This window comes from Betta splendens, chromosome 6, assembly GCF_900634795.4.
Source record: "Betta splendens chromosome 6, fBetSpl5.4, whole genome shotgun sequence".
NCBI classification, from domain to species: Eukaryota; Metazoa; Chordata; class Actinopteri; order Anabantiformes; family Osphronemidae; genus Betta; species Betta splendens.
Genome location: NC_040886.2, coordinates 8,184,858 through 8,249,948, shown reverse-complemented (window position 1 = coordinate 8,249,948; position 65,091 = coordinate 8,184,858). Strand labels below are relative to the sequence as shown.

The 65,091-nt window shown below is 48.3% G+C and overlaps 1 protein-coding gene and 1 long non-coding RNA gene across 4 annotated transcripts in view; one reads left to right on the top strand and one right to left on the bottom strand.

Moving 5' to 3' along the window:
- The first annotated feature begins 9,036 nt into the window (after positions 1–9,036).
- On the top strand, positions 9,037–57,238 carry ldlrad3 (low density lipoprotein receptor class A domain containing 3). 3 transcript variants are annotated; one of them, XM_055509477.1, is made up of 7 exons: positions 9,037–10,084; positions 21,747–21,862; positions 27,360–27,506; positions 35,044–35,169; positions 35,939–36,073; positions 54,632–55,037; positions 55,439–57,238. In XM_055509477.1, exons 3-7 carry the CDS (start codon positions 27,419–27,421, stop codon positions 55,650–55,652), a joined length of 969 nt encoding a protein of 322 aa, XP_055365452.1. In that variant the 5' UTR covers positions 9,037–10,084; positions 21,747–21,862; positions 27,360–27,418; the 3' UTR covers positions 55,653–57,238. The 3 variants fall into 3 exon arrangements, with proteins under 3 accessions (XP_055365452.1, XP_029010599.1, XP_029010598.1); XM_029154766.3 differs by having other exon boundaries at positions 21,747–21,866; XM_029154765.3 differs by lacking the exon at positions 21,747–21,862 and having other exon boundaries at positions 9,041–10,084.
- A 6,611-nt stretch (positions 57,239–63,849) lies between these two features.
- The window catches only part of LOC129604249 (uncharacterized), a 2,567-nt gene continuing 1,325 nt past the window's right edge, over positions 63,850–65,091 (bottom strand). Inside the window, exons 3-4 of the long non-coding RNA XR_008694974.1 lie at positions 65,051–65,091; positions 63,850–64,935 (exon numbers count right to left, since the gene is read on the bottom strand). The exon at positions 65,051–65,091 is cut by the window's right edge and continues 51 nt beyond it. This is a non-coding gene — a long non-coding RNA (uncharacterized LOC129604249). The remainder of the gene's footprint in view (positions 64,936–65,050) is intronic.

Below are 65,091 nucleotides of genomic sequence, written 5' to 3'. Positions count from 1 at the left end.
CAGAAGGAGCTACAACTCATCCAAGTTAAAGTAGTCGTCATGGGGAAAGTTGCATTTTGGCGTCAGGCGTCGTCCGCAGCCCCCGCTTTGTCGTCGCCGCACCTGCCGCTTGTCTCCAGCCCATTTTCTGTGGGCAACAAAGTAGCGCAAAGAAGCAGGAAATAAATCAATCTCGTTGCAGTCGTCGATTTTTACCGCACATGATTTGAGATCCGGGGAGGAGGTGATGGAGACCGCGGCCCGTCCCGGAGTGACTGACAGCAGGAATCAGTCAGAGGTGTCAGCTACAGACAGATGTCTGGCAGCTCCGGCTCATGAACAATGACTGGGTGGAGCCGGGCCGGGTCGGGCCAGGGGATCCATCCCTCTTCCCAGTCACCCTCCATCACTCTCTCATTCCACAGTAAGCAACGGCACCTCGGGGCTTCCGCCTCCAACCTCCGTGCAATCTTTTCCCGTCTCAGCATCTTTTGTGGACAGGTAATGGAATTGTGGCGTTAGAATGAAAAGGAGACGGAGGCGGCGCCGCGAACAAAGGAGCAACAGACGGGCACGGGTTTCAAAACGAGCGCGGAGCCTGGGTGAATGCGGAGGCACAGAGATGGCGATCACGGCGGCGTGGAGCGCGGCTTCCTCCCGCTTATAATGGAACATGCCTCGGAATAAAATGCACATCCTACCAAGATAACACCTACTGCTGTAACACATTACGCTCCCTCTGTCACCGCTGCGATGAATCGTCCTCACAACGTGCAGAGATGTGGAGAAGTGGGAGGCAAAGCATAGCGAATAGTAAAGCTACGCGTTAGTAAAACAATATAATGCATGTCTGCATTATAATGTCAACACGAAACATCATGGTACGTGGTTGTGGCTGTGAAGCAATTGAATCTGAGACGTCAGCTTCCATGTTTCTTTCCACTCACGCTTTCTTCACCATCTCCCTCCCTCTCTCTCTCTCTCTCTCTCTCTCTCTCTCTCTCTCTCTCTCTCTCTCTCTCTCTCTCTCCTCCTCCTCCCTCCATCTCCACTCATGCCTCTCATCATTCATGCTGTGTACACAGTCTGTCCCTTTCTGGTTGCCCGGGCTCCTCCGGAGCTTGTTAATTGCGCCGGTGACACGGGTCTGCGTGTGAAGCAGCAGTAGTAATTGCTCTGGCCCGGCCCGACGAGAGGAACAGCGAGGCCGTCTGGCCCCGGAGCCGGCCCCGGGGCGGCGGCGCCGGCCGCGCGCCTCCGTGGCTGATGGGACGCGGGGCATTAGCAGTTTGATCAGGTGCCGAGTCCATCAGACTCGGTCCTCATTTGATTTAGCTACGCCTCTAACGCCGTGTGAGACCAGCAAACACGCGGCCTCGCTCCATCCTGGGTTCACGCGAGATCAAACACCATCGCTTTCCATAATTCCAAGGCGTGCGTGCGAGAGTGACGGACTTAAACACCTGCTGATGCACAAATAGCTTTTCTCACAGTTAGTAGCTTAGCGTCAGTGGCCTCTATTCATCCAGCTGTCCTGGAAAAAGGCCGGAGATTCTACCATGGAAATCACTCTGAATAAAAGACAGCGATCAGAGCGAAATTCATTCATCATTTATATACGATGCTCAAAGTGATGCAGTCTGATTCACTAAGTGCCTTTAGGATCTACTGTAGTGTTTCCTGTAAACGGCAGTCTTCTGGAGTCCGCCTGCGGTTCCTGTTCTGCTGTTCTTGGAGGATACAGACCTTTTCTTGGTCTCAGACACACGCTGAGCCTGACATTTGTTTGATGAGAGCAGGGAGCGAGGCTGGAGGCCTGTGGAACTCTTTGGTTATCATTAGCTCCACGGCAAATGTGTGTGTTATGGTTAAAGTCAAACCAAATTGTCGCCTGCGGTTTGGCACCGTGGGCGCGTACGTTAATGAGGGATGCGTTCGAGACGAGCAGGAGGCGTAAACGTGGCCTCAAAGCGAGGACGGAGGACAGGGGGGTCGAGAAAACGCCCGGCCCGTCGCGTTCGCTGTCCTCCCGTAAACCGCAGCACCCCGCGGGCCGCTCGGAGGGATGCTTAAGACTGGAACACATTCATCTCAATCCCCCGGCCTGCCAGCGCTAATGGGCGTTAGCCTGTTTTAGGGAGACAATGAAATGGAAGGAAGGCAGACGAACCCTGCGCTCTGCAGGGTTCGAATTCAACAGGAGCCTCTTCGTTATCTTAAAGGATAAAGCCTGATGGGCTGTCGTACGGCTGAAATTTACAGCAGTTAGCTTGAAGGACGTAATTACTTCCCAGGCTGCTACATCCCCACATTGCCTGAATTCAGACTCCTGTGTAAAGATAAAGCAAATAAATCAGATTATATGGCTCCAGCAATGCAGAAATGTTGTATGCGCTTTGAGGTCTTTGTGCTCATCATAAGACATGTTCTATTTGCAGTAGCATCCGGGTGCGGAATGTGTTTCAAGCCTTGTTTACCGTCTTTTTTTTTTTTTTTTTTTTTTTTGCTTCTCTACTTCTCGGGCTTTTCACACCGCACCTCATTTCACACGTTATTTATTACCTCTGCCTCTGCCTGCACGTCGTTCTGTCTTCTTGTGCAGAAAAATATCCCCCCTAGAGATCACACGTTTATTTTCCCGCTTAAAAAAAAGACAAAGCAGCATGACAAAGCAACAGACTCAAATCTCTCTCTCTCTCTCTCTCTCTCTCTCTCTCTCTCTCTATATATATATATATATATATATATATATATATATATATATATATATATATATAATGTCTGTTCTACCGGTTTAGGTAGAAATGCATCAAAAACGTCAGGACTGGTAATGAAAACACAATTTGTCTCTGTCCGATTGTCTGATATTTCATCCTGCGGCTTGTGCTTTTTGTAATAAATAGATGTGGATTTGATGGCCTATCATAACACGCTCCCTCGGCAGCATTAATGTACGCGCCTGGCTTTCTAGTATCCATGTTCCTGCAGAGGTGGAGGGTTCGGAGCTTCCTATTGCTGAATAGAGGTCATTAGCGCGTCTCGCGCCCCGCGAGCGGAGCTTTTAGACGCGCACGCGCCTCCGAGGATCGCAGCGACGGCGCGTAGATGACAGGCGCGTCACAAAAAAAGAGATTTTAGAAGCAGACAAGAGAGGATGTGCTGTTTAAAGCCTTATTATTATTTTTACTTCGACTCAAGGACGTTTTGGTTCACGGGGAAAAAGTCGAGAGGGAGAATCTTTCTGAAAACACATTAAAGGGTGTGTGCTTAGTTAACGTTTTATCATTAGCGCTTCCAATTAGGATCGGGTTTTTTTAAGCCGCTTGTCATCTTGATTAAGCTGTCACCGCGGGGAGTCCGCCCAAGAAGCGTTTTTATGTAGGCGGGAAGTACAAGGACGGGCGCTGATGCAACGCGTCAGACAGAAAATACTGATGATAAAAGTGTTCTGATCTCCCTGATTTACTGTCCACAGATCAGTTTCATCTCCCTGGGCAAACCTGCGTGAAATCACATCCACATTTGCTTGGACACCACTCGGGCTAATTATAATTGCTGTGAGTGATTATACTGTAATTACTGCTTAAATCGCTGGCATTGTGTGGCCTCAGCCTTTTTGATGTAGCGGTTGAATAAACAGCGTTTCCCGCGAGCACAAACACATCTCAACGTGGCTGTTGGCCGCATCAACAGGAAGTCAATGCTACGGGCAGCGAACGCGGGCCGCGCAGCTTTTCGGAATGGCTGATCGCACACAGTACAGGAAGCAACGCTCCTCATTGACGGAACGAGCGCCGTGGATTGTATGTGGCGCACAATTCTGCTTTTGCGGAATAAAAGCAGTTCTAATCCCTGTTAGGAGGTTCCTCCTCTGCACTTGACCTGCTCACATTAGTGGACAGATGTGCTCCAGCCTCAATGAATGAATGAATGGATTCATATGCCGGAGCTTTGCTCAAAGGTAACGGCCAGACTTTCCCCCGTTAGGCTGTTATTTGAGGCGCAGCAGGAGGACAATGACAGACACGGTTCATCCCAGCTGGGTTTGCGAGGTGAAGGCCCAGGACCTTCTCGCCGTGGTGTGACAGCGCCAACCGCAGAGGCTCCGATTCTCCCTAATGAGAGGACTCGCGCCAGAGCCCGAACCCGAATCCATCACCGTGCGCACGCGGCTGGCTTTTCCAGCTGTTTTTTTTCCCGTCAAAATGTTAAATGAAGTTGGATCATTCTTCACCTCCGTCTGCCTCCAATACACACACACACACACTCTTTCTCCTAAGTGCTGGATCTGGTTTTCCCCTGTCTGTGCTGGGACGGCCGCCCTCCTTTGGGGATTAGAAATGATCAAAGCTATGCTCATTCAATGCTCACATTTCCTCCCATCCTAACAGCAGGAGGGAAACCCCATCCGCCCAAACACACACACACACACACACACACACACACACACACACACACACACACACACACACACACACACACACACACACACACATTAGCCAGCGGGCTAAGCTCCAGGCCTACTGGAACGTGCAGGGAGATACCCAATCGCATCCCGCTCAGCAAACCTCCCATTACTGCAGGAATTCTCATGGCACTTCCCTCATGTTTTCTCGCCATGTTCCCTGTTTGTCTGGGGACTCGTTTACAGTTGAAAGCCGTTGCTTCGCGATGTTTCCTCGTTGTTTTGTATTGCTCCCTCTCAGTCTCAGTCACGCTTGTGCAGACGGGCATCACCTCATGTCAATGTGTGTCAGAGCCCAGTACTCCAATGCTTTTGCAGCAGCGACTCTAATGAGAGTCAGCCCGAGGCAAGGCAACGGAACAAAGCAATTTATTTGTTTATGTCTGTCTGTCTGTCTGTCTGTCTGTGTGTCTGAGTGTATTTCCCCGTGCATGCAAATAAGAAAAGGGTTGATATTTGAATATGATCGTTTCCTGTGGTGCTTTTGGGTCTTCGGGGCCCAGCAGCAGTGGGCATTGAGCTCATAATGCTTCACTCGGTGATCAAAGACCTGGTTCTTTGCGAGCTCTCACCCGTTCCCCTCATTCTCCCTTCACTCCTGTTTCCTCGCTGCTCCAATCTGAGTCCAGAGCAGCCGGGCGTGAGTTATAACCCCATGGCAGTGTTGCTTATTGGCTCTCGCCAACTGGTAAAGCTCCGCTGTGCTAACTTTTATTCCTCTCCTCTGGTTGCTCCCTCTGTGTTCAAGCTGCACCCAGAACCTACACAATGAATTTCAGTCTTTAGGTCACTCTCCAGACTTTTACAAAGGCTGTATTCTCCCTGTTTTCAGTGTGTGGGACAGTTTTGAACTGTGGAAAAGACCCAGTCTATCACAGCGTTGACAAAGACTCTTAATGCCCATAGCGTTCAGTTACTTAGAGGCTGCTGTAATATTCACTGGGCTACTATGACTGTTGCCCCCCTTTTGCAAATCTGGGTCTTTTCATCTCAACACAAATAGCCTGGAGCACTAGGCAGGCTGGTGAAAAATGCAGAACAGGGCCTGGCCATGGCAGGGAAGCAGGGAATCAGTGGCCCACTTCAGCCCATAAAAAAAACACCTGTGACAGTTGGTGGTCCACTAAATGAAAGCAGCCTGCGGGTGTGAGCATTGGGCCAAACTGAAATGATTGCCATAAAACAGGCCGAGCCTGCTGGGACCTCCGGTGCCTCTACTCATCCGGGCCTTACTCCATCTTAAGACCTTCTGGCCCCGGTGCTTTCTGTTTTCCACCACCCTTTATACGGTTCAGCGTTTCATTAAATTGCAGCAGGTGGCGTGTGCCGGTATTTACATACAATACAGGGTGATGCCGCATTGAAAGGGTTCTTGAATTCGGTTTAATACCAAGCCAATATTAATCAGAGTCAATGACTTCAGCAGAGGCAGCAAACGAGTACAAGTAAAATACTACACTACAAGTAGAAGTACAGTTAGTATTCCTAAGTTAAAGTACGTATATGCCAAAAGTACAGTACACCGCCAAACTAACAACAATAAACACTATTGTTCACGCTTGTGTGCAGATCAAAGAAATAATGATATTTTAATGAACTGTAATTCATCTAATATTCATTTAATTTAATATTTATAGGGCTACATTTGCGGAAACTCACATTTTAAAAGGAGAAAGTATTTGTTGATTATCTGTTTCACATCTGTACTGACAAAAAATGTTTACTAGTGATGTCATCATGCATTTGTTTGTTTATGTTATAAACAAACCAACGGGCTGCCTGATTTTAACCATTTCCTTTTGGGTGCTTAGTTCAGAATAATACATCAGCATTCAAGAGTTGATTACATGTTATACTTAAAGTCAGATTAAGTGGTTAAAAAAGAGTTATTAAAGAGTAAAAGATAAATGAAAATTCAGAGAGAGCAGAAGTGAGATCAGACTTTTCATTTATTAATTTTACTGGAATTTTTGTTATTAAATTAAAATTATAGATACCAAATAGATGTTGCAGTGCAGGCTCCCCAGAGGATGAACCCTATCTCAGTGATCTGTGAAATGCTTCAGTCTTTTGGGTCCATTGCCCACAACATAATAGGCTGGAGCAACCGGTGAGTTGCTGACGCTGTCATACGGTCAGAGATTCAATTTGTCTGTTTGATGATGTAACGTGTGCAGATCTAATGACATTCCCAGCAGCCTCAGTCGTACTCTACTGCACTTCCCTCAAAGCACTGCTGAGCCCCACGGTGAACGGTCTGGGCTCCGACACGACTCCCCTGGTGTTTCAGCTCCCTCTAATCATCCACCGTTTGAACTCGGCTGACACTCGTTGCATGATCATCATGAGTGACATCGCTGATTACTGATGTAGCAGTTCGGTTAGTTCGTCCGAGGCGCGAGACAAAAGCGCCCGAGAAGAAGGAGCTCGCCGTTTGCGGATGTCTACTAATTAGGTGTAAGTGAGAAGAAGAGTTGGTCTTGTTCAAGGCCATTATTTAAAAAAGTAAAGATATGAAAGATCCTCCTGTTTTCCTGTTGATGTTATATAGCGGGATTCACATATATCAATACATTAAGCTGTTAATTTGTTATTGCTGCATTATTTTCTGCTTTAAATCAGCCATTAATTCTGTTTGGCTTTAATTACCATTCGCCATTAACACTGTGATAGCAACAAGGTTGATCTTATTATTGTGTTGTTTTTTTAGTTTCATTGCTGCATTTTCCAATAATTGTATCTAAGTGGTCATTATTATCACCCTTTAATTTGTGCTATTGCTATTGTAGTCATTCCTGACATCACGGTGTCTAGATTAATTAAGAAAATAGCTGTTGATGCTTCAGGCATGTCTCTGAAATTGTTTTCAGCCCCCATCTCTGAACTCCCAAATCAATACCCGTTCCTCATTTGGTTCCCAGCTCGAGCCTCCTAAATGGATGGTAACACACACACACACACACACACACACACACACACACACACACACACACACACACACACACACACACACACACACACACTTACACACACACACACACACACACACACACACACACACACAGACACACACACACACTCCTCTTTCTCCCTCTGATTCAATTGTTCATGCCTATCTGATGTTCCTGCAGCGCCACCAGGCACGACGTCAGCTTTATTAACTAATGCCGCAGAAACGCGGCACCGATCCCATGATTGAACCATTATTCAATTAGTGCATTTGGAAGTGGATGCATGAAAGAGAAGCCACATGAGCAGGAACTTGTGCAAGCGTGGAATCATGCGAATCGTGCACGTGTGCCCACGTTTCATATAATGTGTGTGAGATGTGCGTAATGTTGGCCCCTAAAGTCAACCTCCTAATGGGCTGGCAGAAACATTTGCTGAAATCATTAGCGCACTGTCCCTCGGTGGGTCCTCGCCGCTGTTTTTCTCTCTGACTCACACAGACGCCCTTGACACGGGACTGTTGCTTATTAAATGTAAGGTAAATGTCAAGAGACTCCCGCTAGAGAGTGAAACAGCCACTGGCGGTCTTTTAGGGGGCCCTGGCATTTCACAGCTACCTGGATGGCTGTGTAACATGACAAGGACGCGTCCTTCTGAAGCTCTCACGAGTCGTCTTATACACCCCCCACCCCCACCCCCCCATCCCGTTGGATAGAATTATGCATTAGCTAAGCTCTCAGTCACCGTGGACTCAGCTGCTTCCACAGGCAAGTATTTCTCCTCTCAGTATTACCACACAGGTTGCTTTGAATTCCTCCCTGCCGTAAGAACCCCGGATACAATATTTAATCGCTCCTTCTTTGTTGGCTTCTTCTCTGCACACACACACACACATGCACACACACACACACACACACACTGGCCTCTCATTCTGCTCTGTCCTGTTTCCCCTCCACTCCCACACATATTCACATATAGACTTTTGTGGCTTCCGTACCTGTCGCTTCATCTCTTACTGAACCTCCCAGTGCCACCACTCCACCACCCGGCCACGGGCAAAGTCATCCCAGGCCACCCCCCCCCCCCCCCCCCCCCCCCCCCCCCCCCCCCCCCCCCCCCCCCCCCCTCCATCAGTCCCGCTACCTCAGAGCCATTTGCCAAATTTGGCCACTAATTGGGTTTCTCCTGCGATTAAGTCAATAACAACCTTCATATTAGAGTTTAATGTTCCCTAATGAGTCCATTTGTTGGCCAGCAGATAATTAGGTCAGATCTGTTTATAGACAGACTAAACTAATTGACGGCCATTACTGAAACACGGCGACTGAATCTGTGTTGCAGTTTAACCTATTTCTGCCTTTAGTCTGCAGCTCAGTCATACAGACCCCCCCAAAAAACACATTTTACTTTTGAAGTTCATGAATCCTTCCGTATAATTAGTGACACCGCTCAGCATTACCATTAATGATAACTGCGGGGGGAGCGGAATAAATTTCCTTTAACTCTGGGTGACAAATCTTCTTCCTCCTCAGCAAACATCCGATTTTGTTTGTGTTGATTGTTTTCAGGAGGAGACATGTTTGCGATTAATGAAATATCCCACAGGAACAACGGGGCAACATGAGGACAACAGGCCTCTGTTAAAAAGACACCCCTGTAGACGTTAGGTCCAAACCAAGGTTTTGTTCCTCAATAAACAGCTGATAAACAGCAGCGATGTGACAGGTGAAGGCTGCCATTACTCTCTAATTCACCTCAACTTCACCTTATCATGATAACTCACTCTCCTTCTATCTTTTTATTTTCCCTTAGTACAGCCTATGTACCAGGTCTGTTTGTGGTGTTACAGTAGTTTCTTACTATTTGGATGTTACTACAGGGGACTGGAAATCTAATCATCATCTCTAATTCACTTCTATAGGTAATAGATATCTTCTCCATCAGTGCAAAGCACATGGGATTGCTCCATACAGTTTTTAGTTTCAAACTATTTGCATTCTTGTTGTAAACAGTCAGGTTTTCTCTCAGTTCTGACGTTTTGCAGTCAGAGCTCATTTACGACGTTAGTATTAAGTTTAGATTTTGTTACTGTTGCCTATAAATTGATATGGAAGCAGTGACGCCTCGCTGAGCCTGCATCGTCCATTACAGACATTATGTCTTTACCTTCGTGACTCTGAATACTTTGTTGTTACTGTTTTGTTTTGTTTTTTCATTTATGGACTTTAAGTGGATTTAACGCAACGGTACAATCACTTCCAGCCGACTCGCACGCCTCGGTACCGGACCGGACCGGACCGGACCGGACCACCGCTGCTCCCCGGCTCTCTGCCTCCGACTCCGCCTCTCGGCACCGACGCGCGAGCGAGCGACTCCCCAGCCAGGCTGCCGCCACCCCGGAGCCCCTTCCAGCTCCGGCGCGTTCCCCGAACCGGACTCTCCCTCGCGAACCAGATGTAGTCGCGGTCCCGCTAGAAGATGCGAGGAAGAAATAAAGCGACCCGGGCTTCGAAAGTACAATAAGAACACGGAGCCGCAGCAGCGGGGAACTTTTCCTTCTTTGCCCCCATTTTCTGGCCCCGCGGCGGGGCAGGACAACAAGCGCAGGCCCGGGGGGGAGGGTTAGACGAGACCGTATGATGTGGGTCTGGTACCTTCTGCTGGGTTCTGGGTCGGGCTCCGGAACTGTTGGTAAGTTTTTTTAAGTACTAACGCTAATGGCGTTGCCACGGCGCGGACACGCTGCGTTGTTGGGCGGGGGAGGGGGGGGGGGGTCTGCGGTCCACACTTTCTGAAGTATCCACGCCGTCGGCTGTCACCAATCGCGTATTATTTCCTCTAAACGGGGAAAAAGCCGAGTTGTACAACTTTTCACTTCTACTGACTGGAAGTTCTTTAGTCTGGAAACTAGCTTGCAGCAGGCGGAGCAGCCAGTCCGGACTTTTTCATGCGTGCGCTGGGTGCGTGTTGCGTTCACTTGTCACCGAGGACTGGCGCTTCGCCCTGCACGCCACACCATAATACCCATCCCCACTGTGCGTTTCCCTGGGATGGGGTTGACGTGTCGTGCACGCTATCCGGCCCCCGAACGGTTGTTGACAGCGCGGCGTTAACGACTCAATCCGTTCCCAGATCAGCTGAGGACACCTCCACAGGACTTGACGCTGCAGGACAGTTGGAGAGCTGCAGCTTTTACGTTGTTATTCTGCTCGGTGGCATCTGAACTGTCCAATTTAATGCACTTTGCAGAGAATATTTACAATAAACGTGTGAGATATAATTCAGTGCTCTGAAATGCACGATTAGTGATGATGAGTTGAGAAAAGTCTGGAGAGAACCGGATTTCCTCTGAACTCAATCATTGTGATGATGCTGCATTGAGATTTATGTCTTCTGTACGCCGGCATATGCAGTTGGAATTGATTTGTTTTGCTCTGCAGTAAACGTACTTCAGTTTAATCAAGATCCAAAGATCCATGCGCGACAAAGGCTGGGAATTTCATCTTTCACCTAATGGTATTTACACCACAATATATAAACCTGCATCGGGACATAGCATTTATTCACATCAGTCAGGTTTAAGCAACGGCGTTAAAATATGTATATGAAATATGTAATATACAGTATGTCACAGACAGGTGATTCTTGTTGCCCAGGGCTGTCCTGTGTGATTGATTGTTCCACGGGAAATAGCTCTAAATGACAGTGCTGGTTTTAGCCTTCGGTTTCACCTTTGAAAACTCTATTTGTAAAAACCATAACATTAAAAAGGGCCCGGAATTCATTTTGAATGTGAGAAAAGCAGGGACATCAATCAACGTCTTTGCAGGGACTTTGGCTAAAGCCATTAAAAATTGGTCGAATTGGCGAGTCAGCGTGGGAAGGCAACAACAGCTGATGACAGAGCAACAAGAGCAGTGAAGCCGTAAGATAGGCCAATATCTTATATATATCATGAAAGAATAAGTGGGTTAGAATTAGCAGAACAGTGCAGTAAGAGGCCACAAAGGTTGCGGCTAGAGATTTATGGATGAGTCTAAGCTGAGCCTCCAGAACATGTAGGAGGATGTGATCCTCTCATGATCCAGACCACAGAGCTCGTCTGTGAAGCACAATGACTTGATTCAATAGGTTTTTACCGATGATGGAAAGTAACTGGGATGTGCTTCATCATTCAGCAAAGAAACAATGCAGAACGTGCTGACTCATCAGAGGAAGCTGAAGGATCGTGCATTGTACCACGCAGCCCCGACCCTAACCCTGTAGTAAACAGCAGCTTAAAGAGGCTGGAGCAAATGCCTGGAATGCACACAATCACAATCTTAGCAGAGGTGAAAGATTCTACTGCAACACTGTAAAACAACTATCGGCCGAAGGAAAAGCCCAACGCTGCATTTGTTTTGCTTTAGGATCCATAAGCACTTGTTACTGAACACAGGATTCAGGTTTAGCCATACTAATATATTTTCATCACTGTCACTGAGAGCGTGAGTGTAAAGGTCATCGTATTAGTTGTGAAGCAGTGATTTAAGGAGGAGCTGCTGAACCTCACCTTGTATTGTTTTGTTACAGCACGGGAACATGTGCAGATTGAATAAGATTGATGCTAAAAGTGTCCTCCAAGAATGTGACCGAGCCTGTTTCATTGATAAAAATGTAATAACGCACGTTCTGAAAGGTCACAAGTCCATAGCAAAACAAATCCAATGAGCCTAGAAGCAGTGAGTGGAAATAATACATCTGCCCGTATTTAATATATAATATTTCAGAGGACTAATTGTCATTGCTCTGAAACTGGCAGTGTCTTCGACTTGCTGTCGGAGCTGCTTGACACAAACCAGTGTTGTAACGTGAGACACATGCTCACACTCTGTTCTCTAATACAAGTGTAGCTGTCTCTATGAATGTTGTAGACAAATTCATAATAATGCTATTTATATATTGTATTAATAAAGTATAGCTTTGATGTTTGGATGAGCCACAAAGGGTGAACATGAAAGACGAGTGTTCGGGTCATTTCTCTCACTGAACAGGAGACAGAACCACATTGTGTCTGTCCAGTTGGTCCGATTAAACCTCATGCGTCTTTGGAACGGGACGGACGGACACGGCTGACGTGGTTCCAGCTTTAGTAGCGCATGGAAGGCCGGGGATTAACCATGGCGACTGTGGCTTTGATTCCCGGAGTTGTTGACGGGAGCCAGTTTTAGATGTAGCTCAGCTAAAGCCAGCACATGCTGTAAGGAAGCGCACATTGTGCTTTGGGCCAGTAAAGCACTGTAAAGTCTTTGTGCCGCACGCGTTTAAATCACATTTTGTGTCTGTATCTCGGCTCTAGGAGCCGTTTTGGTAAATGTTTCACTGACCTTGGGAAATATGGGTCGAATGAGACAGAGAGAATGAGAGAAACAGGCACAAGCCCAATGTACTGACAAAAGTAAGAAGCCAGCTTATTATGTATTGATTGTGGATTGATTGGAGCTAATTTGGCATGCAGCGTGGTAGAAGCCTCCTAATCCCTGATGGTTACTTTATATTGATCCAACTCGTCCTTGCTTGCCAAGATCAAACCATGGATGAATCTGCTTATTTACTGAAGAGAGTTGTTTCTCGAATTCGGGTCGATAAATTTAATGTTTATTACCATACCTGTACATTTCTGCATGCGCAGTAGATTTCACCTCATACCGGTCCTCGGTTCTGGCCGGTTCTCGGGCCAGACTCTCCACACTGTGGACCGTAATCACTAACGGACGATGCTGGATTGATGTTGATTGTTTTTAATTAAAGCAGAGCCCACAGTCATTTGTTCAGACTGGCGCTGAGCTGTCAGCAGCCGTCTGGACCGCTGTCAGTCCGTCTGTTGAGTCTCGTCCAAAGTTGTGAGTCTTTGCAAAGCTTGACCTTGAAGTGCCCCCCCCCCATTAAAATGCAGACTCCGGGCGCATTGGGGCGAATTGGGGCACAGTTATAGCGTTATGGATTATTTTGTTTAGAGCTTACAGAGCACGTCTTGCCCAGTCACCTTGGTTCCCCCACTTTTACCTTCATCCACGGAGCACCGCTCACACGATGTCCCGCCGCACGCGTCCCCCGCTGTCGTTTCGCCCGCCGTCAGACGGGGAATGGGCCCTGGCAGGCTGACAGCTGGCGCCGGCGCTGTCCCCCGTGATCCGCAGTCATTCGTCGGGGTCCCACGGCTACCGTGGACACTGACAGGCTATTTTGGACGGAAAATTCCGGCATTGGTTTGTCAGGGCAAACAACGCTGCCTTAAAGGTCAACAAACACCCAAAGAGAAACGCAGATACAATCAGGGCGGCTGATCCTCTGTTTGTTTGTTGACCTGGGCCAAAATACACCCCGTGTGTGTGTGTGCTTCCAATAGACCTGGACCTTCACGCGGCTTTTCTACGACTCCCGAGATTTCTATAACCTTGAAATGTTTTCAAGAAATGCAACCATCAACAAAGACGGTATCTCTGTTCCCTCGGAGTGAGACGACTGTGTAAAACGTACTGCAGCGTAGTATTAGTAACAGGACATTTAGTTGGACTGGCAGGTTGGAGCTGGGGCCAAATGCACCGGAGCTGACGACGATCACGCCGAGCGACACGTAGCTTTAGCCACACGCTTAATTGTTATATAATTGTGATACAGCTTCATAATTCCAGCGAACGGCTCAAACCTTTGAGTCCTAGACGGCGATGCAGTGTTCAAACATCTAAGCACGTAGCGTGGTTATTTGGACCACAATCAAACTTTGATTGCAATCACACAGCTATTTTCCCCCCGTCTTTTTTTTTTTTTTTTTTTGGCCGGGCCTGATTATTTAAGCGTTCCATTTCGTGTGTGATAAAAATGCAAATTGTTTAGCGCCGTCGCAGGTGAAGCCCGTATCTGAGGCACGCCGTTGCCGCTAATGCATTTATCTGCAGGATTAGATTAATCTTTGGGATTACGGGGGGACCTTTAGCGGGAATTCTCCCCACTCCTCCGCTGCACAATGCGACGCTTTGAGGTCAGTTTAATAGGTTTAATAGTTCAGTGGGAGACTCTGAGTCCGGTGCTTACATGCAAGTAATCACCGGCCCGTGAAACAAGCCCCTCTCACAAAACTCACAATTATCAGCGAGGTGCAGAAGAGGGTGAAAACTCCATGCATTTTGGGCCACTCTGAGTTTCCCTCCCCTGTGAGAGTAGTGTAGCTGGCTGAGAGTAATCCCTGCCTGCTGGGAAGATGGCGTGCTGCATTCATGCCACACAGATAGTTGCATGCTATTACACTATGCGCCATAATTCAATAATTGAATTCAAGAAGCAAGGGCGTTCAACCAGACATGACGGGGCGAGAGTTACTCTCATAGCCGAGCCTTCACGGGGGAGGGATGTGACCCATACGTCTCCCTGCACCACAGTGACATTTAGTTGACTGTGCCAAAGGACTTGTCTTCACTCACGTGGACATATAAGAGATCCTGCACTCCTGATGCCAATCCTCAAGGCGACCTCTTAAACGAACAAATAAGATCAATCTCAATTTGACCAACTTAAAATAATTGTCACAGTTAATTTCTCGCTTTTGACTTTGCACCCTCCTATATTGATATTGAATTTTCCATTATTACGTACATGAGAAACTGCTCATTAAATCCACTGAGTCTCAAGGATTAAATATATGACAATTAAACGGCGGCAAGAAAGATAGAAAGATGCAGCAGTTGAATGTGAAGACACCTCTCATGTCACGACCATGACTTAACCCACTGTTTTGTTTCTTTTAGTGTAAAAAGTCTTTGATTCCCCAGCGTCTAGTCCCTTTCTTCTCCAGCAGAGATCATGCCTTCGGGCCGGTGGACATGAGTGTGTGTGTGTGTGTGTGTGTGTGTGTGTGTGTGTGTGTGTGTGTGTGTGTGTGTGTGTGTGTGTGTGTGTGTGTGTGTGTGTGTGTGTGTGTGTGTGTGTGTGTGTGTGTGTGTGTGTGCAGAATGTATAAAGAGTAATCCTCTTCTGGAGAGAGCAGCAGAGGCAAGGCGCTCATCTTCACAGAAACTAATCATCCAATCCCGCCTGCTGTTTACAGAGGCAGTGTTGCCAGCCAAAATCAAAGGCAAAGCCCATGTTAATTGCCTTAATGCTACTTCCCTGTCAACCATGGCTTGGCAGCATCCCCCAGCAACAGGGCACAAAATGAATTCTTTTCACTTGATCGGTGAATGTTGTGGAGGGAAGGGGGAGGTGGGGGTTCATGCACCTTGGGAATGAATAGCAGGAATACATTTTTGCCCTCTTATAGTTTCATGTGGAAAGCGAAGGATATTTAAAGAAAGGGCAAATGGAAGCGCAGGGTGGTTTGTAGCGGGCAGGAGGTTCAGGCCTGGTGTAGGTCATTAATGGAGAAGAACTATTAGTCTTGCCAGAGTCTAGTGTGTCAAAGATGGTAATTGAGTCTGTGCAGTTTGGTCTAATGAGAAGCTGCGGGCCTGAGATTTGACTAATTTCTTCTTTGCCCAGGATGACATGTCGACTTGGCCACTCCGCTGCTAATGACTCCAGACTGAAAGACTGAAAAAAGACTGTGATGAGGCTTTGTATTAATGTTTGTGGACTCAGAGAAAAATAAGGGTTTTAATGCCCTCAATTGAACTGTTGGTTCACTGTTGAATAGGTCTTTTTATATATATTAATAAAAAGCTGTCAAAAGAGCTTTTCTAGAAAACATACAGAATAGTGTCTGTTTCCTCATTAATAAACCCCAGCTTCTAAAGACCTGTTTGCATTGTCTACTCAGCCTCCAACAGAGTTAAAAATGTCTGCCACTGAAAGCAGCCGAGCTGGTAAATATCACATTTCACCCTCATGTGATTCCCATCTCCACCGTGTCCGCCATGGGTCAGAAGCTCATCTGTCCTGAAGGAGCAGCACAGCAGCTGATTATGATGGATTATGATAGATTCCTCCTTGACTGACCTCTGCAGCCAGTCACACTGTGTTCCCTGCACTCGCGCGCTTTACGGCCGGCGAAACCCACATAAATGTTGATAGGCTCCACAAAGCTGACAGGCGCATGTTTACACGGCAGAGAGACGGCGCGTCCGTGCAAGGGCGGACGGACACGCTGTGATGTGGCCAAACATCCTCGCAAACGCCTGTAATACAGTGCAGTTTGCCCTTCAAGCCTGAAGGTCGTCAGTAGCGGTGCGAATCGTGCACTAAATTCAATTAAGTCATCTGAAGCCCACATGAAAGCAAATAAATTGTCGCAAAGACCAGAGGAAACTTCTAAACTCCGTTAGCACGAAGCAGTGGACGGTAGCTGGAAGATGCAGATGTTGATGCAGGCGGGGGGTTGGACATTAGTGAAGTTCTGTGTGTCACAAAGCATCGGCAGCTCCAACGCGTTCGGCGGTGAGGAGGAAAAGGCTGGTTCTCATTACAACGCAGCATCTCGGTGCAGTGTGGAAAGTACTTTTTTAGCCATCGCCATGACAACACAGAGGTCCATGCGAGTGAATGTAAGCGAACTACGGGACTGACTGATGCTGGGGATTTCTCCGGGAGGAAGTGAAGCCAGATAAGGCGGGTTTAGCACCGAGGGTTAGGAGTCGCGGTGGAGGCCGTCAGCACGAAATGGATGAGCAAACACCCGGCCCACACCTGCTAAAGTGAGCACGCGGAAGCTCGACAGAGGCGATGATACCTCGATATGTATTTACCCGTCCAGTCAGTCCTCCCGTGACCTTTCCCGTCGCAGCTAGCGTCCTTCCCCGTCCCGTTGCTCCTGCGTCTCCGCTGGCCTTTTACAGATAACTCATTGATGGAAATCCTATCGCTGTGACCTTTGGCTGCATCACCCGGCGCCACGGCGACTGCTATTCGCACCGCCGCTACCTTTTAAACTGAAGCCATCCATCCGACTTATTACCATTTTGCCTCATTACCATTCAGTTGAGTGTGTATTATACCGGGAGATGGAGAGAGGTGACAGATGTGGAAAAAGCGACGGAATGCACAAGGAAGGGCCACTGGCACGCTTCCCCTTCATCTATATTCTGTTGAAATAAACATTTCCATTGCGTCGCCCGCCCTCCGTCCCCGTCTACCTTTTCTCCTTCCTGCCTCGCACCTCTGTTTCTTCTCTCACTCACCTGGTGCCCTCTCTTCCTGTTCCTCCGTCACTCTCTTGGACCCAGTCTTTTCGGCAGATATAGTTCCCCCGCGCCGCTTTTCAACCCCCGCGGTGGCTCCATGGCCCGGCTACGCAATTAGGAGCTCATTACTTGCTAATACACAGACTAGAAGACAGACAAAGGCGGTCTGGGCTTTTTTGTAGTGCGCTTCCCTGCTTCCATCACTTCATCTCTCCCTCTCCCCAGGCACTTTTTAAGTAAAAGGGTGCAATTTCTCTTCCTCCTCCTCCTCGCTGCTCTCATCATACCCTTGCTACAGTATGTTCTCTCTACCAAGCATAATGAGCCTGCGTGTGCTAAGGAGAATTAATAGAGTAATTTCCATGTCCTTTGTATTGTTTATATAAAATTAAATCTAGTCTCAACTCCTCGACCTTTAGCATTTCAGTCTTTGTATGTCATTTTCCAGTTCATTTAGCGTCTTGAAAGCTTTTATCTGTTTGGTTTAATGCTTTTTCTTTATTTGCTCATATTTTCCTTCTGTCGTGTTCAGAGCTCGCAACAACGAGCAAACGGGAAAACACAGGCACCCTAAATGTGACAGAAGTTGCTCTCTCTGTCTTGATGGCTGTGTGTAAAAGCCAGGCGGCTCAGCAGGGGGTCCCGCAGCGTGACGCTGGATGAAGGCCGCGCCTCGTTTACCGGTGCGACAGCGGCGTGATGAAAGAGACACGGCGGCGTGTTGACATTGAGCTACGCGCCGCCGATCGGCAAAGCTAATGGCATAGCTGCGTTCCTCTGGCGGGAGCGGTTCCACCGTTGCCTCCGACGATGCTGTTTGGTTGGCCGGCGTATGTTAGTCCCAGTGTTAGGCGCTCACTGTTTTTTCGTTTGATACGGTGCCACCGACAACAAAGCCTCTCCCCTCGTCCTCTCTAAAGCGAACGCCAAGGTGGCGTTGACGGCATGGGATGCTGTCGCAAATGCAACCCTCAGCCTCTCGGAGGATTCGTTGGACAACTGTTCCTGTGAAACCCAAGTTATGCGCCTAAAAACTTGTTTTTTTAACAATACAGCGAGGGGATTTTATTATCACGGGGCGCTGAAATTCATTTACATCTGAAATTAAACATAACCACAGATGGGATCACAGAGAGCCTAAATCACCCCGTGCTACCACATTATGGGCCCAGCGTGAGCCGAGACGCCAGATTAATGGGAAAGCAGTGTGTGATAAATGTGGCCTTGTTTAGCCATGCTAATTTGGCTAGTCGCTATCCCAGTCATCTAGTCATCGCGTTGCTAATTGAATAAATGAGAGGCTGCTAAATGAATGCGTTACAATAAGACAGAGGCTAAATAAATAACTGAAAGTCATTTCCCAAGAGCTGGGTCCTAGATTTAGGAGACAGTTCAAACTTATATACTTTTAACGTCAACGTTCATGTTCATTCCTCATAATGTTTTAAGACTGTGTGAATATTAATTTAATTGGATTATTTTAGTCAATTTTCATGGACCTTCTTGTTTGTGTTGTTGACGCCCTCTGCATTGTTCAGTTGTGTTGTGCTCAAATGCAGATTTGGTGCCATTCATTAGGACATGGAGCCATGCAGCCTGTGGTGGGTTGATGGATGGACGCATGGCATATGGACAACGAGTCTGTCTGACAGATGTTACTGTCTGAATGGATTCTTTTGAAACATGACGTTCAAATGATAAAAGACTGTTTAGAATCCGTGAAGAGTTTGACAATTTCGCTGAGAATAAACCAACGTGTTTTAATCATTGAACCGTAAACAAGTGATTTTGTGCTGATTTGTAGAAAATTGTTCTCAGTCTTTGGCACGTGTGAACCAAAACAATGCAGTTGGTTTGAAAGAACGAGAGTCCCTGCTCTGTTGTGAACAACAAAGTACTGTAGGAGAAGCTAAATAAGTGTGTTTTCTCCTTGTAGTCATATCGTAAATAATTCTATTCTGATCAAGCTGCTCTGTCCTCTATTAAAACTGGTGCTCTTCCATCCTACATGCACCATCAATAACGCAGCCGCCTTAACTAGGCTGAGGCTTTTAAGAGGGTTTGTCAGTGCCCGTCTCTTCCAGATGTTCGCTAGTCGATGGGGGGTCACATAGTATCGAACCAACATTCAGATTTGTGCAGAAAGCAGAAGTACACGCTTTCCTGTAAGCCACTGTTAGAAGATAGTTGATGCATATTGTTTTATCACCATCGAGCCTTTTTTTTATACTTGAAACACACCACTGCTGGAAAGCACTTTCTGTTGATAGGGCAAGAAGCCAGTGTCTCACCATGGGATGTAAAGAACAGAGCACTGACTGCATAGCTGTAGGCAAAATGTAATGGTAGCTAAAGCAGAAAGGAAAAACAGCCGCTCTGCCACCCTGTACTTTATATCCCTCATATTTCTTTCAGCTTATGTTGTTTGCATTGCTATGCAGACAACAGACAGCTCGCGAGGCCTTGCCAGCCCCAGACAGCCTCATCTTTTCAGGCAAAACCCAAGTGGTGCAGGCTGCTTAATTTCGTGGGCGTGCGTGTGTGCGCTTGGATTAGTTACGAGGGGGTCTCGAGGATATCGAGGGTGTTTGTTTTCTGAGTAATGCTCTCTGAAATCATCGTTATCCCTCAATGTCTGTGATAATGCCCTAAGCTACAGCAGGCTAGAAAACCTCCATTTATCCCGGCGCGTTGAGAGCGACAGAGCTGAGTGTTGGAGGCGAGTCCAGGAGTGGATTTAATGCAGAAAATGTGGCTTACGTGTATAACGTTGGCCCGTGAATGCGGTGCCTTGTGATCTTGGCATGTTATTAGTTCCTCCTGTCACTCATCCCGGTCGTGCGTGGAGGCATTGGGTCGATGCCCCCCCCTCCCGCACCCCCCGCGAGGGCTGACCACCGCTGCTGCCGGTCAGACTCGCGCGGTGGGTGTCAGTGGTGAAATCAGCTGGCATCGATCAGCTGCTCTTGACGGCTGCTGCTGCTTTTCAGTGTCTGTTTGCTCCGTGGAGCCGTGGCCACTGTTTCCCCCAGACGCATTTTAAGACGCATCATTTCCTCGATGTGTTCAGCGAACTACAGGGAAGTATTAAAGGTATATTTAGTCTCTGATTCTCATTAGAAATTCCAGAATCTATGAATATGCAGATCTAGCGGAGCTTGAGGCGCTGTGGCGTGCTGCATCACACCCACCACCGTATGCAGCTGGTTCGATTACACGCTGGTGCATAATGAGCCAACACCGGCATCTACTGTATCTGCACGTTTGCTTTGAGAGAAGAAGCTCAACTCACATTCTACTTCTACAGCGCTGACTTTACTGGCGGAGGAGGATTCTAAAATATAAATTTAAATTTTCTCTGCTGCTTTTGTTTAACTTTCCTGCTTCTCCAGCGATAGAGAAACGTGATAGAGAGATGAGTTTAGATTTTGTTTTAATACACTTTGATTGCGTTGGAAGGTATAAAAGAGCTGGTATGTGTATGTGCGTCACTGACTTAGCAAAGGTTGCAGGTCACATCTAATAATTAACACACAATCAATCAAAAAAAGGTGTTTATGAATATGATAACAATCCTGTTCTCCTACCACTAACACAGTATAGTCTAATGCTGCTCTCAGTAAGCCCATTACAGTTGATCTGCCCGTGCCTGTTGCTAGGAGCCTATCCAATACGATGGAAACCTATACTTTTCATTGTGAGACTCTTGATTCTTCACTCTGTTAGAACAGAATCCAAGATTCGAGACTTTATAGAACACAAAGATGAAATTATAGAGCGCTGCATTAAATAGTGGGTCAGCAGCTGGAAGCCGACTGCACCTATGAAGAGAAACAGAGAGGAAAAAAGCACTGAACTATGGTGAAAGGAACCAACCAACCAAGGAAAGACAGTTAATAACATGCAAAGAGGTCCCGCAGCAGAACTAAGAGATGGTTCAGCGTCACCTGAGTCAGCTCTGACTAGACGTTATCAAAAAGGGAAGTAGAGACGCCGTCAACCAGCAGCTGGTTCCACAGGAGAGGAGCTCGGTACAGTAGCTGGAGGCGAAGTGTTCCGTCGGGACGACATAACCAAGAGATCTTTACGAGTCGATGGAGCTTTTATCATTAAGTGCTTTGTAGGCAAGGATTTTAAAACATGTCCTAGATTTTACAGCAATGTGCAGGAGAAATATGATGTCTCTTTCTAATTCCCGTCAGGACCCTGGCTGCGGCGTCTGTGGATTAACTGGACCCCTAGAGCTGTGACACAGTGCGGTCCATTAGGCAGAAAGTGTGTGCGGGGAGGAGGGCTCAGACAGGTTTGAGTCCATGGAGTAGGTATTTCAGCCCAACTATCTTTCCACATTCGGAATGAAGCGTTTATGGCTGTTGTCGTGGCAACGAGGCACGCCACGCCATCATTACCCTGGTGTCAAACAGGAGCCGTCAGATAATGGAGCAGCGGCGCTGACTGACCTTTAGTGGCAGCACGAGGCAACCGACACAAGCTCATTATCCGTCACTGTAGCGCGACATGGAGCAAGTCGGCTCATTTGTCTCCCGGAAGACAGCTTTAAATCTTTAATGCCTGCATCTGTCTTCGCTCGTAACCTGTGCTGTATATTAAATCGTGAAAATAAAAATGATACAAGCTATGAATCCCCATCAGCCGAAAGGCGACGCTTCGATCGACCAGAGCTGTCTGAATGATGTTTCTTTACTTCTGCGCTAAGTACAAGACATGATGACCTGATGACGGATCGATAGCTCCATTACTGTACTGCACCACCTTCCCGACGCCCTGCAGCTTTAGACAGCGTTCTTAAAAATCATGGAAAAAAAGAACTATGTTGCCTCACAGCTTCTCATTTCCTCACTTCGGTCACTCAAAAGCTCATTATTCATACTGTATATTTCACAAAATGGAAGTGTTCAGTTTCCACCCATCGTGTTTCCGGATGATGGAGACCTTCAACTAGTCAAACATTCTAAATGTAACTTTCTTATTATAAAGTCCGTGCCTGGCTTCTATAATGCCGGCGTCGGAGGGCTCTCGTATTCACGCATTCGTCTACTCTGGGAACAGCAGAGGTTGTCGCTGGAAGATTGAAGCGCATCAAACTCCGGCTGTATTTCCCACATGGGCACGTCCTATTTTTGGAATGTGCTGCACAGTAAAAGCTACAGTAGGAGATATGACATACATTTCAAGTATAGCAATCACACTGAGAAGTGAATGTACACAGCGTCATGAATACATTGGTGCATATGGAAGGTGATTATTTATAGATATACAGTATTCTTCTGCTGCTGCGACACATCTGCTTCAAACTTCATACAGTAGATGCTATTTCGGAAAAATAACACATTACTACTTTACTGTACGACCAAACCAGCCTAGAGAATATTTATCTGATACTCCAAATTTAATTAAACGTCTTGTGTTTAACTTGTGTGGCTTCTCTGGCCACTTCTTTCATTCCCCATAACTTTCATTTCATTTCCCATAACTATGTGCAGAAACTCTCCTTTCAGGCCTCATGCTTAATTAATGTGGATGCGTCGCTTGTAGAAAATTGTAATTGCATTTTCCTGCATCATAGTTTCTCCTTATGCTTGAGTTTGAAAGGTGCCGTGGATCTCGCTCAGTGGTTGACACCGCTGTGCAGAGACCACAGACATAGATGCATGCTGTTTTGCCTCCCACCGAATGCACACATTCCTAGAAAATGGCTTCCATGTGGCCGTTGGAGGCAGTGCCTGGACGGGGGACGGAGTTGCGTGAAGCTGGTTTTACATTATTCTGTTTCTACACACGGACGCTCTTCTTCTCTGTCTTTCCTCATTATGGCCTGGCTTGCTGTCCTGCTCTGGCTCATGCTGCCCTGCCTGCCAGTCTGGCTGGAGGACGTCTTTAATTGATGCAGGCCAGTATCCTTGTTCTTGCTTCTTTATACGGCATGGTTCGTCGACCCAAAAGAATTGAATGGAGAACTTCTTCCTCTCCTATGAAGCGTTTGCTGCCTCGCTGTCACACACTGAACTAAAACGACAACTTCCGCCCCTTCAGTTTGCTTGTGTAGCCTCCCCATTAAGAGCGATGTGTTACTGAAAATAAGTTTCTATCCTCGAAGCTGAAAAATATGTTATTCAGAAGTAGGCCGTATCGATTGACTCATCCTCATCCTCCAGCTCTAGCAAACCTGGGTTCGCAGGCTTTAACATCCTCAGACTGAATTGATCTTTTTTTTTTAGCTTCAAACTACATTTCACCCTATTCACTTGAGAGCGTTTTATCCAGCACAGCGTATTACTGTGAACAAAACCCTGTGATGGGAGATGTTAAATGAGGGGAATGTGAAATTACTTTTTAAAAATACTCGTTAGCGGCTCTCGTTGAAAAATGTTTAGTTGGTTTTACTTCTCCCACAGCCCAATCAGTGGTCTGGTGCTGGCTCTGTCTGCACTTCAACCTTTGAGTCACTAATTCAGGATTAGACAGTATTAGATCAAGATTTCACTCTCTTAAATCAGGGGGAAAAGTTATGTAGGATATCACGAGGTGTCTGAGGGCAGATTACAGTATGTTGCTGCTGTCCACCTCCCTTTACCTTCTTATTGTTCCATGTAACTATTTGTCCATCTGTATCTGACTTTTTTTTAAATCTGCAGTCTCTTTTGAGGGACGCATAGATTAGTCCAGCGTTGGCTTTGCATGCTGGCATTGTGTATGAAAATATTCACCAAGAGCTTGGAGAAGGTGGCAGATGCGGGCGGCTGGACCGTAGGTGTGTCTTTGCATATTCAAAGCTTTGCTTTGGGTGTGCCAAAGTCTCCAGGCTGCCACTTACACAATCATTATGTATGAAGTGTACCCATGGAAGTCCTGGGATGAAAGCATTCATGCACTGACTGAGTTTTTTTCATTCAAATGGACAACACTGGTCAAAGCTATTGAATAATTGACAATCCATTAAAGACCGTGGGTCAGTACAGTATTGTGGGATCATTGCAATTCCGTACCCACAGCTTTAATATAATCACGTCTTTATATGTGCGATGATTAGATTTTGTTGCCTTGCTTGTGCTGTTTGGTCAAGGTCAAATTGAATTCAGAAATTTTTGCTTGGTTTGAAGGTTCCCAGAGGATTTTATTTACATGGTTTTTGCTAGATTGCAGGTTTTCACGTTCTCCTCTGGAGATGTGGCCGCGATTTCTCGACATTGCCACATGTTTGGAAGCAATTCATGGATTAATATGCCGTCCATGAACAGGAAATAAATCAAACCGAAGGTCCCCAATGCACACATACACACTAATGACAGGCTATTAGTAAGATAAGCAGGTGTTCAGCAATTAAACATGTGAAACCCAACACATTAGAATTTTAATATTTATAGATCTGGGATTCTAGTGAGGAGGAAGGAGCAGATGTACCAGAAAAGTTGCCTTTTTTCTGGTAAATTATTAGAAATTATTTCAAAACTGCATAGTTGATGTCATATTAAACACGTCTGGAGGGGCAAGGACACATGGCGAATGTTTGCTTCCATTACTCATATAATTCTACAGAGCTCGCCAGTCATCTGTAAAAGAACAGTAAAAGGATAACAGAGGCAGAAGAGGTGTAGTGTGTGTAGTAGCATGCATGGCTCTGTAATGATGTGAATAGGGCTTTAGTGGACAGTGGGGCACGCTGGGAGGCAGAGGCAAGGTTAGTATAGCGTGGTCAATATTTACTCGGAGTAATTGGACCTTACTTTCCCCAGCACGGGGCACGGGCGTCCAGGGTCTCCTCCGATTCGCCCTCACACGCCCGCTATGTGACCACAGCGGTGCAACAATGCTGCACAGCCAGAGTTAAAGCCCACAGCTATCTAAATGTAGCAGGTAAAGAGCGTGTGGGGTGAGAGAGCCGCTGCACCGGCCACGCACTGTCCAGGAAGAGCCTCTGCACAGCTCAGGAGTGCTGCGGTGTGGAGGCAGTAACGAGCTGTGGAAATGAGGCGGGCTCGGTCTCTACCTCAGTGGTGAACCACCAACCATTCAGACCTATTGCTGTGTCGATACAGTGACAGGAGAGGAACTCAACCTTGGATCCTGCAAATGGTTCGTTACAGACAGAGGTGAGGTCTCACGGGAAAAGATGGGCTGTCTGTCAGCATCATTTCTTCTTGATCCTCTTTGGTCTGTTCACAGTTATTAAACTATAGCTAAAAAGAAGCAGCAACAACTAGTTTTGTGTCCGTTAAGGTACAGTAGTATATTTCTATATCGATGGTTACATCTATATCGTCCTCCCACAAACAAATGCTTTCCAGACTTCGAAAATTACTGGAACCTTTTCTCTTGACCCCTCGTTTCCTCTCCTCTATATTGCAAGACACAAAAGGGAGGTTTGCATCATCCCCGCGGAGGATCAGAGGGGAGGTGCTGTCTTATTTAAAAGACGCTCTGTGTATGGGTTTCAGAGCCCGCTACAATAAAGCGGGCAGCAGGAGAGCGGTGATGTAATAGCAATTTCCAGCCGCTCTCTCCGGTAACTGGCCACATCCACTGTTGAACCTGTGAGCTGACCATGATCATCCAAAAGTCAAAGCTTTTCTGTTTGTATCAGACCAATTTAATAATATAGTAACTAGACAGAAATGTCGGTGGTACTGTAGTAATGATTAAGTGGGTTAACAGCATGTTTCTTCTGCACAGTGAATTGATTTCTCCCTTTTATTTTTGCAATATTAGACATAAAAGCAGCAGGGAGGATATTAAATCTCTGCATCCATATGAAAAATTATTAATTTGAATTGTGACAGGTGCAATCTGTAGATTATGAGCAACAATATAATACAATAATAAATCTGACTGAGCTACTATAAATAAGCTTTTTAGGACACTAGTGTTTATCGTCTTCTCTAACATTTAACACGTCGCTGAAACTGCTCCGACCTGAAAACTTATGTAAAACATTTGCTTCAACACAGTCATCCTCCTCTGAGAGGAGAGCATCATAGTGGTTTAATGATGAACAGCGTGAAACAAATTAAGAAAATCAGCTTTTTCTATGACGTTGACGTTGCAGCTCTTTGAAATAATCGGGCAGTGAGCTGTTGAAACCACATCGTAACCCAGTGCCGAGAGGTCCGGACCCTTTGGCAGCAGGTGCAGCTCCTGCGTCCTCAGTGTAATGAAGTGTCCTAACAGCTCCGGCCACTTTTAGCACCGCGGTGTGAAAACGGTCCCTGCGCCGCCCAGGCGTCCTCATTACCTCCCCGCGGTTTTGTTTACGAGCTGAAGTGCTCACCGCATAGTGTCAAAGCTCAGCCAAGAGGCCGTGCTTCACATACCAGTCCATTATGCAGCAGCGGGACTAGAAATGTCCCAAACTAGATCAGAGCAGTGTGTGTGTTTGTGTGTGTGTGTGTGTGTGCGTGTGTGTCTCCAAGCCACAAATGTGTCTTTTTGTTTGTATGTGCGGGTCCTTTGTTGTTGCTCTCCTTATCTTCTTATTACGATACGCCCCAGGTTTACAGTGGCGCTTATGCCCACAACACTGTTAACACTGAGTGACCTCCTATGCTTTTGTATTCATGAGGTTGTCCTCTGTTTATGCCTGCAGATTGATATGGCTTTTTAAATGGAGCCACTGCCTTTAATACTTTCCATCTACAGAGAGTGGAGATAATAACAGTCCATTTTCGCTGCCGCGATGAATATTGCTGGAACCCAATCTCCCTCTACCTGTTTGATCTCTTCATGAAGCGGGATTGTAACTCTCCTGTCGCCCCCCCCCCCCCCCCCCCCCCCCCCCCCCTTTCCTCTTTCTTCACCAGAAAGCCAGCTGCTTCCGGGGAACAACTTCACCACCGAGTGCAACATCCCTGGAAATTTCATGTGCGGCGACGGGAAGTGCGTCCCGGGCGGCTGGCAGTGCGACGGACTCCCCGACTGCTTCGACAAGAGCGACGAGAGGGGCTGCCGTGAGTCTCGGCCTCCGTTGTCCCACCTGCTTTCCGCTCCCAGCTCCGCCTTGCGGCAATAAAACAAGGCGGCTAATTGACAGTCACGTCATGTCTCTTCGACTCCTGAGCTCCTCCTGCGATCCGGTTTCCCCGCCCGCTCCGTCCATAGAGCCATAGCTGCAATTTGAAGCTCAATCTCTGCTAACTTAAACTAATTTCACTCTTCTCCGCTCCCCCCCCCCCCCCCCCCCCCCCCCCCCCCACACACACACACACACACACATACACCCCCCCCCACCCCTGCAAGACCCTGGGCCCCAGTTTAGCACCAGGGTAAAGATTTAGCGCCATCAAAGCAAAAGGGCGATTACGTCGGCGTGGAGAAAGAGTAGCGCATGCATAATTCTAGTGTAAGGCTACACTAATAGTTCAGTTTTGATCCTCACTTTCACTTGGCTTTGATCTTTCCAGTCCGCTGCTCCTCCCCCCCCCCCCCCTCAGCAAGAGCTCCACAAAATACATGGGATTGCTGATGAAGATTGCGTCTGAGGCCCTGTCATGCCGAATGGACCCCCCCCCCCCCACCACCACCACCACCACCCCCACCAGCATCAGCACCACCTCCACATTCGTTCGCAGTCATCTCGCTAAACGTCTCGCTCTTTCGTTTTGCTCTCCTCCCTCCCCAAGCTTTTACTCTTTATCTCATCTGCTGCTGCGTTTTTTTTTCCCCCTTGCAATTTGCTTCACAGAGACTTGTTTTCAATTAGAAAAGCTTTGCCTGCACCCTTTTCCTGCAGAGACTTCTCCCTGTTTCAGTGTGGCTTAGTCTCTGCCAGTTAAAAAATCACACATGGCTTGTCACACATCCTGTCACCTCCCTACTTTTTCTTCCTCTTTAGTCATCCTCCCCTCTCCAGCAGTCACTTCTGTCTACCTTGGCTGGCAGCTCAGGGAACAGGGAGACTGCTCCTGATGAAGTGTCCCACGGCATTTGAATACAAACACAGAGGAACACACAGTGATAAAGTAGAATAATTTGGTCAATTACATTATATATATAAAGATGAATTAAGTGTTTTCCTTGTATTTCAGTCCACCTTTACTCCTGACTCCTGTGAGACCGCGGTGCATAAATGATGTATTTAAATAGATGGGTTGTGTGCCCCAGATTCTCATCACTCAGTGGCCTTAAACTGTCAGCAACCATCAGACCTGGAAAAATAATATTCAGATGCACTTGGACTGATTGCATCATAATGAGATACGTTGGGCTTTCCCATTTGATCTCGTCACAAAGTCCACGTGTCAGATTGTAACTTTTTCAACTCAAGTGCTTCCAGTTCGACGCCACAGACGAGGCAGGGTTTTTTTGAGCCCCGCTAAAGATTAAAGCCAGTTATCACAAGGCATCGTGCTCTCCGGTCGTCAGAGGACTTTGTTGTGTACGTCTACATTATCGGCTAAGTGGGTCTTATTATCTTCAAATAGATGGCTAGTTGTCAGTCGATATCTCCGGCGACTGCTTCACGCTCGGACAAAGAAAAAAAAGCGGAACCCAGACAAACCTCTGGCTCCATTAGTTGCTCTTCGGGGACAGACAGGCAGAGAAAAAGACGGAGGGGAAACAGGGGAAGGAAGGGAAAGGGCTCATTATGGAGGCTGCACCAGAAATACAGTCTGTCCTTTCTGCACCTATGTTTATATAATAATAAACACAAACATTTTTATTTTACTTTCCTTGTCTCACGTTGAGCTCCCAGATAATATTTCAATGTGAGCCCTCCAGAAAATCACACTGATGCCTCAAGATGCTGCAATTTGTTTTTAACTGTATGTAACCAAGCAGGTGATGAAACAGGCTCGCTGGCTTGTCCCCTGCGATCACAGTCATTAGCATGGAGGCAGAGCACTGTTGACCACCGCAGGATATTAAATTTCCTTCCACATGTGATGAGTGGTCGGCTTCTGTCAGGAGGTCTTTAAGGTGCGATGCATTTTTACCCAGCCCGTGTTTCTCCCTCTTTCCTCCCTGTTTGCTCGTCGGCCGGCTTTCATGAAAACACAATGGTTTTGTGTATTTATAAAGCGCATGCATGACCCATCCCGTGGTAAATCTATTGCTCGGGGATGAGTGCCTCATGCATTCGCACCAGGAGGCCGCTGCAGCTCCATCTGCTGCAGGGCGCGCGCTGTTTAGCCGTCGCGACGCGCGGGCGTCTCTGGTTCAACGCTTTGACGAAGCCCGAGGAAAGGTCACATGCGGCGACGCTTCCCTGGTGTCTCGTCAATCCGAATTTTTGTTTTCACGAAAAGCCTATCGCGAGCGCCGAAGGATGGCAAATCAGTGTCGGAACGCGTAAACGTTGGTTTCTGCGTGTGTTCGTGAAACATTTGCTGAACTCACGCGCCGTTAGCGCAGAAGCGCTAACGAGCTCGTCCAAGCGGCACAAAGGCGTAGCTCCAGAACCTTCCACTCGCAAACCTGTGATGACACTACGCTTTTTGTGGCGTGTTTTCATGTTCCACTTGCTCTGCGTCGGAAATAAACTGCCCTCTGCTTTCACGGATGACCCCACTGCACTTTAATGTAAGTAAGCCTCGCTCGCCTCTCTCCTTCTCTACTTACCTTCCTCCTGCTGCACCTCGTGAACCGGTCGCTTCAACGCTTCGGAAGGTGTTTATTTGCCTAGAAGAGACAAGCCTCCCTCTTCATCTCAAACCCACATGGTTTGTTTGTTCTTCAGATCCTGTGGCACACGGGTCAGAGCCAGTCATTTAAATAGGTTTTGCTAAGCAACCGTGTGGGCAGAGGAAAGATGAGACAATATTTTCAGCCTGAGCCTCATTGCGTTAAAGATGCAACTTATTGTATTGCTGTCCAGCTGTGCAGGGCCAGGACCCCCTACAGGTGCTTTTTATCAAGTGTAATATTTTTTTGGAGTGTAACTGCGTTGCACCACATGTAGTTAACTGAATTTTAGATGAAAATGAAAAGATGGAGGCCCCGCTCCGTGTGGGTGTGCTTCTGCAGCATCCGCAGCATGTGTGTATGTGGTGGCGACTCCGAGGGGTCTCGAAGCAACGATTCAGGCAGAGGCTGCTGACTAATTTCTCACACAAAGAGGTCAAAAGTGCCGCTCTCCTCTCTGGTGTCCATAACGACAGCCTGGGAGAATTTCTAGACGAAATGGATACTGACAGAGGAGGAAAGGAAGAAGCGCTGACTGAGCTTATTCGACCTCAGAGCCAGGATTAGCCTCTTCGCCCTTGTCTGGACCGGGCATGAGCGGCCAAGAGGAGAGAGATGTGAAGCAGAGCCGTGAGGGTTACTGGACATGATGCACAAAGCAAGAACAAAGAGGATGGGGGGGGGGGGGGGTAGAGAAAAGACAGAGAGGCACATTTAAAAAGCAGCCACTGTTCTGAAAGAGCCGCCCTTGGAGCTGAGGCCGTGGCCTTTCTTTGTGAAAGCATCTGTATGTTCGCAGTTCTTCTGCAAACTTCAGTGAAACTTCACTTCAAACCAGAAGCATCACCCGTCGACCTCAGCTCTGCTAGTCAGATCACGGCATCCACTCAATAAAATAATGGAGAGGTCGACACAATGGAATGCATCCATTTGATCAACTCGAGTGTTTTTTTGCATAACAGGGTCATTTGAAGTGTTGTGTAAAGCTCATTGGTTTATGTGGGGGCGGACGTAGAGAGACAGGTTTACTGGTGGGCTTTGCACATGAAGGGATAGTAAACCAGTGACTCATACAAGGGCTGATGCTCTGCCAACTAGTATAGAAGTCACTTCAGCACATAACAGGGTAGGAGTCATTCAGGTTACTATTAGGTAATAAGTTAAAAACATAATTCAGCATGAGTGTGTGTGTGTGTGTGTGTGTGTGTGTGTGTGTGTGTGTGTGTGTGTGTGTGTGTGTGTGTGTGTGTGTGTGTGTGTGTGTGTGTGTGTGAGAACCATAAAACTTATTTTCCTACCAAGGTAAGGACATTTTGACAAAGTGAGGACATTTTGGCAGGTCCTCACTTCTTTAAAGGCCTGTTTGAGGGTTAAGATGTGATTTTAGGGCTGAGGTTAGAATTGAGTTTTGGTTCGGATTAAAGCAAAGGTTAGACGTCTGCCTTTATTTGTGTTGGTTGGGGTCAGGGGCTAGGGAAGGATGGAGGGCCTCACTTTGATGTAGGTACAAGGATGTGCGTGTGTGTGTGTGTGTGTGTGTGTGTGTGTGTGTGTGTGCGCGTGTCTCCACAAACTGCCCGTGGCGTGCCGAGTTCAAAGGGGCCGCTAAATATTTACCAACAAGTTCTCCACGGCAGCGGGAGTGAAATCAGCCGAGGCTCCTGAGACAGACGGGTGGAGATCCTGATATCGCGGCTCACGCGCCGCCAACATTTTACCGAAGCCACCGCGGCTAAGAGAAGGAGGGATGAGGAGATTAGACGCGTGTGCTCGTGCGATAGGGGCCGAGCCGGCAGGAGTCGTACACTGACAGATGTATCTATTCCTTCTGTGACTCGCCCGCTCATTGTCAGCGCTGCCGCGCCTCATTGTGTGCGGACGCGTTCGGCTCCGAGTGAAGTGGAAGCGGAAGCAGGTGGGATTAGAGCAGTTTCGGGGCCCGTGTTTGCTTGTCTGGCGCCGGGAAGTCGAGGGTAACGGGAGGGAGTGCGCTGGAAGCTTAACTGATCTGCGGCGTAATTAATACACCAGCTCATCCGCGATGAAATATTCATGAGGGTCCTCATCCAGAGTCTCGCTCTGACTCTGCTCCCGCCTTGTGTTTTAGTCCGCGTGCGCCCGCTACGCCTGTAGTCGCGCATTGAACCGAAGGATTGCTTCAGAAATCTTCAAAGGGCTGAGAAATGCTCTCGGGTCACGTTACAGTGTCTGGAGCCACCAGTTCAAACAAGGCCAGTTTAACAGCGGCCTGCGCTTAAACGATGGGCGCACAGATTTCTGCCACTTCCTGCCTCTGCTTTTGTTTTGCGGCCGCTAATTCTGCCCGCGAGCGTCGCGTCCGAGGTGGAGGGTGGACGCGAGGGCTTCGCTACGAGGCCCCAGAGCCTCTCCCTGCAGACAGAATATGACTGTAACGTACAACTAGCCTCCAGACTGAAACTGGCCCTTCCTGCTCGCTTACATCCCGACTCCATTACCTATCGATTTCCTCCCCTCACAAATGCTCAGCGAGGTCAGACGAGCCTTTGAAGTCGCCGCTCTGCCTCCGCTCGGTCTTTGCCGCTCGTCCGTTTGTCTCTTCCCCTTCGCTCCGTGCGCTGCCTCCCCTCCGCTCTGTCAATCACGCATGCCCATCACGCTCAGCGAGTCGCTTCCTGCTCCGGGGGAGACGAGGGCTGCGGGAAAGAAGGGGAGAAAGGGCGCGGAGGCGGGGAAGTGCAACGCAGCTGGAGTTCTGCTGTGAGGTCCAGACCGACGGCCGCATCCTGTAAAATCAGAAATCTTCCATTCAAGTCGTCAGTCTTTCTGAATTCATATCTTACGATTTGAACATACACACGGTGAGATGGAGCGTGTGCGAGGGCTTTTTGGTGCCTTTGTTTGAATATCCCCAGCTGTGAGTTTCCATCTGATCCAGCCGGGTTTTTCTGCTGGTGATAGTCTTACTTCAAGGCTTCAGCCCGACTCCCAACCTCATTCGTTTTCATTTGTGCTGCTCAGCTGAACAGTGGAGCTGGAAGCCTGGAAGCCGTCCAGCAGCCTGCCTGCTCTCTGTAAACAACTTCTACAAAGGCCGCGGGAGGAGAAAGAGAACATTTTTTGGCAGGAAACTTCTGCAGTTCAGAACGACGATAAAAACAAACAGGGTGACGACGTGACGGGATGAAGGTCCCGCGAGGCGGGCGGTTAAAGGTCGGAGAGCATGAATCAGCATTAAGCGGATTTAAACAGAAGACCCGGGCGATGAATGAAACGAGATCATCAAAGGGAACCGTGCGACTGAGGCTGTAAAATATAGATCCTCACATCAGCTGTTTCCTCAAAGCCAGCGCTGCCACTCCCGCCCACCAATTTCCCCTTTTGAGCTGACCTTCAAGTGCCTTTTGGGCCGATCTGGAGCTCGAGACCAGAGGATCCGGGGGAGGAGGAGAGCCGATGGAGCCGCACACCTCCTCGTGTGCGGCTCGAACCCGCGTCCCGCTTCGCTCCGCGGGCCGTAGCGAACGCGACGCAGCGCTCAGAGGCAGCTTTGGGTGGCGAGGGCCTCCGCGCGTCCAGGTAAACAGAGGATTTCCAGGCCGTGGACTGGATCAGGCGCCGTCCCAGCTTCCGCCCGCGTTCAGTGGATTACATTTCATTCTGGAAATCGAGCCCCCGTCGGTTGTTGTGCCCCCCCCCTCGCTACACATAATCGCCGCAGCTTGAAAGCGCCCATAAATCAGCCCACCACAATATATTGCGCAGGGAGAAATGTGCGCCCCTGGCATTGGAGACGGCACAATGCCAAGCCATGAGCGGGCCAATTCCAGCCTTTGTGCTCAGTAAAAAGGCTGTTTGGTGGCTCGCTTTGAGACGAGGATGAGTCGCGCAGCCACGGCGCGGATTCGAGCGCGCGGGCCTTTGTGTTACTCCGATGCGCAGCGTTATTAAAAGGGAAAAAAAAGCAATTCTCTCTCTTATATTAACTTGTAGTTTCATTACCAGGCGGAATAACAGCGTTTAAGCCCAAGCTGGCGGCTTTTCATGTCTTTGTCTCCCCGTGAAGTAGTTACAACAGCGCTTCTCGAATCTACAAACCACGGTTTTCTATTTTAATGCAAATGACTGCAGGGGAGTAAGTCACCTGTGGTTTAACAGAGGCCAAAGTGGATACACTGAAACATGGCAGGCTCCACACAGACCTGGATCACATTCACCTGCTGGGAACGCGGCTGTGTGCTTCCTGCTCCCATCAAGCTTTAAAATTCTACCCTAACGGTGACTTTTATGTCTTTGTTTGCATCTCGCCGGTCTCTTGTTGTCCTCCTCGCGCCAGCGATCGATGCATTTGACTTAAAACTTGGCAATGGCCCTAAACGGATGGTGGTGGTGGTGGTGGGGGGGGCTCATTGACGTTCTGCAGGCTCGTCACTCAGCATCAGGCCTGTCCTGAGAGATAAGACCCGTGGCCTGATCAATGGCGGAATCCATGCAAACGCTCTCCCGCACCATTTGCTCCCTTCGTCTTTGTCATTAACTTGTTTTCGTCTTTTATCGGAGCTTCGAGCTCGGGGTCGTACCCTTCACTTGTCATACTTAAGAGAACGTGGAGATAAGCGGCGCACCATGGAATGAGTTGAATAATTAATTGCTCTCTGTTACGCAGCAGCTGTTCGACAGTTTGAACCTCATACAATAGTTGAGGTCCTGATAGTTGACTGCAGTCGAAGCGGAGCCCTCTCGCCTCTTTCTCTCATCGCAGCTGAGGCTCATTCTGTCATAAAGCCTGATTCAGTGCTTTGCAAATTGCTGCATCTTTTCCCGCTCACTCATAGACTAATGTTTTTTTTTTCTGCCCTCCCTCCTCTCCCTGTCTCTCTTCAGCTAAGGTCAAATCGAAGTGCTCCCCGACGTTCTTCGCCTGCGCTAATGGCGTCCACTGCATCATCGGGCGCTTCCGCTGTAACGGCTTCAGCGACTGCCCCGACGGGAGCGATGAGCACAACTGCAGTGAGTTTCACTCTGGCGGCCAAGTCCACCGTAGGGCAATCTGTGTTAGCCCCACCACGAGTCATGATCTCCTCACTGATGCACTGCAGCACTGCAAGAAGCCAATTTTGCGACCAAGCAGAAATGTCGAAAACAGCCTTCACGTTCGCTAATTATCATGAGATGTAGAAGTGAGGGGAAACAACGGGATCCTGGAGTTCCTGCTATCTGGGTCGTCCCCAGTTGACCCCGCTCCTGATTTCTCGGTGGGGAACTTGCATCAAGCCCGTCACTTAACATTGTCAGACGCATTGTTCCCAGCCTGCCGGGCCCGAATCTAATCTAGCCGTTTAAATGGAGGCTTTGCTCCGCGCTCCCACCACCTCCTGCGTCACGACTGTGTAATTGTCGGGATCTTCCCACAAGATAATTCGGCCTTTTTTTGCAAAGGCTGGAACAAAGACATCAGAGGAAATGTGTGCGGCGCTAAGATAGCGTTTAGAAAGTTTTGTGAGGAAGTTTCGGGTTGATGTTTATCAGATTCCCCCAATGCGTTAGCAAATCACATTGTTCCTAACGTTTCTTTGCTTTTCTGAAAATCCCCATGAAAATGCAGTTTTTCCCTTTTAATTTTACAACATCAAAGTGTCGTGGATGAGGCGGGGATTAACGCTAAAATAAGTCCAACTGCAATTACAGGATAATAAAATGCTCTTCAGTAATTTCAGAGTCGTGCATTGGCGGTGACCCTGTGTGAACTGACCTCTGACCTCTGACCTCTGAACCACAGCTGGAAACCCGTCCGTGTGCTCGGACGCCCGCTTCAAGTGCCGGAACGGCCGCTGCGTGGACCGCAGCTTCCTGTGCAACGGCCAGGACAACTGTCAGGACAACAGCGACGAGGAGCTCTGCCTGACGACCACAGGTGAGCCCGATGTGGAGCGAGGCCCAGCAGGTCCCGCGCCTGCGGCCCGGATGCGGCAGGTGCGAGCGTGGGAATTAGCCGCCAACGAGCAGCTGCGGGAAACATACACGCTTAGCTTCCGTCATCGGGGGAACGGATGTCAAGCTGGCAGGATTTGTTGCACATCCACTACATGCGGATCGGATGCTTCGTCCACCGCGACGCACACATATTTTTCATTGTGCAGTGATCGAGTCCAGGATTTCTTTCCTTTTCTGCTGGGTCTGGTTCAGAGCAGTCTGACGAGAGAGGCAAAGACAGGCAGGGCAGAAAAAAGAAGAAAGAGTCGCTCTTGACTTCATAAACTCTCAGCTTCTGCAGGTCAGTTTGTGTTAGAGTGTTGGACTTTCCTTTACACTACAGTGTTCAGGGCCGTTCCTTCCACTGCGGAGGAGAAACACTTTTGTGATTTACAGTTTAGCCACAGAACAAAGCGAACAGCGTTGGTGAACGAGCAAATCAAGCGTCTTTGTCTAACGAGTCCAACGGCTTTGAACATCACTACTGGCACCACCTGTCTGGGCGCCGATGTGACAGCGCTTCTATTACTGGCGCTGCGACGCCTCTGATTCACACACACTCCAGAGGCCGGTTCGGGAACGCCGCTTTAGGGGAAGAACACGGAGTCTGGGCGGGCGCACATATAAACCTACAAAAAAGCGGTTATTCGTGTCGCTACACGGCAGCAGACGTCTACCTAGGGAAATTAGGTTTCTCTAATTCCCTGCCCCAATTACAGGAACCAAGTTTCTCATTTATATGACAGCTTACTGAAGAAAGACGACGATTGGTTGTTCATTATCTCAAAACACGCTAACAGGTTTATTTCATTCAACATGAACTCATTTACCGGAGCTTATTAGACTGACTTTAAATATAAATGGCCAAAAAAAAAAAAGTAATGACAATCACAGATAACAAATAAGAGGCCTTGTCATCCGTGCTATAATTACAGATTCTTACCTTTGGCTCACGAGGAGCGCACGGTGAATCAGGCTTCCCGGAATAACTGCAGAGCCACTAATCACGCTCCACGAGTTCCCTCTCCCAGTTTAAAAGGAAGGTCCTGAAATAGCCGCCTGGATCGTCATCCCCTTCAGTCAGTTCACTCAGTCACACTAATTACAATTTCAGGAGGAGACAAATTCGGGCCGTAATTTATGGTGAACTTGGCAGAAAGTAGGTAGATTCCCTGTTCAGGCGTTGTGTTAACAGGCTGGCGTCACCTGAGCTGATGACATAACATAACATAACATAACATAACATAACATAACATAACATAACATAACATAACATAACATAACATAACATAACATAACATAACATAACATAACATAACATAACATAACATAACATAACATAACATAACATCAGTGAGGACGATGTATGCTCGTATTTAATTTGCATCGACACAAACAGGCGACAGTATCATCCCTCACAGAGCGACTGATGCCTTCTGCTATTGTCTCCCTTCCTTGGCAGGTACATGTTACATCTGCTGTGCAGTTCTTATTCCACTGGCAGCTTCGCTTCTCGCAGGCAGCTGCTGCCACCATGACACCATGTGATTTCTGCTAGCAGCCCGACCCTGATGTGTATATAGCCCCAGGCAACCAAATGTGGTCCACTGTCAGTGTTTCTTAAAAAAAAAAAAATCCTGTGTGGAAGTCTTGCTGTCAGACTGATTTATTCAATAGGGAGGGAGTCTGTGAGAAATACCTGAAAACAGGCTAAATGCCCGGTAAAATAAAAGTAAAAACCCTATCGAGAAATGCAAATTCAGCGGAAACTAAATAAAATGAAATCAAAGCGCTGCTGCGAGGACATATCTAATCTGACGTTTGCCGAGACGAACGGATCAGCTCCGGAATTAATTCCGAATGGACCCGTTTTATGGGCAGCCCCCTCGTAAATTACCCCCCTGCAGCCAAATTTGTGTCCTAATTAACGAACCTTCAAATGGACAGCGTGACCTTTTACGTGTCAACTTTATGATGTGTTATTTGTACCTGCCCGTGTTTGCGGGCGATAGGCAGAAAGACGCCCATCCATCACCGCCGGCCTGTCCTTCTCAGCCGCCGCCACTCCATTGCAACGTCGCACAATGCTGAATAGAGCTGCATAGTGATGAAGAAATATTGATTGATATCTGTGTCTACTACACTCCATTTCCTTGTTGACAAGCAAACAATGCCAGCTCCGGCGCCGGCTGGCGGGGCGCACCTCGCTGCAGCTTTTGTAGGTTTTGAGGCATTAGATTGCTGAACACAGCCTTCACATCAAAGCCTGGATACTGTTTGAGGAGCTCTCGCGGCCGAACAGCGCGCCGTTAGCGGAAAGCTGCGGTTTAGGATGAATTTAAAGGATACTTCCCGCTGCTACACACAAATATCAATCAAGGAAGCTGTTTGTTCGATTGACTCATTGGAACCCGTTTGTCAGCCATTAACAAGCACGCGGCTTGATGCTGATGATCTATTTCATCTAGATCTATCCAGGTCTGGGTGGGAGTGGTTTCTACACTGCTAAAATGTTTTCGGCACAGCTCTGTGTTTTCAGTTTCCTGTCAGTGCATATAAAATCTATGTGTTTCACTGTGAGTGTTGGGAAGCCGTGGCCTCCAGAACACCTCAAGAAAGAGCAACTCACTTTCCAAACTCATATGTTTCTTTGTTTGTGTATTTGTTTATCATATGTTTCATCCTACTCTGTGCTGCAGAGCGAGTGAAGGCTTGGCTGCAGTTTGACTCTCTGTCTCTGTCTCTGTCTCTCTCTCTCTCTCTCTCTCTCTCTCTGTCTCTCTCTCTCTCTCTCTTTCTCTCTCTCCTGTTTGCAAACACACACACACACACATGCTCAGCTTACATTCTGCTGTGACTTTGCTTCTCCCTCTATAATAAGCCCGGACCTGCAGGTGACAGATAAGACGTACAATATCCGCTCTAAGCCAACTGGGTGCAGCATCTCCTTCCTCACCTTCTCCCCTGGACTTCTCTCTTCCCCCGTGTTCAGCTCCTCTTCCTCTCCGCCCATAATTACCTGCTTCTGTGTCCATTTGCTCCCTGTGTTTGAATGGATGCATGCAGGTGGTCAGCAGTCGAACCGCAGCGGCGTTAATAGACTGCTGGTCAGCTACCATGTGTCGGGCACCAATTCTGTTTTCTGTCAGAGCGGTTTTAAACAACGTGGCATCTGCAGACACCAGCACAGCTCCGTAGGGCCGCTTTTATTGTTTCTCACTCCACGTGATGGGTAATTGATTTTTGAAATAGCGAAAAGGTGGCGAACAGCGTAATGTAACAATACACAGTCGCCTATAAATGCATTGGTGCAATCATCAGAGAATGAGATAGTACTAGTGGGATGTGGAGTCTGTAACGGATAGCGGAGATAAAGAAATGGAAAGCGCGCCGTATAAACATAATATTGTGAACCAGGAAGGGAGTCGCAGGGAGCAATGAATAGCAATGGACAGGAAGATGGAAGCGAGGAGAGACAGGTGATTTAGCAGCGAAAGGCAGGGATTTGGGTAGAAGTGAGTGATAGGTAACGATAAGCCGGGGAGGATGAGAGCGGCATCCATTTCAAGATGAGCCCCGAGGCCCAGCGGTGTAACTCTGGGAACAGAGATGACATGAAAGCTGGTTTTGTAAAGCTGAGCTTGTCTTTGCTCTCCCCCCAGTCTTCCTCCCGCTAGCGGGGAAATAAAAGGAAGAGTTCAGCGTCGGAGCCACGTTTGCCCCTGCGACGGCTCGTTGCCGAAACACCTCCACGGTGCCGATGCTGGAGGAGGCCTCTCTGAGCGCAGCAGAGCCGACCTGCACATCCAAGGACGCATGAAGCAGCCAGAGTCGCGAAACATCTGACAGCGATTGTTCCGCGGAGAACTTTGTGGAGGTCATGGCACCCGACGAGTTGAAAGGCTCTCTGCAAAAGTGATGACAGTAGCCGCGCAGGAAGCGTCGGAAAATTTCCCCCCCAGGAGCCGTTTGAGAAGTAATTGATTTAAAATGCGCACCTCAGCGTCTCCCGTCGTGCGTTAATTAGCACGAGCCGGCGACGGGAATGGGACGAGGTGGAGGGAGTCATCCTCGTCTCCAGAAGCCTTTGTCCAGAGGGGGGGGGGCGTGAAGGCGGCAGCAGGGGGACGGGCGCTGACCGGAGGGCTTCACGCGCTCTCAGCTGACACCGCGCCGCTTTTGATGATGAGTCGCGCTTTGTGTGGCCCGCAAGCGCCAAAGTTTCAGCTGAAAGTCTTCTATTCAGCTGACGAAATACTTCTTCGGTTTTGCACCGTTCGCTGTGACAGCGAAGGGGAAGATCGATGCTCTCGTTCCTCTGACTCAGACTCAATTTATTTTAATATTGCTGCAATAATTGGATAAGTGAGAGGCAAATAAATATTAGAACCCACAGGGAATTGGTCTTTGAAAGCCTCATTGCACTAATTAAGTTTGTTTGAAGCAGGGGGGAGAAATGTCAGATCTACAGATGTTGACATTCACATCTGTACGCTACGTACACATTTAAATCGTTAGCGGAATGAATCCGCACAGTCCTGTGTGTGTGTGTGTGTGTGTGTGTGTGTGTGTGTGTGTGTGTGTGTGTGTGTGTGTGTGTGTGTGTGTGTGTGTGTGTGTGTGTGTGTGTGTGTGTGTGGAGCAGCCTCCTGTCTGAGGAGTCAAATCCCTCGTTTTATACTCCGGGGACGCTCTCCTCCCACAGAGAGTAATCTACAGCTTTCTGTTTGTTATATCCTCCTAAGGCTGCGTAAGAACTGCTCCATAGATCTACCAGCGCTGCATCTGCTGCTTTGCATAAGCGCTATGTACTCAACAACCTGTCTCAGCAGCTCTGCCATTTACAGTGGCAACAAACAGCCATAATTCAGACGGGGCAGCGCACGGCACTAACTCCTGCCTCTCCATTAGCGTTGCCACTAAACCAGACCTTAATATATAGTGTTTTGTAGTTAGTGGAATAAAGAACAAACAATGTATTGGTGTCCTTTTAACTTGCTAATAGATTCTAACACAGTCACTCATCTATTGATCGTTGCCACAGTTTGCGCCTGAACAGTTTAGCGGCTCTGGGTGAAGTCTTAATCCCTTCTGCGTTTTTTTGCCGTAGACGTGTGCGGCGCTGACGCGCTGGTGTGTTGCTGCCCTTCATCAGCAGTAGTCAGAGCTCTGGCGGGGAGAGAAAGGCGTGGGAGGGAGCGTGAAATGGCATAGGGGAGCATAATGGCAATAGACTGTGGTGTGGGAGTGAAATGTAATAGTGCCAGTTTATCAGAGCCAACCCACACTTGACAGGCACAAATGGGGGAGGTTGCACATGTCACCGCCCATGGATTTGAACTCTGAAAAAAGTTTCAGGATTTTGTTTTTGTTAGCCCGAAGCGTGTTCACAAAGCGGCGTTGAAGGGCTCCTGGGTGCTGGTCTGCTGGAGCCAAGACGTTCTCATCACCTACCTCCCCAAATGATGCTCGTATGGGAAGAGAGGATAGTGAAGCACATGCTGTGTTCTGTATACTGATCTTAAAGCAAATCTGCACTTGTTTTCCGTCCCTCCCATCCTCCTCCCCCTCTTCTCCAAGGCTAAGTGTCAGTGCCGTTAGCTCTCCTGTTGTTTAAGGCCTCCGTTGCCGTTGGCTACAGCCACACAGGGAGGTCGCTCCTTGGACCAGGGGAGTCTGCATGAATCCCCCCCCCCCCCCCGTCCTTGAATCAGGACCAGTCAGCTGTCATGCTCCTATAAATAAAAAAAAAATAAAAAAAAGCTCTCCTCATCCGGTCGCCATGGCGATGGCGTTCGACGCGCACCCGCAGCCTGGTGGAGGAATTTCAGTCCACACAATAGCTCCTCTGTTGCTATCGAGTGGGGTTGTGCTGCGAGTGTGGTGGTTTGTGTGGAGTGGTTGTGTCTACTGTACGACTCGCTGAAGGAATCCAAGAGGAGGCGACGCAGGACGAGTGGCCGGTCGGGCTGTTGTGTGTCGATTCACCAGCAAAGTCACTGGATCGGGTTGATTGATCGGCTCTCCAACCATTAGCTGACTTGTTAGTTGGCGTCGACTGCTTCGCTCCTCTCCTCTCGACACTTGATTTGAAAGGCAGGTCCCTCCCGGCCCCTCAGAGCCCCCTCACTGGTCGGCCCACGGTGTGTGGCGCTCGAATTAGGCTTTTACTTTTTGTCTCCACGTCCAGCACGCATGGTGCACGCCGCTGTGAGGCCCACAAAGCCATTATCCACCTCAAACAATGTCACATTAAAGGGCGACCGAGAGGCTCCGAGGCTGCGCCAACACCAGTCACCTGCTCCTGTGCAGGTTTTGGCTTAACTAATAGTGTTTAAACTTCAAACTAAAGTAAAACATAATCACTTCCCCTATTGATTTTTGTACATATGTATTTTTTATCCCTGGAGAAGAATGCTGTTCTTCATTTTAATTCAAACTGCAGGCAATTATGAAAAGCACGGTGATGAGGAGTTCGTACCTCTGGACGGCTTCGATGAGTAGAAGTTTAGACGCAGCAGTGTACTTGCAGGGGATAATTATGTGCCCAGAGCCCCGTTTAATTTCCCCACAATAATTTTTGACCATAATACCTCCTCTTTTGCCGGGTCGAGCGTGCCCAGCCAGGTGTGGCACAATCACTTAGCAGCATTAGAAACTATGAACTGAAGTAAATTGGTGTTTGAGCAGAAGGAGCCTCCGACTCAGAAGGTAAAACAGGTGACGCTGCCTGATTCTCTGAAAGACGCGATTTCCTGAACGCCTCTTTTTAAGTGGCTGTGGGGTTTTTTTTTTGGCTGTCAGACTGAGGAATAATTTAGAGTTCGGAACACTAAACATATCTTCCAGTGAATACTGCATGATTTCTGCATAATGTGCATGTGTTTAATGGGCGTCTGACAGGAACTCGCTGTTGTATTGACGCAGCCTTTTCTCTCCGCGCATCTGCTCGACTGGAATTAGAGCCAAATGGTGTGCGGCTATTAGGAGTAAACAGATTTGCACACTTTAGCGGCGCGCTCGATGTGCACGGGGTTAAGTGTGCATTCGCCCATCACGTGTGTGAGTAGTTATTAGCGTGTATTCGGTGTGACCCCGTGAACGAAAGGCAAAAAGGAGGAGGCTTATGTGGAACGAATATAAAAAAAAACACAAACAGTGCCCTGAGAGAGAAAAGAGGAATTGCATGTCAGGGAGTTTGAGAGATAGAAATGTGAAGGGGGGGTATAGAATGAAAAAATAGCTAAATGTGAGTGTGAAGGCAAAGGAGCAAAAGAGGGAAGGAAAGCACAATGGAAAGAGGGATGGGGAGCATGAGGGAAGCTGATGGAGATGAGGGATTAGGGAGAGTGGCAAAGCCATTAAGGAAGAAGAGATAAAACCCTCTGGATTCATTGTGCAGAAAGTCAGGGAATCAAGGCGGACGACAAAGGAGAGGTGGGAAACGGGGGAGCTGGGGAGAGGATCATGGGAGGGAGAAGAGCCACTGAGAGGAGCAAAGAAAGAAGCCAGGGAGGCAGATGAAAAGGGAGGCAGGAAACACGGGTACCTGCAGAGATGGGGCTGAGCGGGCAGGAATCAGACAGGCGCAGGTGAGGGAGGGGAAGAGGAAAGAACAAAGTGAGTGAACAGGATGAATGGACTGAAGTCGAGCCAGAGTGGCGAGGTGAGAATAGAACGAGAGCGGGGGAGACGGGAGGGGGGAGAAGGTAGGGACAGAAACGCAGCGGCGGCAGAACGGGGGGCGAGCGACGGCGGGAGAGAGGGAGCGAGAAGGTGTCAGATGCTCAAAGTGGGTCAATAGGAGGCCTTGTTTAGTGCATTAACAGTGGTCTCATCCATGGGAATTATTGGATATTTTGCCTCTTGGACTCCCACCTGCGCCCCTTCCTCGTTGCTTTACACTTCCACTCTCCCCCTCTCTGGTTTCCTCTAATCACGGGATCCCTCCTTTTTCCTCCTCTGGCAGTCTGCGGTGGCTTTGTTCAACGCCACGCCGCTCCCGCAGTGCTGTTTCTCTGTGTTTTTATCATCCTCTCTAACACCCTCCTCATCCCTTTTTGTCCTCTTTCTGCCGCCGCCCCGCCCAAGTCTCTGGATGCTCACATGCATATGCTTGCGGCCGGTAAGAACCACTGCAGAGAGAGAGAGAGAGGGAGAGAGAGAGAGATGCAGTCTATAATAAAGAAGAGCAGTAACCTGAGAAATATGGATAATTACAATATGTAACGATTTACATTTGAAAAACTACACAGACAAAAAGTGAAATGATGAAACTGATCTTCTGCTCTTGAATTTAATGGGAACTACCTGTTTCTAAAAGAGCCACCGCTTTGCATCACCTCTGCTAAAAACGCTGAAAACTGAGGAGTCTTTCGTTTGGAAAGAAAACTTTGTCCGCTCATTCTCTGGTGTTGGATTCCAGCTGCCCACACCCATGTTTTTGAAAATTAAAAAAAAGGAATTTCGAATTACGACCAGCCAAACCACAGGAGAGCTCCTAAAACTCTTTGAAAAGTGTTTTTGGACATTTTTATGTTTTTATTTATTTATTTTTTGCTAGATTGATTCATGTCTGAAAAGGCAGCAGAAATATTGAAAACATCCCACGTCGCCGCACATGTGCATGTTGGCTGCTGTAGTAATAAACATAGGGAGGAAAAGCCAAAGAGCGGAACAGCGGCGGCTGGTGAGTTTCAGGAGTTTGGTTTGTTTGTCATTTACAACAAAAAAAAAAAATGTGTTCAAAGTGAAATGGAAAGACAGTCGTACTGTACCGCGGATGGGGAGGACGTTGCATCATCTGGTTCTCACGCAGCTGCACTGTGGATGAGACCTCACGCAGATGAGGCGGTTTAGGGCCGCCGCTGTGTTTGGCTCTTAATACTACAGCTCTGAAACTGGGCGAGCAGCGTGAGGCGTTCGTATGACTGACAAACTGCAATCCAGTCAGCCGTCGTTTGGGTTCCGGCGCCCGGCGGCGGCGCCGGCTCGTCTCTGAGCGGCGTCGGGCAGGACAGACGCTGAGCTGGAAGCGGCGTGCGAGAGGCCGCCTCAGCTGAATAATATGAGGAGATACGGTGGGAGACGTGTGTCATCCAGATGTGCGGCTTCCAGCTTCGCATGACGGCGCACGGGGACCTGACTGTAATGAGGAAGGACCGTTCTGTGTCTCTTCACTGCAGGAATTATAGCATTTACGGAAATAGCTGCTTTTCATACGTTCAAACCAGACAGAAACCTGCACAGCGGCTCCTCTCTGTCATCCAGCATTTGCATATCGGCTCTCAGTGTTTGGAAAAAGCGCATGGAGGCTATAAAGAACCCTTATTTACTCCTCAGTCTTTTATGTGCAGAGCTGTAGTCATCTGTGATTTTACTGATTTATTGAAACATTATCATCTTGGTTCCCAGCGATGATCTGCTCATACTCTACTATGATGACACTAAGCTCGGGTCAGGATGTTGCTGATCTGTCATTCACACAGATATCATACTGTACGACCCCCTGCGGCTACAGATGATTCACGGCTCCAAGCTGCATTATTAATTGAACGGGCGTAATGTTGACTCAGTTGCGCTGAACGCAACAGCTTGACGTGTGGTCGGCCCCCGTGTGTGTGTGTGTGTGTGTGTGTGTGTGTGTGTGTGTGTGTGTGTGTGTGTGTGTGTATGTGTGTGTGTGTGTGTGTGTGTGTGTGTGTGTGTGTGTGCGCGCACACGCACGTGCACGCGATGAATAGGATCATCAACGCGCTCTCATATCCTCAAACGGCTAAATTAAAGTACGGTGGCGCGCGGTGATGCTACGGCCGGCTGTTCATTGATCTGGAGGACGCCGTTAATGCGGCCGCCGCCATTAAGAGAAGCTCCCGCTAAGAAAAAGGCACTTAGAGGGTCGAGAGGCGTGAAGGAGTTGAGCTGTTTAATCCGACGCGACATTAAGGAGGGAGGAAGCAAAGCAAACAGTTTGTGCGCTTTTATTAATCTGTCGCCGTCGACAGAGACGGACAAACAGCTCAGGGTGATGGAATAAATACAGGATATTGGAGAAGTCATCAGTAAAGTAAAGGTATAAGCAGACAAATATCGGCCTCCTCACTCTTAAAGGTTAAACACACACTGGGTCCCACTGCTTCAGTTTAGCCAATAAAGCACCGGGCTCGTGTTGGTGCAGCAGATGCACTGTAAGGTACATGAATAATTGATTCGCAGTCTCCTCTCTTAATTGGTCACGCCGTGTTAGAGCAACAGGACTGGTTCGTCCGGTCAATGTGTTTGAGACGCGACGCCGAAAGGACGTCTTCACCGCATCTCAGCAGTTTATCAGACGCTGCTCGGCGCTGTTTCTTAACAAAGAGAGGACTGGAAGCGTGTGTGGGGAGATCCATAGAGATCCGGATGATACATGCGCATCTGAAGGCTTTTAAATAATGAGGTTTGGGAGAATGTCAAGCTTGAAATAAGGTCAAAGACAACACAACACCCTGTGAGTGACAGACAGGATAATAAGGAAGTGCTGTGGGTGAAGTGTTTAAGACCCGACTCTCATTTTCCTCCAAACAGCCATTCAGCCTTATCCTCCTCCGCATCACATGCTCCCCTTCATCATTACTTTTGCTCCAACTGCCTGTAGCAGCGTTTACCTTTTCAGCTGACCTTGGGTCTGACTCCTAATCTTTTATTAGAATCCAGCAGTAATAGGAACAAAATGCAATATGTGGTGCATTTCAGGGACCGTGTGCTTCTGTTGGATGCTGCTGTGGTCAAGCAGGCAGTCCACCCGCCTCCATTCAATCCATTCAGTCCTGATCTCCTGCACCCGCATGCTTCCTACTCATATTATCATTGCAACCAGCATATTCAAAGAGCAGCGGGTGTTAATCATTACCTCAGAGTGAATAAAGTGGTGATGGGCGGTGTCATGGCTTCTCCATCGGTCGCTTTTCTCTGCATAAGGACCGTTTTCCTGCAGAATGGTTCCACTGGAGTGTTTCTGTGCTGGTGCCGCTGCTGCTTCACCTCATCGCTGACTAACTATGCACTATAGGACCCTCAACACCACAGTCCCTACACGTTTCAGCTCCTCTCTTCATTTTGGGGGTGACACACAGCACTTCACAGTCTCAAACCATGCTTAAACTGAAAATAAAGGCACGTTCGAGCTTAACGAACCTCCTAATTCTCTGAGGATGTCGGCAACAGTCACCATTAACCACACGTCTGTACTGGAAAAACATTTTTAAGGCACTGAGTCCAATTTTCCCCCAGTAGTCAGTCATCCTAGATGCGTTTTCTGTCAGTGAGCGGGCAGACGAGCCTGCGTCTCCGCTGCGGGTTTCATCATCCTGTCGCTGCTCAGGCTGCTGCCTCTCATGAGAGCGGACGGTCCCGTCAGACGTCATCTGTGCATTCATCAGGCACATGCGCGGCCTGTGCGGGCCCACTCTCCGGCTTTCCACATTAATGACCTTCTGAACCCCAGAAGCACAGTTGCCATGGCGACCGCACCCAACAGGTTCCAGGGCGCAGGCTCCCCAGCGACCCACAGTAACCCCTCACGCCGCCCGATTCGTCTTCCTTTTAGCCGCTAAAAATAGCAGCCCCTTCACGAACGCGCTGCTGCATTGAAAGAGTTTCTCAAAAGAGGCCGAGGCACCCGCACGGATACAAGCGGAATCACGAGTGCTGCTGCTGCTGCTGCTGAGTCCATTGCGTTGGTTCATGTGCAAAAATGAACCTATAAAATATCAACGTCCCTCCGTCTGCCGGCATCTGTCGCCTTTTATCCGTGAACTCATTTTACCTCGGATTTTCTCCCCAGACATGCAGCCGTCCCACTTCCCACTGCTCTCCCCTCATCTCTCAGCCGCCACCACAATTAGGTCCTTTGAACCGAACATGCAGATGTGAAATATTTATTTTAGCTCGTGGCTCTTTGTCCTCTATTGTTTGGCTTTTTTTAAATTTATTTAGCTACATTTAAAAAAAAAAAGTATCGAGGCCTTATCCACGTGGGCTGCACAGAAATGCGTTAGACTATACGTTTAGTTGGGTTTGCATAAACCAATAAACATACACAAATACTATGTCAATTCAATTTAGCAACTTGTAAACACAGAATCACACCCTATCAAACACTGTCAACATTCATTACCCACGCTGAGCACAGCGACGCCTGTCTAACCTTTGTAGTATCATTATGGTGCTGCTAACATCATTATACTGCAGCAGTACTCTAGCAATTTGCGCTGATGTAGGTTAATAAATAAATGATATGTTGTTACTGAAAAAACGTTAGTATTAGCATTAGTGTTTTGTCTTCGTTTATGATCTGGACTCATCCCCAACTTCTTTCTGCGTCTCATAGTCGCTCTGCGTCTTCTTTTACATGCGTCTGTGGCTCCTTCTGCTTCGTTCATGGGTTTCTCCTCTTCCTCTCACCTGCCCTTCAACCTTCCCACCCCATCGCTCCCATCGCTCCTTCATCGCTCATCCTCCTCCGTGGACGTTCCCCGGCTGCCGAGGCCGTCCATTAACTCCGACCCCCCCATCGGCTCCTAGGGCCGGCCACAGTAAGCTGTGACTGAGTGTTATGAGGGCTCCTGATAGTGGCGAGCAATGAAGCGGACAAGTTATTACAGGACAGGCAAATAGAGGCCCGATGAAGCATGAAAACCTCCCGTCCTCAAAGTGCTGCAGGAACACGCGCGCACACACGCAACACACACACAGACACACATACAGTGTACAGCCAGATGGCAAATAACACACTCAGAGACAAACAACACAAATACAGTGGCACTTTTTTCTTAATTATGCAGATGCAGAGGTTCCCAGTGAGGACGGGCAGCGTTGTACAGCACTACACACAGCACTACACACAGCACTACACACAGCACTACACACAGTCCCTTCCCTCTCCGTGCCGTACTAACAAGAACAGACATATAGTACATGACAGGGCACAGGAACATGGTGACAGAATGGGACATGAATATTAACACTGGGATGCTGAAGGGCTCCAGAACAGTCCCATCACACAGCGCTTGCGTCGCCTCCCCAATGTGGCTTGGCAGAGCAGCTTTCAATCGATGGATTTTTTTTTTTTATGTCTCACCAAGGGGAAGGTTTTTGGCAGAAAGCCTCTGTGAAACAATATAAGACGACAGAGAACAACGAGGCTGATCACACGCTGAAGGAAGGTCCGCTAACCCCTCAGGTCTTAGGAGAGTCGACGCTTAAATACACAGTAAAGTGCTAAATTAGAGCAAAGTCCCATTTTACTACCAGCCACTTGTTTCGTGCAATCCACGAGTTAAAGGCCAGAGTCGCACAAACGAAGCCCTCGCTCATCGGGCTTAAAACGCAGAAGCTGAGGCGATTACGCCCAAGGCAGTGGCTCAGCCGTGGGCGTAGTTCAGTGACAGAGTATGTCATTTGTCACAGAGGCTTTGCTTCCAGCGCGCGAGTCCCCTAATGAAAACCCCAAAGTCGCCCCAGAGGTCAGACGCGGGAGAATGCGGAGTCTTTCCAGGTGCGACCGCTGGATAAAGCCCACGCCTCCGTGTTTCCCCCCGCGCCTGAAGCCATTCATCAGTGTTGCCCGCGTGGGCACGTCCCATTCGTAAGTCGCAGCGCACAAACAAACACCATACGTCTCCGGTGCGGCGGCACCGCGCTTTTAAAATCTGCATCCAGATCTGCGGGTTCATCGAGATAAGCGCGGCTGCGTGTTAGTGGCGGCGGCGCTGTCGGCGAGCGCTTACAGGCAACTTCCGCCCCGCGGGGTTAGCAGCAGAATCGTTAGCCGCCGCGGCTCTAACGTGACGCTCGCCTCCAGAGTCAATAAGAGAAGCAAACAGGAGGAGCCCGTGGTCTAATGCTGCCTGTGCGCAGAGAAACGGCCTCTCTCTCTGAGGGAGCGGATGCTCCACAGACCTTTTTAATAGCAGGTGTGCGTGGTCCAACTCACACCGTAGAAGCCGGACAGTGTGGGTTTCACAGCCGTGTTTAGAGAACCACAGACACTTTAAAGAGTTTGTTTTTCACCCTCTCAGCTCCGCTTTGCTGGTGAAGGAGTCCGAGCAGACTGAAGCCACTAGTGCACCAAACAACCCACAAGTTGTTTTTGTCATATTTTTCCAGGGTGTGGCTTAGTGTTTACTTTTAGTCCGCTCTGGACTCTGGACCAGCATGAAACGATCTCTTGGGGTTTTGTTCATATTGCACTTTTTACCCGTTAAGCATCTGAAAGCATTCTCTGCTTGGACTTATTCCCGATTAACTCTCTGTGAGGTACGGTGTGTAGACTGGATGCTCATCCCACATGTGTGCGCCTTTTTCAAGCCAGATGGTGCATGCCCTCCCCTCGCTCTGGACGCCCGCCCAATGCTAACAAATGAAGGATGAGTGTGTGTGTGTGTGTGTGTGTGTGTGTGTGTGTGTGTGTGTGTGTGTGTGTGTGTGTGTGTGTGTGTGTGTGTGTGTGTGTGTGCACAGGCTTGCATACAAGTATAACTGTGAACAGTCTGCCCCCTAGTGGTCTCCTCCCCCCGTCGCCGTCGCTCACGCTGGACCTAATGTTCTGGGCCGCGAGCCGTCGCTGGTTCCGCTCCCCATTTCATCTGCGTCTGTCATTGTGAGCATAACTGCGGCAACAGAGCTGCCAAATGAGCCACAAGCCCCACACCGGCAATTAGCGTCAGCGAAGGCAAAGCAACAATGGGCTGAAGTCAGAGTGGTGAATCCAAATGATGATTCCCCCTCAGTTTGGACTCATTTTAAAGGCGGCACTTTATGAATATGTAATGAGTTGCCAGTGTAGAGGGAAAGTACCACACATCTGTGCAGCCCCTGTCTTCTCCCTGATGAGTGAGGCAGAGGAGGGGGGATCTCTCCACTCGCTTTACTGAGAGGCATTTCGAGTGTGGAAATTAGGATATGTGGAGATTTTATTGTCAGTTCATTTTGCTCATTCTGGTTTCTCTGGCATATTCAGTGGCAGGTAGCCAGCGTTCAAACACTTATATCGTATCTTAGCCATCAACGTGTGCTGCTGCTTCACAGCCTGTTCAATAGCTTCTTTACTATTAACTTGGTATAGTTTTCTGGGCATCTGGTTGCATGCGTTCTGCAGGATTCAACCTCATCTTCATCCCTGGCGTTGTCTGTGAGGTGGTGGTTTTCCAGAGGGGCTGTGCACAGGTTTATAGCTAATAATACTCCATATGAAGCAGAAGTGTAAATATGAAAACTGCTGCACCACAAAGGATGAGGATTGAAATGAACTGAGCCACAAAAGGCGTCACTGCCAACAAAGAAGGGACACGGCAGAGGCCTCAGGTGTATAAAGCGTGTGTGGGGTTAACCAGTGGTGGAAGAAGAGGAGAGACAGCAGATACTCAACGCCGTCCTCCCCTCCATCACCCCTCTGACATCCACATCACTTTCCAGCACCACTCCTGCGTCCACCATTACTGTCTGTGACATCACCACGTCCCTATAATTCTCTCCTCCTCATGCAGTGGTAATAAGATTGATGCCGGCGCGATAATGAAATGCATAAAAAGAGTGGTAGACCGCTGGAAATGGAAAAGGCAGTGGTGTCATAAAAATGAAGGAAGCGGAGAAAGGTTCGACGGGGAGAGGGGGACGTTTTTGTCGCTGTATTAGATGAGCAGGATCCTGCTGCGGCTGTTGTTCGTCATGAAGGCGGGATAGAGCGCGAGGCCTGGACAGTACAAAGCTGGTGGGGGGGGGGGGCATCTGGAGTGGTGGTGAGAGGGGAGGACAGGGAGAGAGTATTAGATGAAGAGATGTGGGGAGAAGGCACTCTGGTGTAATTAAAATGGCCGCCTCCCCCCCCCGAGCCTCCACATATGGACGGTTTATGAAGACAGTATGGAGGTCTGTTGGAGGCGCCACAGTCAATGTCACAGGGAACTACATGGAAAGCTTCCTGTATGATGAAGTGCAGTAGTAGTAGTTTACAACGCGAGAGCGGATTTTAAGGGAGCTGGTTTTGAACCTATCGTCGTCGTGTTTGAACGAATCGCCTCTTTAATGAGCCAAAGTGAAAACCTCGGTTAACTTTAAGCGCCGCCCGTCCTCGTGTCGACGGCGTCCGAGCAGCCGTGCCGCGGCTTCGTAGCGCGGATGCGTTTCATCCTTTCATGTCAGCTCCTGCCAGAAACTAAACGGCTCTCGTGAACTTTGATGTTCGACTTCGATCGTCTATGAAATGAATTCACTACAACCGATCGGCTGCCAGAGCGGCTCGTGGGACCAGGCGCGTTTGGGTTCACGGGGTGCGGGAGGAGATGGTTGTGTAACATGTGGAAGCCAGAAACTACTGGACACAATTTAGAATTAGAATTATGAAGTTTTCCTCTTTCGTTTGATGCACCCGAACAACAACAGCTGGCTCCGGCTCAGACATCTATAACGATGGTCTGTTGTTCAAAGAAATCGCTTTTACAGGTAAAACCTGAAAGCAACACCTGAAACAGGAAGTACTGTAAGTGATGTTTAATATGTGCAGTGAGATCCTGACTCAAATCGTGAGACCCGCCCCTTTTTCTGTCTTGGCATTCGCGTCTTCCATCGAGCTGTAACTACAGCTAACGACACGAAATGGGCTGAAAAGCAGAGCTGAATCAAACACACAGTCGGGGTTGGTGGTGGTGGTGGTGGTGGTGGGGGGGGCACTCTCCTGTGACAGAAACGAAGCCGTTCAGCCTTTATCTCTTTTTCCCCCCGTCTTTTCATCTCCGGCGTGATTTGAAACAGCCTTTCAGGTCTCTATTGCTAATGTACCGAGTGGGCTCCCATTGTTAGAGTTACAACATTAGGAGTCCCTTTTGTGTGCGTGTTTCTCGCTCGCCGCCGCCTGAAAGCTGATCGGACGCCTGCGGTGGCGGCGGAGGGCTCTCTCTATTTGGGCTCCTTTTTTCACGAGGTAATTATAGAAGTAATTCTTCTTTGTTTTGGCCTGTTTCTGCTGAGAGTCCGCTTCGTAATTAGCCGGTAGCGTGAAGGACCTGGACAATTTGAAATCAAAAGGGAGGGGTCGAGGTGGCTTGTTTTATTGGCTGGTGCCTGATCGGGGCAGCGGGCGGGTGGAGCATCTGAATTAGATTAGATTTAATTAAGGCACGGGGGCCCCTAGATACACACTGGTACATAAATGGGTTATGTGCCAGCCTGGTTGTTGTCTGAAATTCACCAGCGTGGACATACACCCCCCCCCCCCATGCAGCCACACTGTGTATGAATGAAGGACAACGCAAACTCAGCAAAGGCTGCTGAGGAAAGCGAAGCACATAGCCTCGAACCACCAGCCAAAGAGAGGACGCGGGTATTGTTAGACATTTTCTGTAGGTTCATTCATTTTCCTTTTAAGAGACTGACAACACTCTGAGTGGAATCTTTGTAGAACCAAAGATTGTAGAACTCCAAGGTTCCTAGTGGCTGAAAAACAGAGTTTACTATAACCTGCAGTGGTTTATTCTGCTCTGAATTAGTCAAGGAATAAACATTTATTTTTTAATCCACATATCATTGAACAGCTGCAAATTGCCAGAATAAGCCTTTGTCATCCATTTGTGGCTAAAACTGCTGTATATTGTTCAGAAGTCAAAAGGTTTTTTTTTGTTTTGTTTTTTTTGCCAATGTCGCTTTGGACTTTGGGTTTTGTGGTTACTCTTCTGAGGAGAGGAAGGTTTCTTTATGGCTTCAGAGGTTTTTTTGGATCCACAGAACACAGGAGGAGTCCCACTGAGCGTGCTCGGCGTTTTACAAGGCGGTTTGATGTGCGCGGCCCCGCGTGGCACCGGCGGCACTAAACATCCGCCGTAAACTGCTTTCAAGTTGCTCGTTCCTCATTAGCTCAGCCTTCACGCACCTCTGTAATAAGCGGCGCTCCGTTCCTGCCGCAACAGCGCGCCCTGGTGGCGAGCGGGTGGAACTGCATTTACCTGCGCGCAGCGCGGCCAGCGGACGTGTTTACGCGCTGCTCCCTCATCCTGTCTACAGTAAGCAGGCACAGTTCTGTTAGATACTGGTGTTCACTGCTGGAACTTTAAGAAAGTGAGTCACTAAGTCGATGCAAACCTGCATATGTGGATCTGTGGCAGCAATAAATTACAATGTGTACAATATGTAGCCCCTGTTCCTCATTTCCATAATGGAGAGCGAGGTCCCAGCTTGTTTGTGTGTGTGTGTGTCTTCATTGTACACGATGCTCCATTTGTTCTCCTTGTCAGTGTAAACTCCGTGAGAGAGTCTGTCCGCTGTTACTCCTTTTATTATGTTGCGCTCTCATCTCCAGGCCGCCTCTATTCAATTACACCCAGCGCATTTCAAAGTGAACCTGAGCCCAGTTTACTGTTTGATATTCATAGCTGTCTTCTTCGCTTCCCCCTCCGTTTCCCTGCCTCGTCCTCTGCCCTTTTCTGTGTCCCTCACCGCCCCCCACTCTGCCTCTCGCCCCCCGCAGAGGCCTCGGGCCAGGACTTTGTGACGCTGGACTACCGCCTGCGCTACTACCCCAGCATCACCTACGCCGTCATCGGCAGCGCCGTCATCTTCCTCCTGGTGGTGGCGCTGCTGGCCCTGGTGCTGCATCACCAGAGGAAGCGGAGCGTCCTGTTGCCCAGGAGCGTGAGAGGGAGCTCCCATCACCACCACCACCACCACCAGCCCCTCCTGCTGTCGCGTCTCGTCATCCTGGACCGGAGCCACGTGCATCCTGGAGGTCCGGGTCTGTCACCAGGCTCCCCCACCACTGCAAACCACTACAACTCGAATCCTCAGGCGCTCCAGCTGTTGTCTGGGACGCTGTATCCCTCAGGCCTCCCCATGGACTCCCCTCCGTCATATTCAGAGGCCGTTCTTGATGTCAGGTAAAAGGAGCAATGATTATACATGCTTAAAGGTATTTAGACAGTAAAATGTGATTTTCAGATATTTTTCCTATCTTAACTTACCTCAGACAATTAACAATCTGCTGAGAGCCATATGACATCATCTATCTCAGTGGGACTTTCGTATCATTTGTAATGGACAAATATTTAGTCCTGTAATCTGTTGGATAATTATCTGTTATTAAACAAGAGTTAAATGTTGATGTTTACACAAAGCGGGCATTAGTAAAAATGACAGACAATTTCATAAGGGGCAGAAGGATATTCTGGTTGAATTCTATTCTACAGTACGACTCACCGTATACTGGGTAAATATCGTAATATTGTAATCAGCTTGTGAAGCTGGCATCACATTCTATATTTGTTTCTTCTGTCTGTAGTCGGCCGCCGTGGTTCGATCTCCCCCCTCCTCCCTACCTGGCACATGGGGAGCCTCCATCAGACGGTGAGCTGCCTCAGTATGAGGCCACACAGGACACTCTGAGCCCCCTCACGATGCCAGACGCGGCACCCTCCACACCCAGAACTGTGGCCTCGGGCTCTCGGGCCAGCGCCGGGGATGGAGCCGCCGTCTTACAGGCTGGGGACAAATAGAGGTCGCTGGACTGAAGGACCCGAGGCCAGGACAGCCCACGACGAGGACAGAGACGTGGGCACGTTGTCCCAAACGCGCTGGCGACGCGGCGGCACAGTGAAGCCCTTGACTGAGACCAGCTTTTCCTGCTAGACTGACAGTGTGACTGATGCTGCGAGCTGGCGCCCCCTGCTGGGGTTGTCTAACACTAAGCCTTGATTGGTATCTTGATTTTAGACTTCAGTTAAATAGTTCTCCAATGAAAAATTTACCAGTGACAACAATGTGTGTCTGTAAAGACACAATTAATAGAAAGATGATGATGAACTTGTGTCATAAAAGACATGGAATAATCAAGATACAATAGTGTGTGTGACACACTTTGGCAGCACTTGACGGAGAATGATTTTAATACTTCTTGCTATGCTTCATGTTTTGCATCAACAATATTTTCTGTCATGGTTTATAACAAAACATATAAAGACTTTAATTTTAAATACTAGAAGTTTTTTATTAGATGCAATTTTAAGAGTAATTCAGAACCAAACCTTTGTATCTGTTTTAATTCAAACACATAGTACTTTCCTGTACAGACATTGAGTCACAGTCAACTCATTAAAATAGAATTTTTTTAGTGTTTTTTACTTGAAAGAGAAATTATAGATCTTTCTAGAAGATCGGCGGCTTTTACTTTATTGTTTGTTGTGTTTCATTTCCAGCTAGAAATGTGAAGAGGACCATTGAAGTTCCTGAACAATGCCAGGCAGAAGTGGCATTAAAAGCATACATAAGCATGCATTCCTGTGGCCAGCAGAGCCACTCCTGTATGCAATATTAATAATAACAATTTGTTTCATCTATTTATCAAAAAATAAGAACTAGTTTCCTGCAGCCTTATTTTATGCCTGTCTGAGATTTAACAGCAAGCTTATGACAACATGCATTTAAAACCTAAAGCTTGGATCGCCTTCATTCTGGTTGAGGTTTCTACTCAACATAACTCTGACTGTGTCCAACAGGAAGTCTAGACAATGCTGAAATCCATATCTGAAGTATTTTAGTGAATCAATCAGTACTAACCTGAAATGTAAATAAGTAAATACTAGTCAGAGGTTAATATGAGTACAATGTTTAACAATGTCATGTAGTGCTTTCTTGTGCTTTTCCCTAGAACCAGCAGTGAAGCTGCAGAAATGAGAACAATGAACCAAAGATAATCATTATTAACCATCTCTCCACTATAACTCCAAATGATTGTAGCTTATTACGTTTGGAATTAACTGAATCAGACGGAAATCATTTTATTTTTTGTAAAACTGGAAAAACATTCTCAGGTTTAAACCAGACTGTCAGTTCTGTTGTTCATAGCGTGTTTGTTTGAAGGAACGTGGTGAACTCTGCTGTCCACTGCGACATGTTTGGCCTTTATATCTAGAAATCAAACTCCGACGTTGTTGCGTTGATGAGCCTTTCTGGAGACCAATTCATAAGCAGCTTTATATTTTGTCAATATGTGATTATTGATTGATCTGGAGTTGCACTGCCAGCCTGTCAAATAAAAGCCACATTCTAATAGAGAAATAAATAAATAAAGGTTTAGCCACTGTCTTTGTCCATATTTCATTCTTCTCTATAAATAAATATATCAGCTCAATGTAAAATGCCAGCTGATAAATATTATGCTAATTTTTGTCATTAATATTAGAGGTAGCATGTGACGTAGTATAATGAGATGGAGCTTGTAAAGGTTTATTAAACATTTTGGTTGTTTTTATATAGATAAGTTTAGAATCAGTGGATTAATTTCCATGTAGAAGTAACAGTTTAAATTAATTATGTAATGTGAAATGTCCTAAAATCACACTCAGCTGTTATAAAAATAATCTGCGAGACAGTTTAAAAAGTTTAGTATAAGTTAGCTAGTTCTACACTCCCACCAGTAGATGTCACCGCGCCTTCACTATAAACAAACCCCAGAGCAGATCCATCTACAGGTGCAGCTCAGTCTGTCCTATTACTGTTGTAATCTGTTTTTGTCACAGCTATTTTTTTTATCTGTTCATACTGAAGAAATATGGCTCAAGCTCACGTCTGTACACATCTCGTCTTCATGGCAACTATCAATATCATCTCATGTTGCTCCTAGTCCCATGAATTCATGAATATTATCTCCTGATGTCGCCCCGTTTCTTAATTGCTATTCACCCTACATTTCATCTCCCACCTCAATATCCGCATCACATTATGATGCATCAGATATCATTATAGCACCACATGCCCCCCCCCCCCCCCACACACACACACACACACACACACACACCGTCGCTCAGCCTGCCTCTCGCTTCCTAAAAGTCCGTTATTCTGAGCTGCTCATCTTTTATCTCCTCCCTCTCGTGTACCTTTCATTCTCCCCCTCACCCCCCATCCCCCCACCCGTCCTCCCTCAGCCAGCGTTGGGAGCTTTCCTCCCCTACGACCCCCCCCCGTCGCGCTCCCCTTTACCTCATCTTCAACTCTGATGCTGGAGGCCCATGTTTGCTTAGCCTGAGCCCTTAACTACACAGACTTTAATTAAAAGCCTGCGCACTTCTCCCTCGCTGTCCGTTGCTGTCTCGCTCTGCCTCGCAGCTGGGGAACTGGCAGCGGGGAATTTCTACCTATAATGCAAAATAATTGTGTTCCTGGATCGCATCAGTTGAGGCCCCCAGAGGAACCGCGTCCAAGCCCATTCACGCTCAGAGCGCGAGAGATGATGCAAGCGATAAACAAGGCAGAGGAGTAATAGCGGTCGTTGGGCCGTTTGTCGTGGCAGCGCTGAGGAAAGTTGTGACGCCACGTTCAGATAAGGACGATCGTGAACAGACTCCATGGCAATATTCCAAGGTGACAGAGCAGAGAGACTAGCTTGTCTCTCAGGGGGGTCTTTTATTTTGTATTACTGTTATTAGTGTCATTAGACACAGAGCAAAAACTGGCTAATATCCCAGTAACGATAAAGCTCTTTAATTGTTTCAGGTTAGGCAAAATAAGACCCTTGAGTTTGCCTCATATTCTATCAAGTTGCCCTTTTATAATATTTCTTTTGAGGGTAACAAAGCTGAAGTAGGCGTATAAATATAGCTTTAGCAGCTCTCTCTCTCTCTCTCGCTCATATTCGAACGCGCATGCTCGCTTGGCTGCTGTGCCATAGCTCCAGTGAACTGGAGATAAGACCCCGTGTTTTCACATGTAAATGGTGAGAGCGTGGACGGGGAGGAGGGCGCATTGTTAGCATGGAGAAGCTCTAAAGGGGCTCTGAGGAGCACTGCCAAGGGTCTGGCCAGTGCAGCCCTTATCAGATGAAGAGCAGGCCTCCGAGGGAGGGAGGGAGCGCCGGGCGAGGGACGAGGGCCGGGCGAGGGGCTGAAGGGGGCGGGGGTGGGGGGTGCGACGGGAGAATGGAACAGCTGGCGGAGTCACGCGTGCAACCCCGAAAACACACAGGGCCCAGACACGCTGAGCACGGTGGGAATCTCCTCGACGAGAAATCCGCAAACACACGGCCTCTTGTGTTATTATCAGCTAGCGGCCAGCACGTCTGAGCACATAATCGCACGCGCACGGCAGCGCCGCACAGTCACGGACACACGCGCGGGCGACAACGCATTAAATGGGGACAATCGCAAACGTGCATTTTCATACAGGCGTCGTTACACATCAGTACACACACACACACGCGGGCACAGAAAAGGAGACTGTGGTCACAGTGGCGCACTATCTGGTTTCACCTGTCATGTCTGACACCAGTTTACATACTGGGATGAAACCACAATGGCCCCAAACCTACATCAACCCTGTTTATCAGTGCGCTCCAAGCGGGTGAGATGTAGATTCTCCACATCAGACAACAAACCAGTCTACAACTCTTGCATAAGTTAAAAACCTGCCACAATTACACAAGTTAAAGTCGGGAACCCATGATTTATGGCATTAAAGTACCAAAGAGAAATAGTTTCTATGACCAGGTTTCACCTCAAATAGCAGAACTGTGCCTCAGCATACCCATGGTAAAATAATCCTCTCATATATATGCATGTATGCATGTATATATGCATAAGTCAGACTGGCATTAGCAGCTGAAACAGTAACACTTCCCGGCCTAAGAATGGGCCGTGGTGCTGGCTCTTGTCCTTCCCATTCAGACCAGTGTTAAACACACAGACCAGCATGCTAATGGGTAATCCCCGAGGACCAGCCACCTTTGTCCCAGCCCTAAGAGGATGGCTCTCTCTGGGCACAGGGTGACAGCCACCAGGCTGCCTGCTACTGGACGACCAGCATGTTGCCAGATACTGATCTCAGGCCTCCAGAGGGAATCGCCAGCAGGTCGCCAGCACCTGACTGGTGTCCGATGGGCGGACGATTGGCGTCTGTCCTGCTCCCTTTTCTTGCCCGTGTTCCTGTCTGTGATGAAGCAGGGGGAGGTTTGCTGTGTTTCATGGCGAGTGGTGAGTGGTTTTGTCATGCAGCAGGTGGTCCGGCGCAGAAAGGCCTCCGAGGCCACAATAATAATCGTTTCAGCGAACACAAATATGTGTTTTGTAACAAACAACTGGTCACTGAGTCGAGTAGGCAATTACTGATTACAGTGATTAAGATGAATTGTAAATAAACCACGAGTTATTCTGAATTTGAATGGCGTCATGTGGTTAAATGGGGGTTTGAATTTTTATGCAAAGGCATTCCTGTGGTTATCAGCGCATCGCCGTGTATTCGTATGGGCTGGGACATTCCTCATCGCGAGGTGGACGGTGGGAGAGGGAGGAGGCCGCCATTGATTTGCTCAGAGGACATTCCCGAGTGCAAGGTGCAGTAAGGACAGCGGCCCTTTGGGAATACTGGCATTCCTGATTCTCCCGATGCCCTTCTGATGCCTCGCAATAAAAGGGGGGGGGAGCTGTGCCGCGAGCCTCGGAATTGATGACATCATCGCGCGCCGTGTGTGGCGCCGCACTGTACGCTCGGTTGTTGGTCAAGGCGCAGCCACATGATGATTGCTTTAAACAATTTATCTAGCCCTGGTTCTATACTGTCTGTGATGAAATATGGGGGCTGTACCACGACACTGCACCCTCATCTGTCTTTTCACCCCCAGAGAACGGAGCTCCACATACTACGGCACCCAGTACGTGTGCACGCAGGCGCACGCACGTCCCTCAGCGGGATTCACACCCCTCCTATTACACTCCCACAGCCCTTAAGTTTTATAAGTCGGGTACAAATGTGATACCATCTGGATTTAGGGAATAAAATATTTGACATTGAAGTCACTCATAAATAACTTTTCAACATTTGTGCACTAGTGGCCGATATTTATCATCGTCAAAGCCCATCTGCTGATCTTGGACTTTTCTTGCAGATTCATCAGGGGAGCCGGATCCCCCATGATGCTAAAAAGTAAATCCTTTCCCTAAATATATATCCACAGCTTGAATCATTCTCTACCAGCAGCAACAATCTACTTGCTGCGCGGACCCTCACAAGCCCCCCCCCCCCCCCCCCCCCCATGCAAAGGAACATGCATAGAAAGCAGCGCCCCCCACCCAGTCCGCCTACCACCCAAGGCCACGCCATGCCTCGCACGTTCCTCTTAGACAGGGAGCACGACACTGGGCCCCACCATCCCCGCCTTCCCCGTGCCCCCCCCCCACCTCCCACCGGCTCATCCGTGCCCCCCGGTTCCATCCATCATATCTGCCCCCCAGCTTCCATCATGTCCCCACAAAGGCATCTAACCCAAAGAAAAGAAAAGGCAAAAGAGAGGGGAGAAGAATACAGCCGCTACCATGCAGAACAGTGCTGGCCAGAGAAGCGCCCTTTGTCCCGGGCCCTGCCTCTCCTCGCCTCGACCCTCTTGCGAACACACCCTTTTCTCCAGGGAAACAACAGCCGAGTAGCTCGAGGGGGTGGAACCGAGGTGTGGTGCTATCTAAAGCGGTATAGTTCGGCCCCTTCGATGGCCCCCTGGTCACCAGCAGACCCTGTGTGTAGAGCTGTCAAACGTGGCTGCCCTGGCCCTCCCCTTGCCTCCTCGGGTACTCCCTCTGGGGGGCGGTAGGGGCCCTGAACCCCTGACTGAGGGGCCCGCGGGCCGAGGCTTACTGTGCTCTACTGACCTGACCACTGATGCTCCGTGAAGTGGAACAGCAAACCTCAGGTGAGGAGGAGGAGGGGGAACACATCTGCAGGGGACCTTTAAAGCAGAGGATTTGCATAGGTTGACATCAAAGACACCTTGGTCCTGGGTGATATGTGCACTCAACTGTACTGCTGCCAGACCACAGACTTTACTTCTGAATACGTGGGGAAGAATGAAAGGAAGAGAAAACCCCTTTATGCCGAAAGATGGAGAGAAGGCGGGAGGGAGGGTGTCAGTGCATGGGCTGCATCCATTTAGTGCGAGCAAAAGCAGGTGCCTTTCTGCTGGTGCTGATATTCTGTCGCAGGTCACCCTGCCTTTGTGGACCAAGGAAGCGAGGGAAGTCCCAACTTTGTCACGTTCACACCCTCTGCTGATAGAGCACCTCTCACTGCCGGTCATGGATGTTAGAAAGTGCTGCAGCTGCTTGGACACAAATGGAGGACAGACAGAAAGACACGGGACAGAGGCCGACACAAAACAGAGAGACATAAAAGATTGATGTTAGAAGAAAGAAGTAAGCGAAGGGCGTTCATTTCTAACGCGTGTGTCTCCATAGAGAAATAAAGGAAATGTGTGGCGAAGGTAAAAATATACAGTATATACGGCGTTATTGATATGCAGTGGAAATATTAATGAGGAGGAAACACTGGTAGAGAAAACAAAGCACATGTTGGATTTTCCAAAATCAGTGTGCTAGTTTATGAGACCCCAGAGACTTGTGAGGCTGATAGCAGACTGGGGGAATGGGAGTGGGTTGGAAAGGTGGAGAGAGGCAACGAATGGGGTTATATGTGTCTCGCTATTGTTAATTAGGGCCCGAAAAAGACGTGAGGGCGATCACATCTTTTCAGAGACTCGGTTCCTTCATTGACAAGAATAATAATCAATTAAGTCCAATCTTTATTCTTGGGAAATACCTGGAAATGAAAAAGGATAAACATCAGACAAGGTAATACTAAAGCATTAACACAAACATGCACCCACACACACAACACGCACTAATGGAACCGTGACTGACCACGTTCCAAACCTTTTCACCAGCGGGACAATGGTGTGCTGAGGCTGCAAAAAGCCAGTTGAATGCGTGGTTCTGGTTCCCTGTGTGTGTGCGTGAGCGTGTGTGAATGCTGCCCACGTGTGTGTGTGTGTGTGTGTGTGTGTGTGTGTGTGTGTGTGTGTGTGTGTGTGTGTGTGTGTGTGTGTGTGTGTGTGTGTGTGTGTGCTCGATCCTCGGGTGCACAGATTGGGATTTTCCCAGGTGAACCACAACATACGGAGCGTTGCTTCTTCAAGCTCATTAAAGACCATTGGGAGCCATTAGAAAGCATTCAGCAGGGTGTGCATTCCCCCAGACTCCAGTGTCAGGGCACAGTGCCATGCCCAAAGGCCCCGAGGTGGGGACCTATGCAAAACGGGCGAAGGGAACACATCAGAAGGAGCTGATGATTCCTCAATGAGCACTGGTTGCTATGTGAATGGATGGTAGAGGGGGGGCTGGTTGGTGCAACAGCTTGCTGAGTTCCCTTAGTTGGAGAATTCTAAAATTTAAATGCAAATTATTACAAGCATAAAGAAAAGATTTTTTTAACATTCTAACACACTATAAAAAAAAGCATTTACTGTTCAGCTGAACAATGTGCTTCCATCCTGCTTTATCTTTTTGGTCAAATTGTGGACAGCTGCATGAATAGAAGATGATATAATGCTATACTGAGATGAGCAAAGACAAACAGTCCCCCTTGTGGACAGCAGCCAGATCCTCGAGCATCAGCCGCCTATTGATTCCACTGACTATAGAGTTGGACCACAGAGCAGTGTGATGCCATTCAGCGCGAGGCGTTGCTAGGTAGGGTGCACCAGCCCATAGTTTGCGTAGTGTCTGCTTGGGTGAGTGTGTCTGACAGAGAGAGAGAGAGAGAGAGAGAGAGATCGACAGAAAAGCAAAGGCTCCAGCTTCTTCCCCTGATAGATATAAATGAGGGTCCGGCCTGCAAAGGGACCCTGGACCATCTGTGATGCTCACAGATGATCTCATGGTGTGAGCCCACTGTGCACACACTGGGGTAAAAGCCATCCTCCTCCAGAGCAGAATTTGCGATGATTTATGTAAAATAAAAGTTCATACGGACGACTTGCTCATTGCCCCGAATTGCAGCAGTTTATCTGGGTTGTATGTTCCAAAGTTTCTGCAAAAAAAATCTAGTCCTAGGAAAAAAAGATGTATGTCAGATATATAAGTATCACCAAAGGACGAGGCTTCACAGATTTAGCACAGGTTTACTCAGGTATTTAACGATTCAATCAGAAAAGATTAAGGTAAACATGCCCATATTTCCCTTTATACAGCAGCTCCATCTAGAGATGAGGGCACCAGCTACAGAGGGAGGTTTCTGCAGCCATGTGGCTCAGTTAAAAAAAAAAAAGAGAGCGGCTGCAAAAGAATGTGGGAAGAAGCGGGGCAGGTTTTAGCAGCGTAATGTTTCACTGATAACAGGCTCAGATTTACTGCTGAATAAGAGCTTCTGTAGGATACAGAGGATGGGCCCCAAACTTTTTTCTAGGTCTCCCAAAAAACGTGATCTATGTTCTCTTTAAGCCAATTAATCAGGCGCCTTGCCACCCTGTTCCCTCTGGTGAGGAGAGCAGCAATAGGAGAGGAGCCTCTCCTCGTGGCGAGGTGCTCGCGGAAGGAGAGTCAAATATTTATAGAGCGGCGCACCAGGATTCATTTCTCTCCTGTGACATTCACCAACTCCTGCTTCAGCGAATAGCATTTTTGGCAGCCATCGCTACATAGATAAATAACTGAGTGTCCAATCAGAGCGCAATTTATTTTAGTTCTTCCAGAAGTCAAATATAAACATTAACTGGCCCACATAAGAGCGCAAATCATGAATCATAGCTAAAGGAGAGAAATTAAAAGTCAAAGTGACCTTTTGTGGAGTCACTGGAGAATAGTGGCCAAGAGGAAGAATGCTGCCGTTTCCTCCAGATACAGTAGGGTGGTCGAGAGCAGAGGCAGTTGCTAGGGGAACTCGTGGAGGTATGTTGTGGTGAAGGCCCAGACAAAGCAACACGTGACAGGCTCACCGTCCCCCTACATCTGTGACATGTCGCCCTCCCTGCAGAGGGAAAGAAGAATGGGACGGAAGAGGAGATGGATTGAAGGAAGTCAAAGGAAGAAATATAAAAAAAACAGAAGGAGAATAGAAAATTGAGACTGGGGTGAACCTGTACCAAGCTATGACGTCAAACAAAGGGAAAGGCTCCGTCCTCAG

Coding starts and splice junctions, on each gene's coding strand:
- ldlrad3 (XM_029154765.3), top strand. CDS start 10,030: ATGATGTGGGTCTGGTACCTTCTGCTGGGTTCTGGGTCGGGCTCCGGA. Junction 10,085..27,359: donor GTCGGGCTCCGGAACTGTTG/GTAAGTTTTTTT, acceptor TTTCTTCACCAG/AAAGCCAGCTGCTTCCGGGG. Junction 55,038..55,438: donor GAGGCCGTTCTTGATGTCAG/GTAAAAGGAGCA, acceptor TTCTGTCTGTAG/TCGGCCGCCGTGGTTCGATC.